This window comes from Pleurodeles waltl, chromosome 9, assembly GCF_031143425.1.
Source record: "Pleurodeles waltl isolate 20211129_DDA chromosome 9, aPleWal1.hap1.20221129, whole genome shotgun sequence".
NCBI lineage: Eukaryota > Metazoa > Chordata > Amphibia > Caudata > Salamandridae > Pleurodeles > Pleurodeles waltl.
Genome location: NC_090448.1, coordinates 1,156,173,600 through 1,156,245,688, shown reverse-complemented (window position 1 = coordinate 1,156,245,688; position 72,089 = coordinate 1,156,173,600).

Sequence of the window (72,089 nt, the reverse complement as noted above, 5' to 3'; positions counted from 1 at the left end):
CAAAGATATCAATTTATCAATTTTAGCAAACATCAATATATTAGACAATCATACTAGCTTTTCTTATTCAACTCTATATACTTTCTTAAGGCACATTTAGGGGGTTATTCTAACTTTGGAGGAGGTGTTTATCCGTCCCAAAAGTGACGGAAAAGTGACGGATTTACCACCAGCCGTATTACGAGTCCATTATATCCTATGGAACTCGTAATACGGCTGGTGGTATATCCGTCACTTTACCGTCACTTTTGGGACGGATTAACACTCCTCCAAAGTTAGAATAACCCCCTTAGTGTTTTTGACAAGTTGGTTACTGTGCAACAATATGAGAGTTACCCCCAAAAATGTAATTGTATAGGGCTTAGAATCCAAATTTTTGTTGCACCGATTATCGGCATACAATGCTTTAACCAGAACAAGACTCCCATGGCCCTGTTCTTGGGGTGAAACATGGCGAAGCCCTTTGTCTAGGTCTTTTATAGTTTTAGAGCCATGTTTGGTTCCCTGTTTTCCTTGATACTGAACATTAATTCTCCACCTATCCCAATAACTTTACACGGTTTTCTTTTGTATCTGAGTGTGGCTCGATCATGACCTCAAGCGCATGAGATGCATTCTTCCAGTGTGCCTTTTTCACTCCTGTAGCAGGTCTTTTTTTCCTTTGTTGCTCTTCTGTTTTCCAAGAATCAGTAGTCTGCTGTCCAGAGAGATCCTTAAAACTTCCTTCCTGGACCCTCAGGCACATTTCCTTGCTTTTGTGCTGGCCGAGAAATGTGGTTATGGGCAAATAATTCACACTCTAGCATAAGTGGCTTAGCTACCCTCAGGCCACACAATTCCTAACTCACACATGTAAGTGGAAGCCAAGTGATCATCCATCAAGAGGGGTTCACTGCTCGGCTTCCAGGAAACAAAGGTGCCCACATGCACAATGCCGGTGTGTACTGCTCAAGTCGATGTTTGAAACTTTCTGTGGGAGGTGGTATAGCCCACACCATTAGGCGACGGAGGAAGCTGTAACGGTACAGTCAAGACAACATTCTGCAGCATAAATTTGAGAAGTATAATACAAAATGTGAGAAACTGATCGCACATTGTCTTGATATGGAAAGTTAGACCTGACCTGCTAAACTGGAAAGTGACTAGGGAGTAAATCTGTGAGGAGAGGTGAGCATCATCATTGAAGTAGATATTTTGCAAAGTATTTCTATGAGAGAGCTAATTGGGGTGAGCAGAGTCCTAGGTGTGACCCTGGACTTAGGGGTGTGGCCAAGAGAAGTATTGTGTAGAATAATGTGGGTGTTTGGGAGAAACCCTCAGAGTCAATGGACCTCAGGGAAAAGTCCACAATAAGTGGCTTAGGTGATGGACATGTCATGCAAGAAAGCTATTGGCTGCTATGAACAAATAAATCCCAAAATGCATGGATAATGGGAGCAGTTAACAGGTGTTAAGGGGAAAAGAAACCAACCCCCAAACTACGCCTTCCCCTATGAGATAAAGAGACCACTCTTGGAGGTAGGGCCTAACGAAGAAAAGATCTGTCTAAAGGAGGAAACATTACCAATAAGTGAGCCGGTGAGGAATAATGGGTCCACGAGTTCTCCGAATAGGCAGAAATAGGCATGGTGCGCTGCTCGCTCTGTAATTTAACGCCGGGAGCACATTCCACACTAAAAAAATCAGTGAAATGGCACAACACGGTGAGCCAGAGGGCGCAGCTACACAAGTTAATTTTGCTGCCACGCGAGTAGATTTTCGACTTGAGCTGCAGCCTACTGACTCATACGGTTGCAACCGCCCGCGTTCCAAAAAAATCTCACCCAATGTCCTCCTAGTGGCTTGAAATTGCACTAGGGGACGTTAAATCTCGTTCGCCAGATCACATTTCTGGAGCCTTGCATGAAAAAAATTCCACCCCATGGTGATTAGTTGAATTTGGCTGGAACTCCGTGTTACAAGAGTAATGCAGAGCTGCCAAATTCCTCCAATTTCACAGGTGGAATGAAATATTCCATTCACCCATAGGTAGCGTGAGGTTTGTCTGCCTGAACTAATGGTGTGGTCTCTAGGTTTGTTAGAAATAGTACAGGATGTTGTTGGAGGTGTCTTTAGAAGAATGAGAGACTGAAGGTTTCAGGATATTAATTCTGGAGAGGAGGGCCATACCCCTAATCCGAGTCTAACCTGAAGATATACAACAAGCTCTTTTTAAGATACTTTCCCTTCAAGTTTCTTCTATTTATGTTGCACTGACAATAGTTATTTGCTACTCTTTTTGATAAGGGTGTATCATGCAGACATGAAAAAAAGAAAGAATTTGCAGAGAAGGTAAGGATCTGGGTCTTGTTTGCATCAGGTCACCATCCGTTCCTAGGCATATCAATCTAAGCAAACACCTGCCTCTTTCCAAATTAGTCTTGTCCTGCTAATTGCAGACATTTTCAAATGTGAAAAGGTTGTCAAGACTACCTGAGTGATAGATCCAAAGTTTTATAAACTGCAGAAATCTCACATTAATATTATAGGACATTGATTCAATGTGATATTTCTATATTTCAAGAGAGCTCACCTCTTACACAATAAAACCAACAAAGTGCTTCCAGTTTCACTGATTTTACTGATAGTAGTGGAGAAGCATTCTACTATGTGTAGCCAGTGCCACCCATCTGCCTACACCAGCCAAGCTGACATGGGCAGTCTAGAGGAAAGTTGGTCTGTCTGATGGGCAGCAATAGTTTTTGGCTATTCAAAGGTGAAATCTCCTCTCTGGACTCTCTGGGAATTATAAAAAAGACTAGATGATGCCTTTTAGGAGTAACTTCTATGTCATTTCAGGGGACTTGTGAATATATCTGCATAATTGTTAAAGCATATGAAAATGTTGGCCTTGAGGCAAATTTTAGTTCTCAGGTTGGCACCGCTTCCAATAAATCATTGCAAGGGATCTAATTCAACATGTGATCCCATGTTTACCTTAGAGAAGCAAAACACCACCTACTCTCCGAATCAATATCTTGATAAACACATTTAAATGAAGAGAAATACATAGCAATATAATAGCTTCTCTTGATTTTGCAAAGCAGGAGACGAGAGCACATGGTTTACCCATAAGCTATTCAAATTTTATGGATCAAAATCAGATACATGGCTTTCTTGTAATAAGGCAATATCAAAAAGAACACTTGTGAAATCTTGGAAAATTGGTCATCCTAATTTGCAAAATCTTTCTGTTTATTCACCTGTGCATAATTCTCAGTTTAGGATAGACTATAGTTTTACATGTAAAAATCTCACTTCTAATTTAATAAATTTGTGTCGTATTAATTTTCAATCATTTTTCCGCATGTTTCAGATTCTTATCTTGTGTTTTCCAAAAAAAAGGGAAATAAAAGATGGATATTAATTTTTCATTTTTAAATGATGGTATTTTTAATTGTTAATTTTTAAAAAATATATTGAATGTTTTGATTTCAATATATCTTCTGACACTTCAATTTACCTCAAATACTTAAAAGGCTGCATCCAGATACTTTTTTCCCCAGGGTTGCAGCTAGAAAGAAGAAAGCATCAAAAAACAAATCTAATGATATTCTGAAATACATTAAGGGCCTGGCTCACAAGGGTAACTTACAATTTTTGAGAAATGAACCGTTTGGAGGGAGTTTACTACTTTTAGTTATTCACAAAGTCTGAGTGTAAGGTACTACAACAAAACAGTAGTAAGTTAAGCATCTTTCATGGACAGCCACTGGTACTGCAACACCCTCCCATAGAAAATAATGTAAGTAGGGATTTAAAATAAAACCTTATAAGAAATAATGTTAAATTAAATCAAATTATTTAGAACAGGTAAAACTATAAGTAAATATAATTTAATTTTAAAAGATATATAGACATAGTACATATTTGTTATTTATAAAACATTTTAGTATCTTATTTTGAATTAATTAATTATTATAATAAAAAATATTATAATAATTACATATTACTCTTTTATGTAGCAATATTGGTTGTTAAAATGTACCTACATTTATTTTAAGTATTTCTGCACATCACTGTTAATAATTATTAATGCATAATAAAAACATATTTTAGATACTTTAAACATTAGAAAAATACTTTTAATTTAATTTATTATATTTCTGTTTAAGATTTATTTCAAAATTAAATGGTACTATGTTCTGTTCTACATTTAAATTGAAATTACATTAGGATTGAATCTAAAATTATTTTAAAAATTTATTTTAGAGTTAAATAAACTTTTTTTTCTCTATACTTTAACCTGCAGAGTCTGGGGAGACGTCCTATGGTAAAGTATAGGGAAAATTATTTTATATTTAATACACTGTTTGTTCCTAAGTTATTTTAATACAAATACACTTTCTAGATATGATGATGATCAGTCATTTTTGACAGGTAATATTGTGGCATTTGTTACCATATTTCTTTATATAAAAACTTCTTAAACATAAAAAAGAAAAAAGAAGTTACACATTGGTCAGTACCTTTTGCTGTTTCTCCTCTTTACCCTAATATACATCAGATTTGAATCTTAAATCATCTGCAGGAAATACTTCAAAAACCATCTCCCTGCACTGATTGCTGCTCCTCATTGCTCCTAATTAACATCCGCAATGATACCTCTGGGTTGCCTTTGCTATCCCTGGAATCGACCTTGCTATGCCTGCTCTCAGTAGTCACAAAATCAGTGCCAAGAACAGAAAACAGACATGGCTCAAAGGGAATTGTTCACTTTTTTGATATTCCCCCCATTGATCTTCTTTAATCATTTAGCGATGGCTCAAGTCTCTGATGTCATCAGGGTCCAAGATGATGTCACTTCCAGCACCCATGATATTTCTGTGACTTGATACACCTCATTCAAAGATAGTAATTCATTGAAGCAAAGGTCAACTTGTATTAACTGCAGAGAGAATTAAAAGGAAGAGCAAAGAGATCATGTCCCGAGTCCTTGCGTTATGTGAATAACTTATGGCCTCATAACGAGTTTGGCAGTCACAACGTGGGACCGCCAAACTCACGGGGAGGACGCCACCGCCTCGACTCACTGTCCCACCCAAATACACAACCAACTTAGATATGAAATGCAAAAATCTGTGTAGATTGTTCCTTTAGAGACTAGAAAATAAATACACTGACAATTGTGACATTGATTGATAAAGCCACTTACGCTGTCATATGCAGCCCCAATTATGAAATACTGTATAGGGTGTTAATTGTGAGCATTTACGGTGAAAAGTGGTCGACTCAAAAGAAAAAATAAATTAAATAAAAATATTTATTAAAAATACAAGAGATGAGTATCTATGTTCACCAATGCTTCGGTCAGTAAGTAGGATAGCTACCTGAAGCTTTGCGATTATGCATGCTTTGTGGAAGATGAGTATTATTTCCACTTGACTCTGTGCCATAGCAAACACCAGTATTCTGCCACTGTTATACTAGAAACTCTAATACTTCATGCATATGCGTTTGTACATAGCATGAACAACAAAATCCAGATTAAAAAGCCTTCCTGTTCCGTCACAGGATAACCATGAGTGAAATGCAACAATCCTACAGAATTTAGAAACGTGCAAGTAAACATTCTTATAGGGCAACGTTTGTTTTAACCACACGACTCGATTTTCAGAATACATCTCTGTATTACCAATGTCTGTTAAATAACTACAAAGGAAGTTACTAATATTTACAAAATAAATCCTGGGTCAGAGTACCAAAGTCCGGGAGAAGCAACATTGCATCTAAAGTGCTTAACAAAGATGCTGGGAGCCATGAGGAAAGTTGTACCCAGATGTCCCAAATGGCTGCCATGTCTCTAGCCACATGAGTGTTCACTGTTGGGGCACTGGTATGTGGTGCATCCCCCCCCCCCCACACACACACACACACAAAGCCTGATTCCACTCAGCACCAACACTGCAAGCACCAAAAGTATTTTCTTCCCTGAGTTGTGCTCGGGGTTAGAGTACTGCCCCTGTGCTCAGGTTTAGAGTACTGCCCCTATGCTTGCTGAATCGTAAGTGGTGCGCCATACATCCCGCCATGTTTCCAGATAAAAAGAAGTGCTGGTGCATCAAATTATATACACAGCAAATAAATTTATACTGCAGAATATGACAAGCAGGAGACACAGGAAAACACCCACCTCTGAAGCAGATTACTCAAATGTGATAGCAACAAGAAAAATACAAATAGTAGGACGTTTGTAAGCATGGTCCGGTTTCTCCCCTGCACACTACATTCCCACACAAATAGGATGGAGGTCCCAACACTGATGAGGAAGAGATACTTCACTGAGGAGGAGACAGACATAATAATCCACGATGTGCTGGAACACTATGGCAAACATTTTAGTATTCCTTCACACAACTATTGGGCAGTTAACAAGCATTAAACTAATATTAGTCATGTGAAGGAGAGATCCACCAACCTATAGTTTGTGCGTGCACTTCCTGGTAGTGACCCTGGCCCAGCTCTCCTAACAGGCTGTTTTAGGTGATCACAATCCTGCCTTGCTGTGTGCTTTATTACCTGCAGTGATGGAGACCACAGTGGCAGGGACAACGGAAATATGCATATACCGAACTATTCATCCTTGTAGTACCTTCCATAATGTCAATGCATCATAGTAATACCGCCTCAGATCTCAGAGGAGGCTGTCACGGATGCTTGTATCACTGCTCCCCTTATCAAAAGCTACACCAAAAGTGTACAAGAACCCTCTCATAACCCAGGAAGAAAAGACTACTCTTCACAACCTTGCAGGTTAGACAACAGTAGGAACAGTATACAAAAAACACGGATACAAACCTTACACACTTTCTGGATTTCTATCCAGATCACAGCCGGCAAATGGGCTTTCTAAATCCTCTGTCACTAACGACTTAGGGCGTCATTATGAGTGCGGTGGTCTTCAGATGGCCACACTCGCGGTGGCGTGGAACTGCCACACTCCTGGCAGTTCCACCACCACATTACACCTTTGGCGGGTGGGACCGCCTAAAGACAGCAGTCACCACCAGGAACGTGGTTCCCGGCGGGCAGGCGGCGGTCTGAGTTGTGCTCAGCCATGGGGTCGCTGACTGAGCACCACCATGCTGATCACAACTCAGCTTTCCACCAGCCTTTCCATGGTGGTCACCCCCCCCATAGACAGGCTGGCGGAAAGCCATTGCCACTAGCCTCCTGCACAGCACCCTCAGAATGGGCACCTCCTGCTTTGCAGACAGTGCGCATTCCTACGGTATTTGTCTTAAGGGAGCCAATGCGAATATCGTAGCACTGTTCCCGCCAGTCAGCCCGGTGGGAACGTCGTATTACAATGTCCCTACTGGTTAGCCCGGTGGGAACATTGCAATAGGAAAGGGGGAGACCACCGGCATGGTGGTGGCATCCTCTCTGCGGCATTGGCAGTCCCATGGTGGGATCGCCAATGTCGAAATGAGCCCCTCTGTCAATATGCCAACCTAAGCCAGAGAACCTGGTGAGCTGTAACCACCCTGAAACCCACTACTTATTACTTGAGTAAGGTTTGTTCTAGGTAACAATCAGCCAGTGAGATTTCACAGATGTAGTCAGTGGAACTCAAACCCTCTTTCATCATGAAAAGACACACTCAGGAACAATAGGAAACCAGTAATATCTTTCAAGATTTATTTAAATCAAAATCTTATCTGAGTGCTCACAATATGAATAGTAAGACAGTGTCAATGATACTTGTCAGGAGGCAAACTAACAGAAAATATTGCAATGGTATGACTGTATTATAAAGCTTCCTACCTTAACCACAACCCGTGCTTTCAGATAACTCCAAAAGAGGCCTATTCTAGTTTCATAGATGGTTCACACACACATGCCCGTTCTGAACAATGCGGCCCATGTTCAACTAAAACACAGCAGCTGCTGTTCGTCTGTGAGTTGGTAAATAAGCAGGGTGAAGGCTGGATGTTCTTCTCTGCAGCCTACAGCAGGCAAGGTGATTGCAAGTAATTTTCTTCAAATTATGAATTAGGATGTAATTTGCAACGTCATCATTTTGTGCAATATTTTAGTGTATCCTTGCGCCATCGTTCAGCCCAAGAAACCGTTTAACAGAAGCACAACCAAAACATCAGCTTGCATTCTGTTGTTCCCCGGCATCTGTGGTATATTTTTACTGCAAACTACGGGTTTACCATGAATGAACTCTACACTGTGGTATGAGCTTTGTTTACTAATGTACGTTAGTAGGGCAGGAGTTCCAGACAGAATGCTATAAAGTCAGCTATGGTATTCCGGCCCTCTCTCACTGATCCCCAGTAGTCCTCTCAGTGCACTCAGGTGCCTGACCATTCTTTAAATGGTCAAATATACCACTTAATTAAATGGTCTATCACAGAAGAAGAGATGCTGCTCTGACCAACTTCCAAAGAAGTGGTTTAAAGTTGCAAAGGGCCAATTCACCAAGTCTTAGGGTGTCCAGTAAATGTAATATCCAAATACGATTCCATTTAGAAGAATCCAGTTAGGGTCCAAACTGGTCATATCATAAATGCATCCATCCATCATGTTTAATTTGTGACATTCTTTCTATAATATTTGTTTTGTTTGTTTTGTTTGCATTGTTTGTCTCTGTCTTGCAAATACCAGCTTATCTCACCCAATATTCATATTGTTTAAATTTAAGCTTTATGGATTTGGAACACCGGATTTATCCCAAATGTGAATCTGCATCTTCTATGTATTTTACACTTTTGGTATAGAATTTAAGATCGTGCAAACAAGCATATTTTTACTCTTGATACTTTTTAGGATTTTCATTTCTAATTTCTTTGCATTACTGCAACTTGTTTATCTAAGAATGATACATCAGTTTTATTTTCCCGCACTTCACATTTATCCCGTCATAGGGTATTACTCTACCACCAAAAATGGATATTTTATTCATCTATTATCATTTAGCCTAATATTACGATTACGAGTTCGGCGGACGGGATGAACCGTCGTAGAACTTTCGATGAGGAGGTTGCCGCCATATTGTTGACCTCCCCGCCAGGCCCATTATGACTTTCCTGCTGGGCTGTAGGGTGGACACTGAGGTATCCGCCCGCCAGCCCAGTGGGAAAATGGCAGCAGCATGGTCGCCAGGCTGCCACCAACAGGGTGCACCAACACCCTCAAAATGTTCACTGTCTGCACAGCACACAGTGAGCGTTGCAAGGGAGCTGTGTAGGGGGGACGCCTGCACTGCACATGCCAAATGCATGGGCAGGGCAGGGCCCCCCGCAGCCCCGTGCACCTATTCTCCACCACTCTTTTCATGGCGGTAAAACCGCCATGAAAGAGGCTGGGGAAGAACCAGGTCGTAATCAGCAGGACAGTGCTGACTTCAGCACCGCCCTGACTGATTCCGACCTCTGCCACCATCAGCCCGTCAGGATCGAAGATCCCGGCGGAGACCGTGGTAGGTTGGAGGAGCTGCCCGCCAACCTCATAATGTGGCAGTCAGACCACTACAACCACGCCGGTCCGAAGACCCCCACATTCGTAATCAGCCCCTTTATCTTTTCAGTCGCATGCTGTTATGTTTGCTAAACCTGCCGCACCAAATATACTTTTGTTTCTTTCCTCCTTTTGATCTTTCTTGTATTTTCTTTTCTTTATTTATTTCTCCTTATGTACTTGGTTGTCAGCATCTGATAACTTCTTCCTGTGTTCACTTTTGCTGTCTGATTCTAAATCTGTGTTATTTCATTATGTACTCAGAAATTTAGAAATGTGTTGCATAAACGTTTTGACACTCATCCTTCCAAGGCTCATTTTTTAGAGCGCCTTAGTTGTGTTCAAAGCATCTTGTAATCAGAAAAATCATACATAAAAAATATATACATACCTTGAGAGGCTAGCGGTCTTCACTCTTCACAAGTTGGGCTGTTCAGCTGTGATTCACATTTTGCTGCCACCCACCTAAGGAGGCGGCACAGAGCTAAACGACATATCATTAGGCCAGTGGCTTGCTTGAACTGTGTGTGACTGCATTTCCCATGATCACCTGTGCACACTCCCCCTAGAAAGAACACTTTAATGGCACTGATGGTAAGCCATTTTTTCAGTTTACCAATCTTTTTTTCTTTCCATGTTTTACGCTTTGTTATTGTTTCAGTCATCCTTGTGTGTTTAAACTGTGTAATTACAACAACTGAAGACCTATAGTACCTTTACTTTGTGCCAATGAGACTTATAATAAAAATTAAAATTAAAAAGGTTTTCTATAACTGTTATGAGTACACATTCCTGTTAGGATGCAAAAGAAATGGTCTAACTAAATTTTATGCCAAGGTTATTTCTTTTTATATTTGCATTTTGTTTTGCAAGTTTATGGCCACCACGTTCAGACAGTGACATGTTCTCTTTATTTTTTTGATATATACCTAAGCTTACAAGACAAAATAGGTAAAAATGTGACACTCACACTAGCTTGCCAAGGCCTGACCTATTGGCCTTGCCAATGCGTGCCTAATAATTCTCCAGAACAAACTAAAGTCTAAAGGCCTCATTACAAGTGTGCGGTCTGAGAACTGCCACACTCTTGTTGACGTTGGGACCGCCGCACTCTTTGCGGTCCGACTACCCAATTATAACCCTGGAGGGTGGACCCGCCAGGGGACCGCCATCCCCATCGGGAACAGGGTTCCAGACGTGGTGACGGCTGTCTGAGTCGTACTCAGCCAGGGTGGCACTGAACTCAGCGCCACCTGGCTGATTACGACTCCCCTCATGGCCAGCCTTTCCCTGGTGGTTTCATGGGCATGGAAAGGCTGGTGGTGAGGGTGTGCTGGGGGCTACAGGTGGGCCCCTTCACTGCCCATGTCCATTGTATGAGCAGTGCAGGGGCCCCCCTCCCCAGCACCGTCAGTATGCGCACTGTCTGCTTTGCAGACAGAGGGCATTCCTAGGGTGCTGGGCGGCCCCCCTCTGTGCTACGAGATAGCAATCAGCTTCCTTAGAGGAGCCGAGTGCTATCTCGTAATACTGCCATGGCAGTGGCGTCCTCCCCGCAGTTTGGCTGTCCCAGGTTGGGACCGCCAAACTCGTAATGAGGTCATTAGTATGGGACATGCTGTCTTCTACTCTTCATATCTTCTGCTTAACCCCTCAACTTTGTCTCGATATAAAGTTATCTGAATTATGTAACTCACTGAATCATAATATCTGTTTATTATACTTCAATATATCTTATAAAGTCGTACAGTGAATGTTGCTAACAAAACACATGTAGCTGCTTCATTCATCTGGTTTTACAGGGGCCCGCTAGACGTCATCAGTCCGAACGAATGTAGGCTGGGAGAAAAAACAAGCACTTCAACCATCAGTGAGTGAAAACAAATATTGTGAGACATACACGTACCCTATTAATGGAGAATTATGTACTATGACGGTAATGTGAAAAAAATAGTAGTATTTTTGTCCACTTAAAGATTTCAAACACCATTCTCAAATGAATGCTTGATAGCTGCATTCTAACAATTTCAGCACAACAAATATGCTTCATAGAATTTAAAACTGTATATTACCAACTATACCAAAAATACAGGGGGATCTGTGCAATTACTCCCTATTATCGGAAAAGGTTTCTCCAAAATGCTTTTATAATATGGCAAAACAATCTACAACAATGTATCATCTGGTATGATTTATAAACAAAATTAGAAAAACCTCAATGAGTCAGGCTATCACAAGAGAGTACACATATTCATATTTGTATTCATGTTAATAGTATAAAGAGATTAAACTGCCTCAACATTTCTCCTAACAAAAATGTGCAAGTGAGCACAATGTAGCCTGTATGGCGGCAACCTCCCCGTCGGAAGTTCAGCAGACGTTGTGAACCGTCAACCGAACTCGTAATGAGTTACCTGCACATTTTTGTTAGGAGAAATGTTAAGAAGGCTTGTTGTTTTTATACTATTAACATTAATACAGATATGAATATGGGTACTCCCTTGTGCCTGATTCATTGAGGTCTTTCTCATTTGTATTTATAAATCATACCAGTTGAGACATTGTTGCAGAAATCTATTTATACCCGGGTATCAACAGGGGTTTTGGACATTCCCTGTTGTAGTATCCTTTACAATGTGGCAAGTCTCTAAAACAAATTAGTGCGACATGTACAAATTAGTAGGGATGAGGGAAGATTCAAAACCTTTTAAGGGGTGGAGAGATGTTGCAAGCACATGCAGCTTGCAAAGTTTACAGAGTTGCACAGCTTTAAACAACATTGTAGGGTAGAACAGGTTTCTGCAAAAAAATATTTTTTCGAGAGAATTTTTGATCATTCCTCCATTTAGCCTACTATTGTCAGAATCTTTGTCTCATCTTACAAATATTTTGAAGTTCACAAAAACTGAAAAGGTTTGAAAAGAACCTAACAAGCCGCAAAGCAAAACCTTTGGAACTTCGGCACTCTCAGCACTTACAAAGGCTTCTATTTTGGGGTATCCCTAGGGTGACACTCAACAGAAATAACAGTAACAAAAGCAAACAATGGAAATTTCTCACAATTGATCAATATTATGTACTTATTAACTTTTACCCAATATTCCCAGTTCTACACAATTATTAATGGAGCCCAACATTTTGCTGTTAGCTTATCTAGAGTTCTTGTTTTACTAATATCACACTAGTATAAGCCTGTATATCATCCAGTGACAAGTGATGAAGCATTTTTTAATTATTCAAATCTACCAGGGTAAGACAAGTCTGCGCAAATCTCTTTATAAAATGTATCAAAGAACAATGCTTCAAATGTGAAGGTCAAAGGCTGAATTAGTGCAGCAAATTCCTCACATTTTGGCCAGTGTTTATTCTCTTTGCTTCCTGCTCCAGTGGGGAACTACCTGTATGAAGTGTTTCTTTTTCTTTGTGTTGTATTTTTTCAAGATCTCCTTTCAAGCCAAGCTTTTATGTTCCAGCTTCTCTCCAGACAATTTTAGGTAAAAATGCACATGTAATTGTAGTTTTTTAGTCATCAGGGGAGAGGCTGTCTATCTTCAGCAGGCTCTTCTGAGACTTAAGGCCGTCCTGTGGCCACTATCTTCAGAGTGAGTTGAAAGTTTGTAAGTACTAAAACCACTTCAACGCCAACCACCTTCCCAGGATGTAAGAAAAGAATGAACATTTTTTGATTGCCATGATTAAACGTCATTAAATCAATGTCAAGTGCTATTTTCTAAACAAAAACAGCCGAGGAGCAGACATGTTAATCCTCGGTGGCAGGGAAGCATAAAAAGTCCATACACAGTAAACACAATACACGCCATGAAACAAATTGCTCATAAACTACCTGTTTAATTTTTCAGGGTTCCTGCTCCACATATTTTCTTATTAGTGGTGTGCGCCTGCTGGAGTAACAGAATAGATGAGGCCTGTCAGAGGTAGAATATAATGGAGCGATTTTATGAATTATTTCTGTGAGGGGAAGCCTATTACAGCTGACAAGAAGAAGATGATATTAGGCCATCATCATTCAGGTGGCACGCAGCCTTCCCCCTTTCATCCATCAGCTGCCGCGCACGAGCCGCGCGGGCTTCTCAGAGCTACCACAAAGACAAATACTGCTCTTTTTCTTCGAGTCCATGAAACATTTAGTGTTTCATTTTGAATCATGGCAGATGACAGTAACAAATGGCCATAATGAATCTTCCTCATTGTTAGCGGCACATCTCGGGAGGATGTGAGTCTAGAATCTGCAGATACTTCGACGTACACGAGCAGACGGCGGCAGACATCTTCGTGTACCACTAAAATGGCTGCCTCGAAATACAGAAGCTGACTTTGACCTTTTCACCTTTTGTGGCCTGTACGCGCATGCAATGCAAAAGAAATGTAGTTTCCACAATGTGTGTTCCCTTAGGTCCAGGAGAAAGAGCTCCCCCTTATAAAGCAGAAGTCAATGCTTCTAGTGTAGAAAAAAAAGGTTGCTACATCGCCAATTGCTAATTTACTGTAGAATCAATCAGTAGCAGGTTTATAATGTTGCGGGTTGGGGGCCACCTCAAGTGGTGTTGCTGAAGCCTACAATGTACTGTAGGTCAGGGTTCATCAATAGTAATAATCCTCCTGAACCTTAAAATCCCTTTGGGGTTTCCAAAATGATCAACAGATATGCAAATCATCTTCAGTAGAATTCATTGGATGCAAATATTCTTATGCATATTAATTTTTTACATCCTAAAAATCACATAAATAGCTAGGTTCTAAAAATAAAATACATATTAAAACGCTTTCAGTCAGCTTTTTAGAATTTATATATGTAGTATTGAATTTTACTTTTTTATTTTTATTATTATTTTATTGCATTTTTCCCAGGCCACATTTACCATTAAGACCAATTTTGACTGGGGAAAATTAAAATCCGAAAATCTATTCCATTTGGAAAATATTATTTTACCTACCTGAGAAGAGGTTTAAGAGTGTTGCTTTTCAGGTGGAAACAATTTTCAGTCTTTAATGAATCCCTATGCATAAAAATTATAAAACAGTGTAATTGAAATTTTAGCATAACGAGGGTCCATTAAACTGGATTCCCAAAGAACTATTGATCGTTAAAGCTTAATACTCAAAAGGCAGCTGAATATTATAAATGATTGTGAAACGCGAATCTCGAAAAGAAGAAACCGCCCTCCAGGACATTAAACATATTCAGTGAAAATAAAACTTACAAAGTGTTATGGATGCATTTAGTAAGACAGCAACACTATAAAAATATAACAAATCACCATAGTATGTGTCTACAAAATGTTATAATTGATTTTCTTTCATCCGTACAAAGCAATATCCAGTTAATAGTTTGGGAACTCATTTTTCATTTATCAGGTGTGTGGACTAGAGCATATACACCATGAGTGGATTCACAATAAAACCACAGACCGGCATGTTAATTAGCACTCACATTTGTATCGCTCCAGCGCAAAGGTTAAATCCCTTGCTGTTACAGTAGGGCAGCCTAACTCCTCACTGATTTACAGACTGTTATCAAGAGTTTCTGGTGACATCCCAACCAGGAGGGCAGAGGCCGAGTGGTTTGTAAATGTCATTTGATCCCCAAGAGGGCAACATTGGACTATATTGCTTCTACTTGCTGTGTATTTTCATGCCATGTTTCTTTTGCTGTTCTGATCGTGAAAATGGGCTTGTTTTGAAATAGAAACATGTTTATAGTCAAGAGCAAGTGAAACATTGGACTATATTGTTTGGTTGTCTGTAGTGCAAACTACAAAAGTGTTTCCGTATGGGACTCAGAAGTTGGTGCTTTGGTAAAAGCACATTCTGCTTAGTTAAACACATTCTGTATGTAGAAGTGAATGATGTCTGACGTGGCTTCCTGCATGGTGCAGCCACCAATGAGCCCAGATTGCTAAACCTTTGGTTACCTTCCTTGAACAGGATGTCAATGAATCCAAGGGTGGCCTGCATGAAGGGCTAGAGGTTTTAAGAAGCTCAAAGACTACATACTCATTTATGTGACACCGAAGGACCCTAGCAGCGCACATCTCTCCTGGTGTTCTGTGCACAAATGCATGCAAGATGGACAATCAACGACCCGGTCCTCCCGGTGCTGATCAATGGTGGTGAACAGTGAGAGGAAATGAAAAGAAAGCAAGGGGACAAGCAATTCTGTCAAATACATATGTGGATGAAAGGCTTGTGGACTTATGAGCTCTCTCCCAGTCCAGTCAGGCAGAGAACCTGCCAAAGAGCCCTGCACCCCAACATCCCCTGTGGTCTTCGGCACAACAAGGACTGGGGGGCGCAAATACAACACTCCCCAGTCCTGGTGAGCGACTGAGAAACCACGTCTGCCAGCGTACTTTTCAAATATACAACCACTGCCTTGTTTGAGATTGGGGTTCATTTTCGTGCCTGTGGGATGGGGAGGTGTCTGCTCACAGCCAGTGGCAGAGCCAGTGTGTCATGGGCCCTAGGGCAAGGAAGGACATGGGCCCCCTGGCAGCTGTTGGACCTCTGAAATACAGCAAGAGTCAGGGTTCAGGGCACGATTTGGGATATGCTGTATTACAAAATGTACTTATATTTGGAAATATGTTTAATGCAAGAAGGGGGATGAGAGTTAAAGTGAGGATATTCCCCACTCATACTCCAGAAAAAGAAGAATTTAAATTCAAGGAGGATTACCTGCAGACTCTATGACGAAAGGGTTAGCAAGGGGGCAAAGAGGTCTGTCTGTACAATTTGGCAACTATGGCAATGTCAAGAAATTTGAAGTTAAAGTATCTAAAATTTCAACACAAACAGAAACACATCAAACACCAGCTAGTCGGGATGCTTAGATATAAGCTAGGGTAAAGGTTTTACTAAATGTTGCCATGCCAGTTTTTTAATTGCATACTTTAGCCACTGTTACACCCAGTCACCATGTTAACCACACCGTAAACATATATTGTTAAAGTATAGTTATTGATATGAGTGCCTAAAAAAACATTGACATTGGTCAGTTATGTCAGGTGAGCTCCATAAAATATAACAACAATGAATTTAGTATTTTTTTAAGGTCTGAATATATTATGATCTGTTCTTTGGTTGTAACGTATTGTTATAGATTGTGTAAGATCATAACCATTGCCTTTGTCTGTATAAAGTGTGGTATGACCGCAAAGCCTGGCATCTGGTCAGGCCCTGCAGCCAACCTCCCCAGAGTGGCCAGCACCCCCAGTTTACATAATTCTACTTGGTGCAAATCCATCCAGTAGCATTTGAGAAGTTATCACAATAAAAAGAAGGCAGTGAGCTATGAAGGGTTAAAAGTTAATTACAATGCAGACTCTATGACGAAAGGGTTAGCAAAGGGGCAAAGAGGTCTGTCTGTACAATTTGGCAACTATGGCAATGTCAAGAAATTTGAAGTTAAAGTATCTAAAATTCCAACACAAACAGAAACACATCAAACACCAGCTAGTCGGGATGCTTAAACAAACACCACAACTGTTCTTGGACAGATCCTACTAGAAGTAGCATAGGTAAATGTTTGCATGGCATTGCATGGAGTGCAAAAACAAATGTGTGGTGCAGAGAACAAAATCCGAGGTTTGTGAAAAATGAATTTGGAAGAGCACTACAAAAATATTCCGCCAATAAAAAAGTGTATTGGTATGATTTTCATACCACAGTTGCTCCAAAATTCAGTTAAAAGACAGAAAAAGAAAAAACAGAAAAAAAGAAACATCCCAGTGCAAAAAAATGTGCTTTTATCAAAGTTTAATAAAAGAACATATCTCTGTCAATTAACACGCGCCGCAGGACTGTCGGGAGACAGGCCATGTGGCCGCCCCACTCTGTTGATGGGCACATCGAGTTTGTCACAGGCCCTCCAGTCACTCCACAGTGCCCACTTCAAAAGTCTGTGGATAGCGGGTGGGTGGTTACCCATGCTTTGATGGGTGCAAGCCTTGACCAAATGTCAGGCCCTCTGGCCAACCCATGCTTTGCGTGGCCCAATGCTATCCACAGTGTAGTTCGGCAACCCCTTTACATTTCGTCACAGGGACTGGCCATGGGCCAGGCCCTGCTATCAACCCCAGTTGTGCATTGTCAAAGGCCCTTTAAACACCTCTGAAAATAAGGTAAATAAATCACCCTCAGCATGCAAGATGTAGCCTGCACACCAAATGCGATGGTTAAGAACTGACTATATTTACACAAACAAGTAAGAGCACTTAACACTCCATCATTAAATAACAATCATTCCAAAAGAGAGAAATCATAATGCATGCAATGTCAGATAATTGATAATGGCATTCCTAATATCCAGTAGCATGTGAACTGTAAGATCATTTGTGTAATTTGCAATGTGATCTGTCACACTGAGGCTGAGTTCATAAGCACTTCATTTGGTGCGTGAGTTATGGTTTTCATGGTTGGTGAAAAGGAATGGGTTATCGAGCTAAGCATACCTGTCTAATTTCAGGGGATTTGGGGGTTTTATTTTAGAAATATAACTGTATATATTGTGTTTTCATTGAAAGAATGTCACTTTTTTTAAACAAAGATTTATGTCTGTTATCAGATCGAACCTGTTATCACACCAAACGTTCACTTTGCATTTTTACACAAAACGCAGTTGTATAAAATATATATTTCACAAGAACTCCTGAAACAGAAAAAAATATTTCAGGTGTCCCTGTGAAATAGAGGTTTAATCATCGTAATAGCAGCCCTGGGCACAGCTCCACCACTACCCGCTGCTACCCTTTTATTCATGCAGGAATAAATAATGAACAGTCTAACCGCAAATGGCGCCCAATGATAGGTGCACATTTCAGAGAACAACTTCAAGAATGTCCCTCTGCTGACAAAATGTGTTTTTTTAACCAAGTAAAGGTTTTATTTTCTAAATTTCTACAATCTTAACTCTAAAATTAAATATTTACTCTCTTTTTTTGCTACAGACAACCAAGCAGTACAGTCCAGTACTTCTCTCATATTTTCAATAAACATATCCAGCTTAATAAAAACTTAATTAAGCGAACTGTCCCAAACTAAACATGCTATCTAAAATATAGACAATAACTAAAAAATAAAGAACAGGCCATCTCAGGGTTCTTTACACACACTTTTTGTAATAACTGTGCTATCCAACAGACTTTCCTTATTAGTGTAGTGCAAAAGTCACATTTCTCATTATTACAACAGTGGAGTGTAAATGACTTGAGAAAACCATGCCTCTTGCTTCAAAGATTCCACTTCAGAATGATTTACAGTAAAGTAAGAACCGTTCATAGACTCTCACCTCTGCTTTTATCACTCTATCTCACTGCACGAAGGAAGCACCTCGTGGCCTGGATGTGGCTGTTTGCCTTTGTTTATAATCACTGCACAAGGAAAAATGTCCTGGTATGAAAAATAGATGCACATTTGCTGAGTGTAATATTTATTACCATTGTTGACGGTGGGAAGCAGCATCACTTGCTCAAGGACTTGCGTTTCGCCTCTAGTGAGTCCCAGCCCTTCTCCACAATGGTACTAAAAAGCACATTGTGCGCTCCCTATCTATCTATCTATCTATCTATCTATCTATCTATCTATCTATCTATCTATCTATCTATCTATCTAATCTATCTATCTATCCATCTATCTATCCATCTATCTATCTGTCTGGATGTCTATCTATCTATCTGTGTATCTATCTATCTATCTATCTATCTATCTATCTATCTATCTATCTATCTATCTATCTATCTGTCTGGATATCTGTCTATCTATCTATCTGTGTATCTATCTATCTGTATGTTTGTATATCTATCTATCTATCTATCTATCTATCTATCTATCTATCTATCTGTGTATCTATCTATCTATCTACCTATCTATCTGTGTATCTATCTGTGTATCTGTCTATCTATCTATCTATCTATCTATCTATCTATCTATCTATCTATCTATCTGTCTATATGTGTGTATATCTATCTATCTATCTATCTATCTGTGTATCTATCTATGTACCTATTTATCTATCTATCTGTGTATCTATCTATCTGTATATCTATCTATCTATCTATCTATCCATATGTCTGTATATCTATCTATCTACCTATCTATCTATATGTGTATCTATATATCTGTATATCTATCTATCTACATGTCTGTCTATCTATCTATCTATCTATCTATCTATATGTGTATCTATCTATCTGTATATCTATCTATATGTCTGTATATCTATCTGTGTATCTATCTTTCTGTCTATGTATCTATATATCTGTATATCTATCTATCTATCTATCTATCTATCTATCTATCTATCTATCTATCTATCTATATGTCTGTATATCTATCTATCTGTCTATCTATCTATCTATCTATCTATCTATCTCTCTATCTATCTATCTGTGTATCTATCTATCTGTATATCTATCTATCTGTCTATCTATATGTCTGTATATCTATCTATCTATCTGTCTATCTATCTATCTATCTATATGTGTATCTATCTATCTGTATATCTATATGTCTGTATATCTATCTATCTGTGTATCTATCTATCTGTATGTATATATATATATCTATATGTCTGTATATCTATCTATCTATCTATCTATCTATCTATCTATCTATCTATCTATCTGTGTATCTATCTATATATCTATCTGTATGTCTGCTATCTATTTATCTGTATGTCTGTATATCTATCTATCTATCTATCTATCTATCTGTATATCTATCTATCTGTGTATCTATCTATATGTCTATCTGTATGTCTGCTATCTATCTATCTGTATGTCTGTATATCTATGTGTCTATCTATCTGTGTGTTTGTGTGTGTGTGTTGTTCGTGACATCTTATACCACAGTCAATGGTCAATTTATCATATATATATATATATATATATATATATATATATATATTTAACATTTACGTTTCTAAATGGAAAGACAAGGAGGTACAGATATACGACTATATATAAACGAACGGCCACACAGTCGGTATTGTGACAGGAGTAGGTTGAAGTCACCCCTTTATTTCGCACAGCGCTACTGCCCCTCGACTCGTGCCCCCGGGGCACTACTGGGTATCAATGCTTCTGGCTGCATACAGGGACTTAGCGATGAAATTACGCGCAGCGCGCCCCCCGCGCAGGAAGGCGGCGCTGCAGCCTGTCACAGGAGGCGAGGCGGGTCGCGTCAGTAACACGCGCCAGCGCTGTGTGTCTAATTGCTTTAGGCACAGCCAGTTACATTGTTTTGACACATGACATGCAATTAGTTCCTGGTCACACGGCGAAAGAGAGATTTACACCTTTTTTCCCCCTTCCACACGCGGAGTGTGTAATTAGCATATTTTCTCGCCTGGAAAAACAATGCCCTCCCAGATCAAAAACAGATTCGTAGAGGAAAATTCCAGTTGTTGACATGAAACCATGTTGAATATTTGCAAAATGAATAACAGGGGAAATGCTGCGACTTTACCGCCCTTGTGCCACGCACTGAGATCCTGTCCTCTTGCCAGACGTGGCAGTGTCCCATAGAGTCCCTACAGAGTGGGCAAGGTGTTGGCAGTGGGAGAGCGGGGTGCCCCTGTGCCCACTGTATGCAGGAGTTCGTTTTGAAAATGCGAACTACGGCAGACGTCTGCATGATTCTGTAAGGCATGGGTTTCCTTCGCTTAGCAGTAGAAGGCAGCAAACAGTTACAACCTTTGCAAAAAAAAAAAAAAAAAAAAAATTGGGTTGCTCGTTAAAGAGGGAGGGGGGGCGAAGCCCTACACAATCAGCAACCACAATCCTTGTCAAGGTGATGTCACAAGCAGTGGCGGCTGGCTCGTATTTATAATGGTGGGAAGAAGGTGGGGGGTACAATAATAATACAATTAAAAAAAAAGCACTTACCTTAGGACGATCTCTTCTCTCGTCGTGACTGGTGGCTCCAAAGCGCGATGGGACCCTGGAAACTGCACTTACCAGCGTGAAAGCAGCAACAGGATTGGCGGGAGCGGCCTCTCCCAGTACTCACAAGAGCGCTGGAGGCCTGTGCTTTCTTTAACCCAGCTGTCACAAGACAGCTGTGCTATAGAAGTTTAAAGGGCGCATGCCAGGCTGGCCATCACAAGACGGCCAGCCAAAGGAACATGTGCACTTTAAACAAGTGCACAGCTCTCTGCTACCACTCGGCACCAATTGCCCTGCCCCGTCCTGACACTCAGTTCAGGACAGGGGGCTGAAAAATAAAATGGTAACAAACAAAGTTTATAACCATTTTATTTTTCCATTCTGGGGGCTTTTTTAGCGTGGTGATGCTCCTCCACTCTCGTGGAGGGGCCGCCCCTGGTCACAAGCAAACCCTAAATCAACCTGTGCTCAATCCTCAGGTAGCTTGACACAGAACAGAGGCTTAACTCACAGGCAATGTGTAAAGTATTAGAGCAACACTTCAAACAGTGAGACAGTGTAAACAACCTACAAATGGATCCCACGAAGACCAAAACGAGATCGGTGTAGAGGATGCGTCACACACTCGAGGTGATGCGTCGGTTTGAAAGAGCAGCGAGGATGCGATGTGGGAACTTGCGTAGTTGTTGAGGCTGCCGTCGACAAGAGATTTGCGATGCGAGGGCCTGCGTTGATGAAGCTTTTACAGCGGTGGTGCCGATGAGGGCCGCAATGTCAATGCGGAGTCTGTGCTGAGAGAAACCTCGCAGCAGAGGTGATGCGTGGGTTCTGACCAGAGTTATGCTGTTTGGCACAGAAGGGTTGGTTCTGCTGGATCCACAGATGGGCTGCCAGAGCAGCTTCAAGCACACTTCCAAGGGTCCAGGACTAGGGCATATCCACTTGGCAGGGTAAGACTCACACATGGCACAGTCCAGGTGCTGGGTTCAAGGTTGTTTGAGCCTTCCGTCCCTGAGGCTCTAGTCAGAGGGACACCCAGCTAGCTAATAAAGTCAATTTGGGGTCCTGGGTTCAACAAATGCAGGACCGGTCCTTCTCGCCCTGGCAAGAGGGCGGCAGGCAGCAGGTCAGCCCAGCAAGGCAGTAGTCCAGCAGGATGGCAGCCCAACAGAGTGGACGTCCTTTCAGCAACACAGCAGTCCTTCTTTCTGGCAGAGTATCCACAGGTCCAGAAGTATACTGAAGAGTTGGTGACTGAGGTCAAATATTTGTACCCTGTTCTGCCTTCCAAGCGGGAGAAGTTTCTAGAGGTTTCTCTTTAAACTCCACGTGCATCCTGCACTCCCTGTGCTGGCTCCCAACTACAGGGGGTATGCACCTCTTTGTATGCAGGGAGGACACAGGCTATTCAAGTAAAAGTAGGGCTGTACCCAGCTCTGCCCTCAAAACTTGCCAGTGATGGCCCCTCCAGGAACACCTAAGGTCACTATTGTGTGTGGCTGTCTGGGAGGAACACAAAACCCAACTGTCAGCTGCACCCAGTCACGTGATCCAGGTGATAGACTCCATGCATGAAATGGTTAAGAAATGAAAATGGCAACTTTTTAAAAGTGGCATTTTCAAAATTATAATTTATAATCTATGTTGTAAAGGATTTTTCATCCCATTTCCAAAGACGCCAAACATGAACTGATGATCTGCTCCCATTTGGTAATGACAGTCTCCTAAATGTATTAAAGTAAAGCTATCCTAGGGAAGAGGTAGACCTTGCAATATTGAAAAACAAATGTAAGAGTTTTTCATTACCAGGACATGTAAGACTCAAAAGTACATGTCCAACTTTTTAAATACATTGCAATTTTGCCTTTGTATTAAAAAAGAAAGGTTAGGTATATCTTGCCACATCAGAATGGTAGTTTAAAACTGTGCACACAGGCTGCAATGGCAGACCTGGGACATGTTCAGAGGGCTACTTAAATGGGTGGCACCATAAGTGCTGCAAGCCAACAAGTAGCATTTAATTTTCAGACCCTAGGTACATGTAGTACAACTTTGCAGGGATTAATACATGAATTAAATATGCTAATTGGGGATAAGCCAATGTTACTATGTTGTGAGGTGTAGGCACATACACTTTAGCAGTGGGTAGCAGAGGTAAAGTGCACAGAGTCCAGCAAACATGGGATCAGCAAAAAATGGAGGACGTAGGCAAAACGTTTGAGGGAAGGCCACCCTATGGCAGACAGGTCTAACAACTTTGATTTGAACTAATATTGTGATACATTGGCAAGAATGTGTTAGGTTGGAATGGGTGACCACACAATTTGCACATCATGAATTCAGATTCATAAGAGCTGATTGGTTATCAGAGAAGGATGGCTCAAAGTTGCCGAGGACTCATGTTGACTCATACATACCTTTAAAAGCACACGCCAAGAACTTGAATGGGAGTGGGTGGGCCTCATAACAAAGTCACTTCCTCAACTCTACCTCAAAACTAAGAGCAGTAGAAAAGACCCACAGCCAAGAACAGCACAACTCCTAGAACGCTGTACCGCATGTTTCCTTTCTCCCTTAAAAGCAAAAAAGGTCAAACTGCATCTCTTTGATGAGGGGCAAGGTGTACTGGGTCACTTACATTTGAGACTGAATGGAACCCAAGTCAGATGAGACCACCTGAGCATTTACCTTGAATAGATTCTCAGTCTCCCTTGTTGAGGAAACACCCATCTTCCAGAGGGCGGCTGGAGAACTGTAGTGAGATATCCCTAGATGAGCCCCTGAGAACTGAGCTCTTGGAGGAGGAATGTGATCCACGTTATAAAGGGATCTGAGGACCGATTACAGATGTCCTATTTCCACTTAAACAGCTGGAGATCTGAACTACCATGCAACATAATCATGGTACTAACTTGAGACCACTTTTTCTTCTGGATTGGCACTGCAGCAATAGCTGAGAGATGGTGTGATAATGGGACCTCAAGGTGCTTCCCCACCCATCCTGAGTCACAGCCTAGAAACAACCAAAGACCTGGGAACTGTGATCATTGGGTAAAGTGAGTTTCTGGGCTGCCAGGGTCACTTTTAGGTAGTAATGTATTGTGTTTTGGCATGGATAGCACACTGAGCTACCAGTACTAAAGCCAAATGTGTGCACTGTATTGTTTGTATTAGAATCTATAAAGCACTTACTACCACAGACGAGTGGTTCTAGTGCATTTATGGCAAACAGCACCCTCATCAGGGGGTCGTGGTTATTCGTTAATGTAGTGATTTTTTGGTTGGTGGGCTTATTATTGTGTTATCAAATGAAACTGTGTGGGGGAAGATATAGGGGTTTATACAAGGAATGTAGAATGTGATGATGAGAATATGACATCAGGGTGGAATGTAAAGAGAGGCTGGGGAACAACAAGAAGGCCAGCTGGAGATGTGAATCTATAATTAAAGACATTTCACGAAGACTGTGCAGACCTCATCTTTACAATGGTGACGAGGATTAGGGGCATTTTTTTTTTTTTTTACCAAAGGATACCTTTTGGGCTGGCTTCAGCCTCTGCAGTATTTCAAAGAATAATGAAGAACATTTTTGGAGACAAAGATCAGATATAGTGCTTCCAAGATGATGGGAAAGAGTGGAAGTCAGCATGATCAGTTGTTCGAAGAGGTGATGAGGCGACTGGAGAAACATGGATTGACTATAAAAAAGGAGAAATGCCAGATCAGAAGGAAGAAAGTGATGTATTCAGGACACGTCATAACTGATAACAGAATTCAACCAAAGAAAGGTATAACATCAGCAATAGACAAAGCACCAAGGTCATCTAGCAAGGAGGAACTAAAGTTATTTCTTGGACTTGCGGAATATTGCTCAAAATTTGTACAAGGTTTTGTGTAAGTGGTAGAACCTTTCAGGAAACTGATGAAGGGCACAGCATTTGAGTGGGGAGAGGAGTGTGATCAGGCATTTCAGAAAGTAAAAGAAAGCATTGCACAAGCACCCATTCTGGGACACTTTGGTGTTGCAGGAAAGACATATATTATGACAGATGCTAGTACTGTAGGAATAGGTGCAGTACTAACACAGATCAAGGATGGCACAGAATATGTGGTCCATTTTGCATCTAGAAGACTAGGAAGAGCAGGAACCACATACGCTGTAATAGAAAGAGAAACCTTAGCTTGTTGCTGGGGAATTAATCACTTTACATTCCATGTGTGGGGTGCACCTTTTAAGATTGAACCAACCACAAACCCTTACCCTATATTTTCAAAGGGGAAGAGGGTTCAAAGGGATTGTAACACCTCGATATCAAGGTGGTTGTTATCTGGACTGGATTATAATTGTGATGTGGATTTTGTGAGGGGCAACAAAAATGTCTGATTAATTATCAAGATTGCCAGTGAATGAGGAGGAAGTTGTTGAAGAGGTGTTTGACAGGGAGGGATGTGGAACGGAGGGGTAGATGGCACTAAATGTGGAGGAACAGAATGCTGCTTAAAGAATGATTTGGTGAGGAAAGAGGTGGAAGTGAGAGTTAAACAAGGGTGGAGTGACAAAAGTCCTTTGAGTAAAAAATTGAATTAATATGTCAAGGTCAGGGATGAATTAAGCATAATGGATGGAAGGTTAATGAGGAGGAATCAACTTGTCCCACCTAGTGGTTTCCTCACACACATTATCAACACGAGTGATATCTGGGACATGGAGTAACAAAAATAAACTTGAGACAGTCATTCTGGTGGCCCAGCATGGACCGTGACATGGAGGAGAGTGTGAGGGATAATTTCCTTAGGCCTGCAACAAGTTTGGGATCAAGAGGCACATACATTCTGGTACTGGTGGATTATAACACTGATTGGTTTGTTGTTAAAATCTTGAAGCAAGTGAACACTCACAGGGTCACTCAGTTTCCAGATGATGTTTCCATGGGAGAAGGAGCACCAAAAAACATTGTGTCTGACAATGGGTGCAATTTGTTTCTAGGAAAATTACCACTTACCTTTCCAGGATGGGAATATCCAGGATGGGAATATCTTTAGATCACAGGCAAATTAATTAGTAGAAAGAGTGAACCAATTAATAATTGAACGCTTCCAGTTGTCTTTGGCTACTCGTCTTCCCTGTAGAAGAGTTAAGGAGGATGATTTGGGTACATAGGACAGCTTCACGTTATGTGACAGGTGGGTCACCGTTTGTATCCTTGAAGGGAAGGGATTCTAGAAGGAAGGAATGCCCTGTGTGGTTGAGTGAAAAAGTGAATGTTAGGGTAGATCGTGAAGAAGTGACGAATAGAGTCAGGGAATCACAAGAGAAAAATGAACAGTATTAAAATAAAAGGAGAGGTGTGAAGAGGTGCTGTGTACAAAATGGAGATTGGGTAGTTGTAAGAAAGGAGGGCTTTGTCTTTAAGGAAAACAGCAAGTACTCCACTCCGTGCAGAGTAAAAGAAGTGTGGTAATTCTGGAGTATGGAACCACGCGAAGTATGGGAGATGTGTATAAAGTTAACAGGTAAAGGAAGCATGCAAGTTATGAGTAATAATATATTGTGATAGCATTGTATATTAATATTAGCTGTCAAGAAGTAGATATGATATATGTGTTGCATATTATTATTATGTTTATTATTTTATTATTATATGTGACGATTGTATTGTATTTGTATTGCAAGGCATTTTTCCAGTTACTGTTGTGATTTTGCAACTTATATTATGCTGTATGTATACTGTCCAAATATTAAGGTTCATGGTGGTATAAGGGAGGAGATGTGTGGACATTAAATAAAGGATTATACAAGGATTGTAGTATGTGATTATGAGAATGTGACATCAGGGTTTATCTCCTTTTTGCAAGCACTGGAGTGGCTCCAGGACAGGGAATATAGAATGTCAAAAGTAATCTTGCACTTGAGTTCTGACTTCTCTGGCATCAAATTATGACCACAGCGGTGATCCCTCCCATAAACAGCCAATGTACCACCCCTACTACCAGTGCGGTACGACCACTGAACACGGCAGTAGCAATCTCCAGGCAGGCGGAAGACAAGTATCCGCCCACCATATTATGACACAGCAGACCGCCAGGATTTCCGGGGCATTAGCAACACCACCAAAAGCCTGGCAGAAGTACATCATATAAAAGGAGACACTCACATCCAGGGACACAGAGGAGTCCCGGGCCATCATAGAACCAGAACTGGAAGTCTTCCAGATGCTGTACCACGCCATGACAGTCCAGGAGCACCAACGCCGATAAAGATGACGACGGTGAGTACAGCCCCCTAGCATACAAGGGAGGGAGGGATGGGAGAGTGACACACACGCACGCACAACACACACCAAACAAACATGCCACACACCCAGAACAATCTGCAGAGTAAAACAACAGCAACAGAATCCAGGAGCAAAGAAAGGCAGGACACATACCTTTGGTGCAACCACTGTAATTAGGTGGGAACAGCGACCTCAATTGTAGAAAGAGAGAACATGAAATATTAATATGTACAGAAAGGGCCACAAGCCAGTCCAAAGTGTCTAAAGTCCACAGGGCAATCTCCAAGGCCCAACATGACTCCTGACAACCCAGTCACTCCACTGGGCAGGGGCATCATGGAGATGGTAGGCAGGCACCTAAGGGGACGGGGTGGGGAGTGGGGGTTTCTTCACAGGGGGTCCTTTGGCCTTGGTTTTTGGAGGGGGCTGGTCCTTGCCCTTCTGTTTAGGTGGCGGATGTGTGGGCTTTGGGTGGGGGGAGCCATGCCACATTTGTGCCCCTTAGTGGTAGCAGAAGTATCAGGGAGAGGAACAGGGCTTGATTTTGTGCTGGAGGTACAGGGCTGGGGGGTGGGACTTTTCGCTTACGGGCAGGACTGGGGGGTGGGAGGATAAGAGGTGAAGGAGGGAAAAGAAAAGCTTCTTTGGACCAGTGCTGTGGGCTGTGGGAGGAGCTGTGGGAGTGGAGGTAGAGGGAGAGGTTGTAGGAGGAGGAGGTGTGCTGGACATGGGTGCAGGTGTATGGACAGTGTGCGTGTGTGAGGTGGATGGCTGTTGGGGGGTCTGAGTGCGAGCGTTTTGTGTCTTTGGAGGTGTGGGCAGACTGGGTGGGGGAGGACAAACAGGAAGTGAGGATGGATGTTGTGGTGGTGTCTGCAAGTGAGGTGGGTGTGTTGCATGAGGTGGTGATGGTGGTGGTGACTGCACATGTGGTGTGTCGGGTGCATGTCTGCGTTTCTGCTGTTGTGGTAACTGTGGGCAAGGCTGTGCAGGTGGCAGGATCTGGGACTGTTGATGCTGTGCATGCAGGTGTGAGTGCTGATGTGACTGTGAGGGAGGAGGAGGGGGAGACAGTGGAGGCAGTGGCTGATGTGTGTGCCTCTGTGTGTTGGCTGTGTGTGTGCTTGTGGACTGAAGTGTGCTGCCTGTGTTTGTGCGAGTCTTGTCTGTTGTTTTGGGTGCGCGCTTGTCAAAATGTGTGCGTGGGATGGGATTTGGGAGAGGAGACTGGGACTGTGAAGAGGTAGTTGGAGGGGGGATGGATGAAACTGGGACACTGGCTGCCATCAGAGAGGAGGCCAGAGCCTGAAACGATCTCTGTAGGGCCGCCAATCCACCATGAATGCCCTCCAGGAATGCACTCCATTGCTGCATCTGGGATGCCAGCCCCTGGATGGCATTCACAATGGTTGACTGCCCTACAGAGATGGATCTCAGGAGGTCAATAGCCTCCTCAATGAGAGCAGAAGGGCTGACTGGGGCAGGACCTGAGGTGCCTGGGGCGAAGGAGACACCCACCCTCCTGGGTGAGCAGGCATGGGCAACTTGGTGGAGGGCTACGGGGAGGGCGGTGCGGAAGATGAAGTAGCTGGGCTGGTCCCAGAGGGGTCTGCCACCACCAGGGAGCTCCCATCGGAGGAGGATTCAGAGTCAGTTGTATCAGCTCCTGTCCCCCCTGTGGTGCTCCCATTGCCCTCCGTCCCACTTATCCCCTCGGTGTCGGTGGACTCTGCCTCCTGGGTCCCATGGGCTGCAGCTCCCTCACTCGCCGGTGCCCCTGCTACTTCGCCAGATGATGCTAATGCACACATGGACAGGATGACAAAAGGAGAGGGGGGGAGAAAGAAAGGGAGCACAGGGTCAATAACAGCACCAACATTACAGATGGCATACACACCGCTATCACTCACAGGGACTAAGAATGGGCAGTATGGACCACACTGGCATACCATTGGCTAGGTACTACAGCAGGTAGGAGCAAAACACTGCTATCAGCACACCTACTAGGACCAACTAAGCCCTGTCTGCCAAGGAAAGCCAGTTACCTAGCAATTAAAAATATGTATACCACCCTACATACCTAAGCTAGACCACGCAGCAATGTCTAAACTGGCATATTGGGGCATCCACTGACTAGAACCCTGCACCCGAATCCCATGCCAGGCAACAAATGATGAATGTCACACACACTGTCCTCACTCCCTTGTGGCTGCTGTGCTGCCCTCAAGCACCCATCCAGCTCTGGGTAGGGCACCGGCATTATGCAGGACATAAGGGGGGTTAGGCTCTGACGGGCGTCCCTCCCTCATTGGGAGGCCATACCCAGCTGAGCCTCTGCGTTCTTCCAGGCCCAGCGTCTCAGGTCCTCCCACCATTTCCTGCAGTGGGTGGCCCGCATGTCCTTGGCAATGGCACGCCACAACCCCTTCTTCTGATGGGCACTGACCTGCAGAGGAAACACAGACAGAGGGACACCATGAACCAGACAATCCAGCCTGTCAAACAAATGGCCAACATACAGCATTTGATTCTCGTTAGGCACACACATGACCCGTACCTCTTCATTCACATTGCCTGCAGCCATACCTCCCCAAATGACACACTGCCAGCACATACATTCATCTACATGCAACCATGTTGCATGCAACATACCCATGATGTACTTACCTGTTGGTCTGGAGGGCCATACAACTGCCCAAATAGGGGTAGGACCCCATCCACGAGCCTCTCCAACCCCTCCGACGTGAAGACTGGGGTGCTTTCCCCTGTAACACTGGCCATGGCAGGTACCAGACACAGGTCACAGCAGCACACGCAGTGGAGATATAGTCCAGTGGAAAGTCAGGAATCAAGTGAAGTAGTAGGAAGGAAATGGCGGTCACATCGACGGCAGTGAACATGTCACCACCGGCGTGGATGATCATTGGTTCCTGTATTCCATAGAGCCCCATGTCATTCAATGAGAAATTGCACGGCGGTGCAGACCGCCTTCCGCCATGATGCCTAACGCCGGTGGAGTGAGTCCACTTCCATCTGTCCCTGCATACAGGATGGGCGGTTGCCATTTTCTACTGCTGGTACTCATGTATTGAATTTAAAAGTGCGTCATTGGTGTCGAATGTACACAACTAGACAATTCTAGTGTCCATCATACATATATACTCTGTGTACTCTGATGTTGAGTGTCCATAGGTCCTGTTGTCACTCCCCTTTTACTTTTGGGACCCTTAGGTACCAACCACTGTGGAGAAATAGGAGGAGGAGGCAATCACCAGTGTACAAACCCCTTGTGGACTTGGCTACACTGGAGGACAGGTACATCATACTCACCTATCGTCTGGGCAGGGCCACAATCACAGAGCTGTGCGCACAATTGGAGCCTGATTTGCTACCTGCTATCTGATGCACCACAGTGATACCCCCTCTTGAGCAGGTACTATCAGTGCTCCATTTCCTGGCAACAGGTTCTTTCCAGGTGACAGTAGGCTTGGCTGCAGGAATGTCACAGCCAATGTTCTCTATTGTGCTTGCAAGAGTTCTGGCTGCCTTGCCCAAACACATGTGCAGCTACATCGCATTCCCCCAGGTTGATGATTTGCCCACTGTGAAGGCTGGATTCTACGTAATAGGACACATGCCACATGTGATTGGGGCGATTGACGGGAACCGTATTACCTTGTCCCTCCCCCCGGGTCAATGAACAGGTGTACAGGAATAGGAACAGTTTCCCCTCACTCAATATCCAGATGGTGTGCCTTGCTGACCAGTATATCGCCCACGTCACTGCCAAGTATCCTGGGTCGGTGCATGATGGCTTTGTCCTGAGAAATAGCAGCATCCCACAGCTGATGGCACGATTACAGAGGTACTGAGTGTGGCTTATAGGTGAGCCTGAGTCCCCACCCAATGTATGTGAGTGTATGTCTACAGGAGTCATACCCCATGCCATTGTGCATAGCTAATGTGTGTCCCTCACTTCTTCCAGGTGACTCCGGCTACACACACCTGTCCTGGCTCCTGACCCCCGTTAGGAATCCGAGAACAGGGGCTGAGAATAGGTACAACAATGCTCATGGGCATACCAGGAGGATTGTTAAATGGACCTTCGGTCTCCTGACAGGTGGATCCCTATGCTGCTCCCCTGAGAAGGTCTGCAAGATTGTTGTGGTGTGCTGCATGCTGCACAATATGACCCTCAACGGCATGTGCTCTATCTGCAGGAGGAGGGGGGTGACAATGGAGCTGTGGCAGCAGTGGACACTGAGGACAGTGAGGAGGAGGAAGAGGAAGAGGAGGGGGATGTACTTCCAATAATACTGAGGTAAGACTGTTGAAGTATATATTTCTCCACTATAGTGTTGTGCTGTGTGGCTGGTGTCTAATGCCAGTCACTACCTTTGCATCCCACCTGACTGTCGCCTATGCCTTCCCTCACTGCAGATGTTGGTGTGGTTACAGCAGTGTAATGCTGTGATGTGTACAGACTGCTGAGACACATATGTAGGATGGATGAGCACATTACACGACATTTGCACAGGATCATGCATTTCAATACAGTTCAATACATTGTACATTTCATTCAGATAAAGCACTATTACTCAAGTTATGCCCAAGGGTGTTTAGTTATAAACTTGGTATCAATGCAAAGTGCAATAGGGTGGTGTGATGGTTGGGTAAAGTCCAGTGTAGTGGGTCAGTCTGTTTGTAGCACAGGTCCAGTGTCCAAGGGGCCATAGGAAGAGTAGCCATGGCAGTTCAAAGTGGACAAGGTGACACAGTGTACACATTCTGGAGGGGCTAATATCCTGGTGGTGGTCTTGGCAACTGTCTCTGGTGTCTGTCTGGGTCTCAGGGAACCTTTACGGGGTGGTTCACCTTGTGCAGTGGGAGGGGTGTTGGTGGCCTGCTGGTCTTTTAGCAGGGCCTCCTCGCCACTAGCTGCAGTAGATGTGGAGGGCTGGTCAGTACTCAGTGGCTAGTGGTAGGGGCCCGCTGGTGTGCTGTGTACTCCTTTATGATTTTGGCCATGTCACCAAGCACTCCTGCAATGGAGGCCATGTTGGTATTCAAGGCCTGCAATTGTTGCATGCCCTCCTGGTGGTGTTCTCCCTGCAGCCGCTGGTTCACCTGCATGATGTTGAGCCCCTGACCCATCCTGTCCTGGGATTGTTGGTATGCCCCAAGACCATTTGTGAGTGCATTCTGGGCAGTCGGTTCCCTGGGCCTGTCCTTCCCCTGGCGCTCAGCTGTCCTCTGACTGTCCCTGACTCGCTGTGCCTGTGTCCCCTGAACGGTGTGCCCACTCCCACAGACACCAGGACCCTCATTGTCTTGCCTGTGTGGTGTGGACTTGGGTCCCTGTACAGGTGGGGACACTACTGATTGACGTGTCCTGGGGACAGAGGTCTGGGGGCTTTGGCTGGCTGCTGTGGTGTTAGATTCAGGGGGGAGCTCTGTAGTGGACTGGCTGTGGGACGGGGTAGCCGACTGACCAGGGGTCCCAAAGGGGCCAGGGAGTTCATCCAGATCCAGAGCTCCAGAGTTGCTGTCATCACTGGGGGCATCTTCTGGTGGGGGACTGGGTAGCCGTGGCACCTCCTCACCGCTGACATTGGCTGGGGCACCTGTGGGGATGTAAGTGATGTGTTAGGGTACTTGTCTGTGACATATTCAGCATTTCTGCCTTTCCCAATGATATTGGTGTTGTCGTCTTACCTTTGGTAGTGTGTGGTGATGGATTGTAGGACTGGTAGTTCTACATGCTGTGCATGCATTGGTGGTGGGTGTGCATGCAGAGCTGGAAGGGATGTGCTTGCAGTGGGTATGGCATGTAGGGGTTGACATTTAGGTGTGGTAATTGGGGTGGAGCACTGTGTTAGATGGAGTGCCGTGAAGGGGGTCAGGGTGAGGGGGTGATATGGCATGCAGGTATGGGGGGGTGATAGGTTGTCAATGGTGACTTACCAGTGTCCAGTCCTCCGGCAACTCCAATGAGTCCCTCAGGATGCAGTATTGCTAAGACTTGCTCCTCCCATGCTGGTGCCTTGCTGCAATGGAACTCACCTTCCCCCGTGGGTCGTTACACCTCTTCCTTATGTCGTCCCTTGTACATGGATGTTGTCCCACGGCATTCACCCTGTCCATGATTCTCCGCCATCGCTCCATCTCCATGGCAATGGAGATCTGCTGTACCTGTGCACCAAACAGCTGTTGCTCTACCCTGACTATTTTCTCCACCATGACCCGCAACTGTTCATCAGTGAAACATAGGTGCCTTTGTGGGGACATGGGTGGTGTGTGTATTGTGCAGAGGGTGATGTGTGATGTGGTGGGGTGTGTGGTACATGAGGGATGAATGGATAGTTGTGGTATGTGTGTGCAGTTGTCTCTGGGATTGGCATTGCAAGTTGTGGCGGTCTTCTCGTGTTTGCAAAGGTTTGTGGATGTTGTGGGGGTGTGAGGTGTGTGTAATTGTCTCAGTTTTTTTTTTTTGTTCTGGCCAATCTTGTCTTGTTTTATATTTTGGTGGCCATTCCCGCCTTGGCGGTGTGCACCACCAATGGTTTACCGCTGTTGAATATCCGCTGTAGTGATTCGTGGGTCATTATTTGGAGGGTGTTGTTTTGGTGGCGTAACGGTATGGGTGGTAGTTCTGACAGTTTATCGCGTTCAGTTGGTCTGGCAGATTTTTGGTTGTGGCTGTTTCCTGTCGGTCTTGTGCGTATGTGTCATAACCTGGTGGACGGATGTTCGCCTCCACGGTGGTATGTTGGTGGCAGTCCCCGCAGCGGTATTCGGTATTTACCGCCAATGTCATAATGAGGGCCTATATCTCTTAAATCTTGAAAAATGAATGAGGAATTCAAAGGTTATAAGGCAGGGATGAATAATGCCTTTGGGATAAATGGCAAAAGATGTTAAGTAGTGGTCAAGAACAAAAACAAGAAAAGTTGTCACTGACCTCTTGGAACGCAGGCGTGCATGCATGTTTGTACTGGTATAAGAAAAGCATGAACCTAGGTGAAGAGCACCAGGGAGATTAGCTCTGGGATATGACCCAGAGATGGTGGGACTAAGTATCGCCAGTCCAGGACTCCATATATGTCAGAGTCACTGAGGTGGCTCGGCCAAGTCAAACATAGAGTTGGATGAAATTTCATAATACTGTCTTCACATAACGCATGCAATTGTCATGAGAATTTTAACTTTATCCTTGTGCTACTCATGGGGAGTAGTTTGCATGAATATTGTACTATGGTACCCCCTTCCATTTGAAAGGAGAGATAGCAGGTACTTTCTAAAGTCATGTGGTGAATGCTGCTTGTGCAGCGCGTGGGCCGTGGATCACATTTAGTTTCACAGTTCCCATTAGACATTTTCTCAACCTGTCTCCTTCAAGAGAAAATCATGCAAAAGAAAATACATTACATATGATATGCATAGCTCAATAATCAGGGTTTATGCACTATCATTATTATGTAACAAACATCACACACACCCGTAGTCCAAGGTACTATACTGCAACATGCATTGATTTCCATAGTAAAAATCAATGTATTGAAGAGAAGGTGAAGACTGGATCTAATCTGGACTACAGGAGCTGCAATACTCTGACCAGGGGTTTTCAGGGAGCCACCAACATCTGGTACACAGAACTCTCAGTAGGTTACAGGGGCTACTGATGGTTGATCTTGGTTGGTTGTGGGCTGGACCATCCTTCGGTTCGTTCATGTTATGCAGTTTCTTGTTTCCCAATTTAAATTTGTAGTTCGAGGTAATGGTCTGTATATGGAAAGGGGATTCATAAATTGAACCTTGCTTTGGTGCTTTGTTCAGCAGCTCCTAGACTGAAGAAAAACCTCTGAGGATTGCACAGCTGATCAAGAGCGAAGCAGCACCTGTTTAAGAAATATTGGGGGTCATTACGACCCTGGCGGAAGGTGGAGAAGCGGCGGTAAGACCGCCAACAGGCTGGCGGTCTTTTTTTGGGAATTATGACCATGGCGGTTACCGCCATGGTCATCCGCCGCTTCTCCGATCCGCCCGCCAGGGCGCAGACGACCGCTGGGTTGGAGACCAGGGTCTCCAGCCCGGCGGTCGTCACTATACTGCCGGCGGTATTTTGACCCGGCTGACCGCCATGGATTTCATGCGGTTTGGAACCGCCATGAAATCCATGGCAGTAAGCACTATCAGTGCCAGGGAATTCATTCCCTGGCACAGATAGGGGTCTCCACCACCCCCCACCCCCTCCCCGACTCCCTACCCTACCCCCCCACCACCCCTGCCACCCCCCCAAAGGTGGCAGGACCCCCCTCCCCACCCCGACCCCCAACATAACATCACTCATACACACACGACACGCACGCAGGCACCACCAACACACATACACGCACACACACCGACATACATGCCAACATCCACACACACAGTGAGACACGCACACCTACATTCAAACATACACGCACACAACCATATAGACATACCTACAGTCATACATGCACTCATTCCCTGCCTCACAACACCACCGCAAGCATACACGCACTCACACCCCCCCACTACATACACACACGCACACCCCCATGCACCCACACAACAGCCCCTCACCCCCCCTCCGCTAACGGACTTTCGACTTACCTTACCGGGAGGGGACGGGATCCATGGGGGCTGCTCCGCCGACACCACACCGTCAACAGAACACCGCCACGCCGAATCACAGGACGTGATTCGCTGGGCGGTGTTCTGTTGACTGGGCGGTGGAGGTGGAGCAACCTCCACTTCCCCGCCGCCCGCCAGTATGGCTGTTGGCGGCTCTCCGTCCGAAAAAGGACGGAGAGCTGCCAACGGTCATAATACACAGAGCGGCAAACCGCCACCACTGGCGGTCTTCCGCACGGCGGTCCCTCGGCGGTCTTGGAAAAAGACCGCCGAGGTCAAAATGACCCCCATTGTCTGGATCATCATAATCTTCTGTAACTCACAACCATGGCTCTTCTATTCCACAAATAGCCCTGCAGTTTTTGAAGTAGGTTTCTACATGACTGGATCCAGTGAAATCAATCTTCTGTAAAAGGGTTGTGTGGTCTCCCCACAACCGCCACAGGTCCACAAATCAATCTCAATAGCTTTATCAGTTACATGGCACTTCTCAAACTCTGTGTCAACATGAGACATGCTCTTCAACATGCAAAGCAAGCTTTACAAGTAAACCAAGACTTCAGTAATATTGAAGTCTTGTTCTGAAGACTGCATTACCCAAGTTCTTGGTAGCCAAGAAGAAACCTAGAGGTTGATTCAAGTCAATTAATGTCAAGAAATGCAATTTCCACCACCAACGTCATCCTAAGGGCTAACTATAGACAATGCCCTTGTATCTAGAGACAATTGTGTTTGTAGTGAACACTCCATAAAATTAATGCATACATATATAAATAAAAAAAAAAAAATATATATATATATATACAAATAGCAGGATTTGGTCTTCAGCTACAACAGAAAATTATTGATGTTTCTCTCTCTTTCCTTTTTCATTTAGCAGCTACGTAATTTCTACAGATTCACTAATTTGGTGCAGTCAAGACCATAGTGGATGAAAATCGCAGCACAAAAGGTAGATTTGCAAGAGAAAAAAAGCCTTCAAATGAGAGAATTTTTATGAGAACATTTACCTGAAAGAAACTTTTTATTCTGCCCATTTTAACTACAGGTGGGGTTGTGAGATTATGACAAATTTCGCAAACCTTTGGTGCAGAATTATAACGTCACACACTTAAGTAACAGGTTCAATTTAAATAAAATAAAAAAATAAACATTACCTGAAGTACTTTTGTTCTGGTTTCTTATTGTGTTTTGAACGATTAGAGCATGAGGGAGCACCATCTTTGTTTACCAGTGTGTTGTGTTGCCACCATTTATAGCACTGTGTGCGATTCAGGCAGACAGTGGAGTAACGCAAAATGATGGCGTCCCCGCATCGAATATGATGAGGGTCCCTAGAGACTCCCATATGTCACAGATATTCATTGACCTTGGGCTGAATGGTGCCCATTGGAGGGTTTGTGTGTCACACGCCTGCAGGTAGTACACTGTGGGGGTGATTCTGACATTGACGGGCGGCAGAGGCCGCCCGCCAATGTTCCCCCGTCAAAATACCGCTCCGCGGTCACAAGACCGCTGAGGGTATTTTGAGATTTGCCCTGGGCTGGCGGGCGGCCGCCAAAAGGCCGCCCGCCAGCCCAGGGCAAATCTACCTTCCCACGAGGACGCCGGCTCCGAATGGAGCCGGCGTAGTGGGAAGGTGCGACGGGTGCTGTTGCACCCGTCGCGTATTTCAGTGTCTGCAAAGCAGACACTGAAATACCTTGCGGGGCCCTCTTACGGGGGCCCCTGCAGTCCATATGCCATTGGCATGGGCACTGCCGGGGCCCCCAGGGGCCCCGCGGCACCCCCTACCGCCATCCTGTTCCTGGCGGAAGACCCGCCAGGAACAGGATGGCGGTAGGGGGTGTAAGAATCCCCATGGCGGCGGAGCGCGCTCCGCCGCCATGGAGGATTCCCCCGAGCAGCGGAAAGTCGGCGGGGGACCGCCGACTTTCCGCTTCTGACCGCGGCTGAACCGCCGCGGTCAGAATGCTCGTGGGAGCACCGCCAGCCTGTTGGCGGTGCTCCCGTGGTCGGTGGCCCTGGTGGCCACCGGCCGCCAGGGTCAGAATGACCCCCTGTATGTTTCAGGGTTGGAGAACATGTGGAATCATATCACGTTCTTTAAATTCAGGTCCTGAAGGCAGTGGGCACACCGACAGCACACAAATGGCGTGGCAAAGGCTAGACCATGTGCACCCTTCTGCACCAAGACTGAGCGGCCACTGGGACGTGCTGACCTAGAACAACGGATGAGACCAGAGATGTGCATTGTGTAAGATGTAGCATTTATTAACCTTGGAGCTGTGCAATGCGGTGGTACCAACCTACAGCAATGGATGACTCCAGATGGACATTGTATAAGATGTACCATTAAATAGCCCTGGAGTGGTGCAGTGATTCCTTTGCACTACTCAGTGAGGATATGGGAAGCTGGTACACTTTGATCTACTGGACGTGGAAAGAAAGCTTTGCTGCTACAACTGCTGTAAGAACAGCCGTGGACATTGTCACAATAAATACACCCACAATATCACAACGAGGAGACCAGTGGATGCCATTAATAGTGGTTTATTGTGTGCTTCACTTATGTGCAGTCAGCATCAGTGGGAAGTGTTTGAACTGGTGGAAGGATTTAGGCGAGTAATATTAGCCTTAACAGAGCTCCCTTTGTAGCCTTGCTAATGTCATCCTTGTGAGTTATAAAGTACTAATCTAAAATCATTACCTGGAAAACAGAGTTGGGGTGGCTGTGATCTTTCACGTTTTTATTACTGGCTTAAATGACACAATGTTATACAATTTTTGTGCAGACCTTATAGTCTGTAGGTGCAAAATGTCCCTGGTGTCCACTTGCGTGTTCGCAATGTCGCAATGGTATATTGTTACACCCCCACTTTATCTCAGCAGAAGTTTTTAGTACAAGTGCTGATATTATCAGCCAAGTCTCCATATGCCGCTACAAACACGCTGTTTTGTCGGGTGAGTTTAATTTGCAAATGAACGACCCATCCAACTTCAACCTCATGTGGTTGGTCACAGGCTGGGGTTCATGCAAATATTAACAGAAGTATACAGTAAACTGATAAAATACTCTGCTTTTGATATAATTCCTCCCAGTTGAAGAGGCGGGAACAGGAGACGCTTTGAAACCACCTACCAAGAGTCTTAAACAAGGATGAAGAGTAATAGTACATTTTGGTTCATTTTTGATAAATTGATTTTCCTCCCTTGATCTGCATTATTTTGCTCTGCACATTGTTTACAAGAGCTTTTTTCCTCACATTTTCATGATTTTAAAGTGTTTCACCACTATTTTTTTGGCACGCAGATCTTTATGGAACTGTCTGATAAACATATACAGTGGCCTGCTAAAACTAAAAATTATTTTTACTATTTCTTTTTAGGTAATAGTAACTGCCGAACTGTGCTCTATTCTCTCTAAAATGTTTTTTTTTTCATTTTCTTGCATTTCACATTTAACTGATGATCAATTGAAATCCTGATATATTTTTAAAAATGTATTTTGCATTTTATGATAAATTACAAAAAAGGTTTAATGAAAAAGTTACTCGAAAATAAGTGCCAGCATACTGCTGAACTATTAACCCACATGGATGGCATACTTTTTAGGTTGTCACATCATGCTATAAATATAGAGTTTATACTGACATCATTTCATTATACTGTTGTGGCTATGATATTCTGAAATATGATAGATCCGCCTAGCAATACTAAATTATGTTCAATGTTCTGGGGGTGAACACAGGCTCCCACCTCAAAATATGTTTACTAGCAGCAATAAGTGTTTGTCCAGTCAAATACTTGCTTTTATGAATAAAATAGTATTTATTTACAAGCACAAAGTAAACTATGACGTACCCTAATAATACACGCAGTCTACTGGAGTCAGTACTCTAGTTTTTGATAGGCAGGTCACCGACCCCACTTCCCTCTCTGTATTCCCTATTCATGGTAGGAGACATTCAGGTTAGGCCCAACTGGTAGTCTGAGTCTCAGGAGTACCACTGCAACTCTTTCAAAGTCAACAGTGTTTGGGCACCTAAAGCGCTATGAGGCAGAACAAGATCTCTTCGGACCTAGGGCCCTGCAATCAGTCTTACTCGCTCCTGCAGTGGTTTCTCTACTGGAATCCCCTTGAGAATTCCAAACTTGGACTTCACAGAGGGCTGCAGCAGCTGCTGATGGTGAGCAGCACTCTCGGCTTTGTAGGGTCAGCTGTTAGATGTCCACGGTGCATCCTCCAGAGACACAGTAAGTTCCTCAGAAATTTCTTGCAGGTAGGGAGATGCCAGCTCAGGTTCCGGCCCTTTATTCTGGGCTCGACTAAGCACGGGTCATCACAGCATCCTTTCCTCTCTACATTGGAGAAAACCAGGCAGCGATTCTTGATCTTCACAGCTGTCCTCTTTTGTATATCGATTCAAAGACTTTACTCTGCACACCGACAATGGCATGGCAGTATTGCATTCTTCATGATGGCATCCTATGGCATATACAGGATTGCTGACTCTACTCCATACATGCATGATGGGCCGATTAGCATGGCAATAATGCAATCTTCATGGCAGCCCCCTACGGCATATGAGGTTGCCAATTTTACTCTGCACATGGACAACAGCCTGACGGATGCAGCAACAACCCGCTTTATGGCATCCTATCTGGCATACTGGGATGCTGACCCGAGTCTGAACATGGGGGGTGGCTCAATCAGTGCAGCAGCAACTTCCTCACACCTTCTTACAGCAACCCACTCACCAGGAAACCCCACTGGACCTTGCTCCCTTCAATGCTCTCCTGTTCCTCACAGGACACACTGGTCTTGCGAAACAGGCAGGCACCGGTGCTCCAGGCTCCCAGAAAGGCGATTTTGGATTTCCCTGGATAATGTCCCCTAAGGTGTGGTGTGATGTGGGCTCAGCGTGGGAGTCTGAGGACTAGTTTGGCTGCTGAGTTTTGGAAGATCTGAAGTCTTCTTCTGAGCTGGTTGGTAATCCCTGCATACAGGATGTTTCCATAGGCTAGTCTGCTGGTGATGATGGCTTGAGTGATGGTTTTCCTTGTGTTGTGTTGCAGCCACTTGAAGATTTCCTTCATCATTCTTAGTGTGGTGAAGCACACCAAGGCCACTGTATGGTCTTGGGTGGTCAAGTTCAGTTTGTTGTATATGAAGAATCTGAGGCTTCTCACCTGCGAGCAGGGTGTGGGGTAGCAACAAGGTCTATTAGCCATCCGGTGGAGTCTCTTGGCAAGACATTATTCCTGAAGACTACCACCTCTGTATTGTCTGAGTTCAATATGAGGCAAATGGATTTTATACATGTTGCTACTTCTGTCATGCATGTGGTGCACTTGTTTCATGTGTTGGGTGTTTTGCCCAAGAAGGAGAGTATCAGTTTTGTTTCGCTGGCATAAGTGAGGATGTTTAAGTTGTGAGCTTGTGTCACTTTGGCCTCATGTAAATGTTGAAAAGCATTGGGTTGAGCGAGGAGCCCTGAGAGACACCGCAAAGAAGACCTCATGCTTCAGAGGTGTAGAGGGCGTGTTGACGGTTTGGGTTCTTCTGGTGAGGAAGAAGCAGATCCATTCGAGGGTGAGTCTCTGGATGCCTGGTTCGTGGAGTTGTTGGGTTAGGGTGGGGTGGGAGATGAGGTTAAAGGCTGCTGATAGGTCTAGAAAGATGAGGGATGCAGTTTTTCACTGTTAAGGATCATCTGGAGGTCATGGATTGCATCTAAAAGGGCAGTTTCCATCCTGTGGTTAGGTCTGAATTCTGATTGTGTGGTGTCAAGAAACTTTTGTTTTGGTGAGGTGGCCAAAGAGGTGCTACTTGATGGCTTTTTTCAGGACTTTGGCTGGGTAAGGAAGGACCAATAGCCATCTGTAATTGGCAAGTTTGATCGGGTCAGCCAAGGGTTTCTTTAGGAGGGCACTGACAGCTGCGTGTTTCAATGGTTCTGGGTAGGTGGCTGTATTGATGCAGGTGTTGAGGATGGGGGTAAGGGCATGGCTGATACAGATCGCTCCTTTGTCAAAGACATGGTGGGAGCAGGGGTCTGCCAGGGTCCTGGAGTAAATGGTCTCCATGATTGTTGTGGCTTCCTCAGTGTTACTGAACTCCTGGTAAAGGCAGTAGCCTTTCACCATCATGAGGGTAGTGCTTTGAGGGCCCTCCTGGTCTAACAGGACAGCAATCTGTGAAACAGGCCTATGTCATGGCACACACACATGACCCATGGTTGCCCATGAAAACAAAAGTCAGCACCAAGGATACAGATATCTTTGCAGCTGGGGCACTCAGAGTAGGGATTCATGCAAGTGACCTTTCCGATCCAAAAGCCACAACTCCACTGGTTAATTACCAAAAGAAGTGTTGCATTTCTATTGCTTTTTTCATTTTTTTGTTACCTCAGTATTAAAAGGTGATATTAGAATGCATGCTTGCAAGCCATAGTTATACTGTAATCCATAACTTATAGTTCAAACATGTTTTAGGATAGTGGCTTTATTTTAGGTCTCTGGTGTATATCTTTGAAAGCCTCTCTTAGGGCCTGATTTACAAGGCCCTAGCGCCTCCTTGGCCCACACTAGCGTCATTTTTGTTTGTACGCCAATGTGGGTCAAGGAGGCAATCTTCGCCACACCATATTTACAAAGTGGCACAATGCATGCATTGCGCCACTTTGCGACCCCTTTCTCCACCTTTCACATATGTGTATTTTGCTCACAGTAAATGCCTGATGCAAAAAACTAAGTGCTGGCCATCAAACATAAGTGGTGGTGCCCCACATCGGAAACCACTGGCTCACATTAAGCACTGTGCTCCATTATCCTTTGTCCTCCAAGAGAGCAGAACTGTTGGTAACTGTCTTTACCATCACTGCAGCATGTGATGCATGTCATTGGAGCAGCGCATGCAGGTCTTGCTGTACGTTAAGCGCGCGCCATCACATTGGCGACAAGGATGGGCCCTCTTTCCCCACCACCTCTGACACAGCCAGATGCCTGACTCTCCGCACCTGTCGCGCACCCCAGCTGACTGCCTCCTGGCATCACGCCGATACTACCCGTACGCAACACACGTTGATTCTCCTCCAGCTGCAGCCTAGGGAACACAAGGCTGACCTTATACGCCGGTAGTGTGCAGCTCCTGCTTACAGTTGCTCCTGCCTTCGTCTTCGAAGTCCTGTAACGGCACGTGCGAGGTGCCGGACAAGAGCACTGCTCATTGGCCACACCCAAAAGGACTCCCATGGCGTACCGAGCCATGCGCTCGTGCTAAGCACCAGAGACACTATCCCTGCTTGACACCACCACCATCCATATTCCACTGCGAGACAGGGGTGACCAGATCGGAGTGCCTCCTTCATCCACTACACTGCAGTTTGCAGCACCGGCCCTGGAAGAGCCTGGGTGAGCGTGACTCAATCTTATCAGCTGGTGACTTCATTTTCAGGTACTGTGCCATTCACCCATTCACATACTACCAGCTCAGCGGAGCCCCACTCAATGCTACATAGCTACATAGAGGCGACGGGCCACGATACGTCCATCGTTCCATTGCATTGAAGACTATTTAACATGCGCCATGGCCGACGACCACGTGCCAGCCCCCACCCCACCACACCCTCTGCAACAGGACACCATGGTTGGCGCTCTCCCGCCATTCAGCAAACTAGAAGACCCTGCAACAGCGTCCCCTCATTGGAGAATTTGGGTTGGAAGACTGTAGAACTACTTTGCGGCCACCCAGGAGCGTGACAGAGCAGTCAGGCAGTCGCTCCTTCTGCACTTCGGGAGAAATGAGATATATAAAATGTTCAGACGCCTCCCAAAAACCGGAGCTGTCAACGACTAAAATACTGCAGTCTGAGCGCTGAACATGCATTTTGACCCCCAACTGAATCCAGACTTTGAACGTTTCAAACTTTGCCAGAAACGCCAGAGAAAAGGAGAGTCCATGGACCAATTCTACGCCCGGCTCAAAGAGCTTGCAATGGACTGAGGGTGATCAACCGAAAGAGATCTGGGCCCAAATTATCCAAGGGTGCAGGAACAAGACACTAAGGGGCCTGATCCTGGGGCAACCCAACATCAGCCTGGATGACATACTAATCATGGCATGATCGCACGACCTCTCAGCAGCCTGAGCAGCCAAAAGGGACTTAGCCCCAACACGAGCCCCCTAGAGAACCCCAATAATAAAAGTGGAATGTGCAGATGCAGTACTAGAGCACCAGCCAAGGAGAAGGTTCAAAGCAGCCAGCCCGACCAAACAAAGGGGCAGATGCGACTACTGTGGGAGAAACGAACACCACCCAAAGGAGTGTCCAGCCCAAAGAAAGCCATGCTCCTTCTGTGGGAAATTAAATCATTTTGCATCAGTTTGCAGGAGCAGTGCATGAGAGGAAGGAGTGCCACCCTGAGAACCATTAAACAACTGTCGCTAGAAGATCCAAAACCACATTCTGCACGCTATCGGACCACACAGGATGCTGCAGACGATTCATCTCCTGAAAGGGAAGAGGTGGTCCTGATATCAGTCACAAATGACTTGAAGAGGCACCGGAGGCCCCATCTGACGTGCATAATTGAGGTAGTTGGATCCCTAGTGAAAGCCCTAATAGACACAGGAGCATGTGTGAACGTAATGGGCCTGCAACAAGACATGCGCCTTCAGCCCCGCCGAGTATTAAAACCGTCAACCACCAGAATTTTCACCTTCAGGAGCAACACACTACTACCGCTGCTGCTCAAGGGGTGTATGATTGGGAACGTCAGATCGAACAACAGAGAAATATGCACCATATTCCACGTAGTCAGCAAAGAAGCAGACAACCTCCTTGGCAGCCACTCAACAGAGGAACTGAGCTTGGTATCCTTTGCCAGAAGCATACGATCATTCCAAGTGGGTGAGCAGCTAGGACAATTCCCTGAGCTGTTCACTGGCCTAGGATGCCTAAAAGCGCCACCAATCCAGCTACACATCAACAAGGCTGTTACACCTGTTGCCCTTCAGCATAGACGGATCCCATTCCATCTCCGCCTGCTAGTAGAACAGGAGCTGACCAAGCTCAAAACCCAAGGAGTGATCAAAAGATTGTCTGGACCCACCCCGTGGGTATCACCCATGGTAATAGCAGAGAAACCCAAACAACCCAGAAAGATTTGGCTGTGTATCAACATGCGCCTCCCAAACAGAGCCATCAAAAGGGAGAGGCACATTACGCCCACCATCGATGACATCATCACCGGCCTGAAAGGCTCCAAGTTGTTCTCAAAGCTCAACCTTGATGCAGGATACCACCAACTAAACCTGGTACAGGAGAGTAGGTACTCATTCTTGTACTTGTCCATCCAAAATAACAAACACAAATTCAGCAATCAGTGATGAGGCATCAATCAATAACTAGACCTGTTGGCTTTTGCTTCTAGTCCCTGATGGGTGTGACAGTGCAGTTGGTGGTGTGAGACCGATACTTTGTGATGGGGTTGAGATTCCTGTTGTTATGGCAACACCAATTGGGTGCGAGTGGGGTGATAGTGCATCTGGTAGTGTATGGCTCCAGCCCATGAGGGATGTGTGAGCATTGTTAGGGGTGCTCTTTCTCTAGTTGTGAGCTTTGACAGTCTGTTTTTCCATGTTTGCTAATTGTCTTCTGTTGCATTTAGCACTATTTCTTACCTCAAAATAAATCCTTGCGTCCCTTTTGGATGCAAGGGGACATTGTCGTACTACGAAATAGCTCTAAATGCAGAATTACTCTTCTTGTGGAAATTCAGCTTAATCTTGCAGAATTCTCAGGTAGTTCCTCCGGATCTGTGTAAGCATGCTTCTCAGAGTTAAAGTAAAGATCCTTCATTTTGTATTTGATATAGAGTTCACAAGGTAAAACCTCTTCCTAATCTATTGGTCAGTGTTCAAATGTAATAACCCCCCTCTACTGCCTTTGTCGGAGAGTTCCCATGTAAACCCCCTTTCAATTTTATTTTTCAGAGCTTTCACCGTGTAAATTTACTTCCTACTGTACTTGTTACGGGGTTACACAATGCTTCTCCAACAAATAACAGATGAGCTACTGGTAACTCTCCAGCTACCTCTAACTAGCTCCCCCAGCTGCGGTCCAGTCTATTAAATTTGAAGCTTTGGCTTGTTTGAAATAAAAAATGAATAACAAAACTGAAAAGTGTGTATCTCAAATGAAAATGTATTTATTTTCAGACCTCGTATGCTGATGTTTGGAGAGAGATAGTTGAATTTGCAAAATATATTTGAAATTGATATGTAAGTGATAAACCATGTGGCACTTATTTTTACCAATATCATTATATTGATGCTTGAAGAATTGCAACTATGGCTGCTACGTATTACCCATGTGAAGGCATTACAAAATTACGTAGCTTTTTTTACGTTGCTTCTGGCAGCCCTGCCCTATGCACTGAAGTGATTGCTGCTGGCAGCCCGGTACTTAGGTGACCATTGCTGGTAATCTTGCATACAGTGGCTACTAATGCAATCTTTTTGGGATGTGGCAATAATTACATTAATAAAATTAGGTCTAAGGGGTTTTCATTGAACATAAGTAGCTCTTATTACAGAAAAGGCTGGAGACAACACAGGGTTACATAATACAAAACCCAGCACATAGTGGCCAACATGGGCTCTTCATTAACAATGTCTCTCTTATTTGAGAATAGTGGAACTACTACATAGGTGGACTAACACAACTTCTGCCCAATCAAATGTCTTATAAGAAGATGATCAACCAAGGGTCATAGTCTAAGGACTGAGGGCCACTATACTATTGAACCCAAAATGAGTGGCAACTGATCCTTACTGTAGCGAGGCAGGCAAGTTCAAGCACTACTCGGGGAGGGGATGTGGCTTAGACACTCGAACCTCAGCAAAGTGCTCAATAAAACATAATAAAAGGAGGGAATGCCTAGTCCCTCTCTATACTGCTTTCTAACAGGTGCTGTTCTATGAATGCTTGAACTCTGGTAGGCACGTAAAGCTCATTCTAGGAAGCCCTAAAGAACCCAACAGTGTGTATGAAAAAGAAAAAAGCATGGTTGGGACTAACAAAGTAAAAGTCACCAAGAACCTCCAAAAATCAACTAAGTCTAAGGCCAGAAGTAGGAAAATTTGCAGAATGGGATGATAGGATGGAAATTTGTGGGTCTCTGAAATGTAGCCCTCATTTCACCCCATGCACTAGAGGCCAAGGTGGTCTTTCAAAAACACTTTGGACTTTACTTATAGTTGACTGGATGCAGACATCTGCCACAAACTGGTGGACACACAGTCCACTGTATTTAAAGAGCTCTGATGTCAGTGGCACTCTATAGATGGTGGGTGGAATATCCACCACGTGTGGGCAGATGTCTACCAGAGTTGGTAGACTGTTCACTGGTGGAGTGGGGGGTGCATAATAACTTACACATAAGCATAATGTTCCTCTTCAAGCTATATTGCATAACTCTGCAGAAGAAGCGCTCTATTTCACCCGCCTTCTTGTCAGAGATCTTGTCATTATGCGATGTATTTTTAGACAGCATTTTTAAACCAAAGCATTTTTTAAGTGAGTGGTAGTGCAATGATTTTTGAGCTCCAGTCAAAAGATGCATTCACCTGCTGAGCTCTTGCAAAAGGTAATTTTCCATGTGTTTTGCGCCTTGAGGAGTGCTGCAGTGAGAGGGGTGTGACAGACAGGTGATGCCCAGTGTGGGACACAGACTGGCCAATCATGCTGCTCTTAACCCTTGCCCAGAATCATGGCAGAGAGAGGTGTTCTTTTATTGAACCCTTATGCATTCAGCCTGTTAACCCCCTCTGCATTGCTCAGCACAGTGTGCACCCCTGACACGAGTTCCCATTGCAGAATTTAGCTGTAGATTTTTTATTTTTAATCTCAACACAACCTTCAATCATGTGTGCACTGAGGGCTCTGAGGCCTCTAGGGACACAAAATCATCCTCACTTTTCCAAGTTGGGAACAGCTGGCAGAGGTGGCAGAAATGGATTATAATAGGAGGAGGCACCCTTTTGTGACCTGTTGCCCTAGAGCAGTGGTATTCAAACTTTCTAGACCTATTTAAACATTGCAGGTCAGCACTGTTACCTTTAAAAAAAATACAATAACATGCTTCTGCTTAAAACAGAGGCCTGTTATCTGTGTAATGTTGCTTTTGGCCCGAGTCTGGCGCACCCCTAGGATCTCTTGAGGCCCCCCAAGGGGGGCCCGCCCCCCAGTTTGAAGACCTCTGCCCTAGAGGGAGGTCTAGCGGTTTCTTCCTTTCAGCAAGTTCTGCACTGTGACCTGCCGACTGACCAGACATCTGCAATCCGCCTCCCTCTTCATCGCAGACACCCCCCGGATCGGTCGATCCAACAGCAGAAGTCGCTCCTTCTCTCACCTGGCAGCCAAAGACCGGCACGACCTTCTCCGGCACCTTAGGAACGCCGCATCGCTCCGGGAATCCAGAAAAAGACTCAAGATCTGGCTGCTCGAAAGAACACAGCACCGTGAAGCAGCTACCAACTCCAGTGCCTTGAGACCATCACAGTGGATTTGTTGTGCTTTATAAATCCTGATTGATTGATTGATTGTCAATATGGGACCCTGATGGTATAGGTATATTTGTTCTGAATGTGTGACGCAGACAGGGCTGGGGGTATTATGTGTTGCTAAATGCGTGCAATCCATTTTGGAACTCCTGGGCGTATTTCACTGACAAGATGGAGGTTGAGGGTGAGCCTGCCAGGCAGGGATGGACATACCTAGGTCCTTTGATTCCATACTCATCAGAATGGAGCTGGAGGGCAGAAGCGCCTTTAAAGTGCCCCCCATGTGATACAGACAATTTGGTGTGGTAGGCACGTAGGTAAGAGTACCACTTGTACAGCTGTTTTACGGCCTGTAGCAGGGACCCCCCAGCTCCAACCCCTTTCCGGCTAAATCTATAGATCAAGCAAATATGGCAGAGCAGCTTGTGTGAAAGTGGTCCACTCCCCTGGAACCAGACCAACCCCAAAAGAGAACACAATAATAATTTTAGAGGAGGCACTCAATGCCCCATCTATTACAGACACTCCAGGCACGCTATTCCCAATTGGGTCACATTCTTAAGCTTCAACCCTTGTCAATATAAGTCCTGCAACTCCAGTCAATACAGTTTCACCAACTATAACACTATTCAATTGAAAGTCCTTCAGGAGAGGGGCTTCATGAAACATTTAGACACAGATTCACAAAGCATGCACCGCCAATCCACAGTTCAGATAAAGTTTCTTTACTGTACATCCAAACATTATTTAAAAATGACAATACCAGCCAAGCCATCCCCAAAAGAGAACAAGGCTACGAGATGCACATCTACGCCTGCCTAATTAGGATCAATACCGAAGAGTGAAATCAAGTCAGGGTGTCAGGACGTTTCATGGAGCAGTGCAGAGGCTCCAATCTAGTGAAGGCCTAGAAGGGTTTTTAATGTACAAAGTTGGGGGTCTTGATGGACCACTACCCTTTAACAGGGTCATGAACTGTAACCTGGATTTCCTGCATGCTCATGGGAGAAACAGTCTTCTCACAGCTGATGAAGGGAACAAGCAGAGAATGAGCTGCCTAGACAAGGAGGCCCGTGAGGACTTTGCAGAAAAGAATAGACATTGGCACCCTGCAGCCCAGGGAGGGATATGCTCTACAAAGCCTAGCGGTGCTCTCCTCGTACCCCTGGCCGCCCGAGGTGTTTCCCCCAGCAGCAAAGTTTACTAATATCATTTCCCCTGTCTGGTCCCCAGCGAGTGGCAGATGTGAAGAAGCCCCTGTGTCCACCTGGCACGAAGATAATCACACCCTCACACAGTCGTTTCATATCACCCATTTGCAAAATCACCCTGTGAGCATGGATGGGCTGTATGGGTCTTCCTCAGGCCTACACGCCCCCCACGAAAGATACAAAGGTGAGAAACCCTCTACAGGAGCTGATGTAGTGAAGCTTCCCGCAAGGTGTCGCGGTGCATGCACATGCGTATTCGACTGCAGGAAGTCATTGCTGGCAGCCACTGGGGATGGGGCTGGGGCAGCCACTGCCCATCGCTCATTTCCATGCATGCACATTAGCTGAAGCAGCACATGGCTGTCCTCGGAAAATCAGACCAGACCAGGGAAAGCATCAAGCAATTCTCCAAGTGTACGGTCCATATTAAAGGCATTGGTGCAGCTAAGTCCTTACGGGGACAACAGTAAATTAAAAGCCACATGCAGTTCTTCTTATTATCTCCGAACAGGTTTACATCGCAGCATTGCTGTTGTCCCTTTGGCAGAAATGGGACAAGGACCTGAAGCAGGGCCCAATAGGACGAGGACATGGTTCAAAGTTTAAAACAAAGTGTTCTTCTGAGAAAGATCAAACAAGCATTTGCAATGCAAACAGTCTCGCGTTTGCTTGAGTTCGAGCAATTAGCATTGTAAACTCCTAACCGGACTTTTCTTGCCACATAAATTGAAAATGAAAATAAGACAGTTTCGCGTAACTAACTGGACTTTTCTTGCCATATAAACTGAAAAGTAAAAGTTTCACATAAGCGAGCTGACGGCCTCCATCAGTGCAAAGCAGACACACAAACGGAAATAACAGTTCACTCGCAGTGAAACCTATCGCCAAAAGTGCAATTATCTACTTAACTGACAAAAGTGCAATTAACTATGTAACAGGGTCGATGTCATGCAAAGCGCTCGACTTCTGCCACGCGAGACCGCGCAGCAAAAAAAGAGAAAAAGTAGTCCACAAACCGGACAGAAAACAGCGAGCCTCGTATGTTTTCAGTACTTGCTCGCTGCGCTCGAGGAGGGCTAAACACCGGAAAATGCACGGTGTATGCATGCCTTTCACTAATAAAAGCAAGCAGATTTTAAAAGGCAAGCCCACGAACCGAGGAAAGACACTGACATGACATGGGCGTGGTTTGAAGCCCAAAGAGAGATAACAAGACGGAACGGAGCGCTTTGCGCTCGTAACAACACAGGCCCAGCATGTGGCATCTTCCCGTGGTACTAAATATATTAGCTGCCATAAATAAATAAGGCTTGCTCTACAGCCTGCAAAAAGGTTTCAGCGTGAGCACAGGGCCCTCTACGGATAATGTGGCCTGCTTCCCTTCTGACAGGTACGTTTTTAGCCCTGATAAAGTAAAAGTTAAGCTGATCCCACAAACCAGTGGGGCATCTTGTTGTATGTTGGAATGATTTCACAAAAATGTAACTTTGCCTCCAGGAACCTAGGAGCCGCCTACGGCTGGTTCTGGCTGGGTTCCTGCACCAGAGACCCCGATATTTTACGAAACTGCATCATAAATGCAATGGAAACTGTGGGCCTCATTTAGAGTTTTGTAGAATGAGAGCAAGACCGAGGGTGACCAGAATTGTAAAGCCAAAAACCGGGACGTTTGACAAAAATAGAAGGTCTATATATTTTACTTCAACTGAGCGCACATGACAGCGCTCATCAGCATAGAATCACAGGAGGCACTAAGAACATAAATAAAGTGGAATTCTTAGAGCCAGTATTATGCTTGTTAATAAATTTACTTTCTTATGACAGCTGCTACCTATCCCTGCTTTGGAAAACTTAACAAGGCATTCTCAACCATTTTCGACCCTCTTTAAAAACCGGGACACGAGCTAAATTACCCGAAATCTGCCGTGATAGCTGGTGAAAACCGGGACTGTCCAGGCGAATCCTTGGCTCCTGGTCACTCTAGCAAGACCCTAAATTGGAAGTTTTCCTGCAGCTCTAAATGTGTAGCCCCACTGCTCTATTTAGGGCCAGGGCATCCTCTATTGGCTCCAAACCTCTATCTTGGCAGCCAATCTGCCAAGGGTGTGCCAGGACAGAGGGGTGTTGTCCCACCCATGGACAGAGACAACCATCACTAACTTTCCCTGCCCACGTCCCCCACGTGAGTCTTGGTGGGCGCGGGCAGTAAAGAATGGAGAATAGCCAGATGTTCATGGAAAAAACTCATGCACATCAGGACCATTTATTATTTTGTTGAGATAAAAAAGAAACTCCCACTTTGGGAACAGAAATGGTTGCCATTGTTTAAACATGGCACAACTCAGCAAATATAAAGTGCGCTGCACACAGATCCCCGCCTGGCACAGGAGGATGTCTACATAGGGCAGAGGGTCCCTGCAAGGGTGACGGAAGAAAGGAACTCCACCCCCTGGTGGACCAGCGGACTGCCTGCGAGGGTACAAAGGTCCCTTGTTATTCCCCATTATCCATATACTGAGTGCACCTTGTACCATCCTACACTTGCATAAATTTGTTTTACCATCCATATTTCATGCATTGTATTTAGTGGTCGTTTAAGTACAAACACTGACTGGCAATGGGTGAGTAACTGTTTTATGCTATTGTGTGCTCTATTGAGTTCAGAGTCCCTACTTCATTCCACCTCCTAGAGAAAGATTGCACTGCTCTGCTTCTGTACCCTGAGAGAGTCAAGCGTTGAAAAGCTGTACTTGGAGCTCAGTTCTAGATCCAACAGAAGGGCAAGCCATGGGACATTAGAGGTCAAATGCTCCATTTGTCACAGTTTCAGTTAAGTAACCCTGGGCTGTCCTGTGATTCCACAACCCGTTCCCGCTGAGCCTATTACAGAGTAGATGGTGGTCTGGCCTGTTCACAATAGACTAATAAGAAGCATTTGCAATGTAATGGGTCTTGCATTTGCTAGTTAGAGCTATTTGCATTGTAAGTTACTAATTGGACTTTTCTTGCCACTTAAATTGAAAATGAAAAGTAAAACAGTTGACATAAGCGAGCCGATTCAAATAGCCACGCCCGCAATGAGCGTGAAGGAGAGACACAAAAGGAAAAAGAAGTTCGCTCACAGTCAAACGTATCAGCAAAAGTGCAACTATCCATGTAACAGAGTCAGTCTGCAAGGTTGAGGGCAAATTCAAAGCACAAATTGAATTTGAGAAAAGGACTACAACGTCTGTAATTTATGTAGCCAAGTATGGATCTAATTTGATGGGATGGGATGATCAAAGTGAATTTGACTTAATTTTGCATCCTAATCATCTTGATCAGGTTATCCAAATCTCAATTTTTCAACGTAAAATACGAAGGGTGAATGAGTGTGTCCAAATGAAATTTTTGGAAGGCATCATAGAGAATCCATCTCCAGAAAATAAGGAATAGTTGAAATCTTACTTGGGTCTGATAAAATACTATTTTAAATGTGTTCCTCATTTCACCCAGAAGACAGCTCCTCTGAGAAATGTTCTGAAAAAAATTAAGTGCTTACGTTCGGAGTGAGAACTGCCAGTGAGCTGCAGAGGAAATTAAATCAGGAATTGTAGATGCTCTCCTATTAAAACCATTCAACCCTTGTGATTCTGATATTATTGTCACTGATGCCAGCAATAGTGTCCTAGGGCAGCATGGTAGCAGAAAAAGGAATGACAGAGGAAGAATGTAATTGTGTTTGCTTCTAGAGCATTATGGGGGTCTGAGTTGACTTATTCCACCAATGGGAAAGAAGCAGGGGCATTGTGGTGGGCAGATAAACAGTTTAGACTGTTTGTGTGGGGTATCCTAATTGTTTTACCCATGAATAAAACACACTTGTAGATTTGTTCAGCACAAACGGTGGAGGAAGAGCTACAATCAGAGTAGGTAAGTGGCAGCATAATGTGTAAGAGTTTAATTACCATGTGGAATACAAGCCAATGGTGGTGATGATCTCACTGATGAAGAGATTGTGGTATATGTGGCGAGATAGATTCTGGCGCTGCCAGATCGAGCCATTTCGGAACAAGAATGGAAAGATGACGTTGAGCGGGTCACCATTCTATCTCAAGTCACAGTTTGGGAGGAAAGTGAATGGCCAAATGTGAAGAGTGTGAGCTCAGTATTTGTCCCTTATGTGTGTGTTGCTTTTGAGTTGATATGTGTGAAAAGACTGCTATGTTGGACTGAAGGAAGATGGTTCTTAAATTGGCCCACAAAGGGCACTTGGGAAGTCGAGCCATGAAACACAGAGTCAGTAAGGACTTTTGGTGGCTCGGGGTTGAAAAAAGCGATGAATCCTTCCTATGTGACTGTGAGTGTTCTATTATAAGTGACAAGGCCCAAATTACTAAACCATCCCTGGCAGTTCTGCTGGAGACTGACATGGCACAGTGGCATTAGATATTTCTGGTCATATGAAAATCTAACGAGAAGTTTCTAAATATGCGTTGGTGTTGTGGGATTACATGTTGCCATAGATGGCATTTGTGCAAAATACTGAAAGTCATACCCTAGAAAAATTCGTACAGATAGTGTTCAGTAGAGACGGTTATCCCAACAAGATTATGGCTGATAATGGCACGCAATTTGTTTCTGAAGAGATCGTGAGATTTGTCAGCGAGTATGGCATTAATTAAATGTGCACCTCATTATACCATCCTAGGAATGATTGTCTGGTTGAATGATTCAACTGCCAACTGAAGCACCAGCTTTAATTAGCATTAATCAATAAACTGAATAGGAAGAATTCTGTTGACAAAATGCTATGGGTAATGCGAATGACACCAAATAGGACTACCTTTTGTTTTATTGAAGGGCATATCCTAAACTGAATAGGGATTGGATGGGTCACCAAATTGTTGATGCCCCTTGGTTGGGCAAAGTTGTAGATGTCAGAGTAAAGGTTCAAGCTGGCAAACAAAACAAAAAAGTTGTAAGAGGAAGATGTGCTTGAGAGAACTATCCTGGGTGCAAATAAAGAAACCTGGCCATGTTGTTAAGGCATGTTGAAATACTCTCTTGCAGTATGTGTGGTCCAAGCATTGTTTCATGCTGTGCCCATGAGTGGTGGACATGTATGGAACCGGACAGGGTGGTTGCACTCCCCAATGATGGAGTGGAACTGGTGCAGAACTGCATGGAATGGCATGATGATGGGGAGAAGGTGGGGACTTCATGTCCCACTTGTTCGTTATTTTCTAAGCTTTTACCAGATTGCTTTAAAGATCATATCACTGACTGAATTTCCTATACTTAGTAATTCATCCTTTATGTATTAAGTTTTTAATTCTTATTTTATCATTGTTTTTTTAACTGAGTGGTTTGTAGCTGATAATAGTTTTTCTTTGCATAGATTTTGTTAATGTTAAAGGGGTGGAATACGGTGTGCATGGAGTTCTGGCGTGTTCCATCCAGGCGGCGTTGTAAGATTGACAGTTATGGTGAGGTGCCAGTGGTTGCTATATCGTTGTACTTTCAGGCTCAATAAAAAAGTACTTACTTCACCTTGCCTCTGACTCCTCATTTTGGCGTGAAAGAGCAACACTGACCATGGGAAGATAGAAGTAGGGGTGGGTGAAATATGCCGTTCTGCTGGTGGAATTAGCTGAATTTTGGTGACTCCATATTACTCTAGTAAAGTGGAGTTCTGACAAAATTCCTCCCCGCGCAGTGGAATTTTTTTCTCATGGGAGGTTCCAGAACGATAAGCTGACGAGAGAAAGTGAGATTTAGTGCCCTTTACAATGATTTCCAGTCACTAGGGGGACATCTGGCAAGATTTTTTAATGAGCGCGGTCACGACCATTCACGGTCTTTGGGCTGGCGCTCACATCAAAAATCTACTCGACACTGCAGCAAAATCAACTTGAGTAGCTGCGCCTCTGGCACCCCGCTTGGTGCCATTCGAGCTATTTTTTCAGCGCAGAATGCCTTCCCGGCGTAAATCACAGCACACGGTGCCTATTTCCACCCGTTAGTGGAACTCTGCTGAATATTGCAAGTTCCACTTACCCACAGACAGAAGTACATGACGAGAGGGACCAGCCTGGCAGGGGGAGAGAAGAGATGAGGGAGACAGCCAGTGCTTAACTTGAGCCAGTGGTTGCCGATGGGGGGCCACGGCGCTTATTTTTGGTGACTTACACATATTTTTCCGCATCGGAAAGTGGAGAGTGAAAAAGACAGAAAACCAATCAGAAAATGAGAAAGTAGGTATATGCAAGAGTAAGATAGAGTAAAATAGGAGTCTGGGATTATCCGGTATTGGAGCAAAGAGGCGTGACATGGATTTAAGACTACCAGTCTTGGTATTTGGCTCACCATTTTTTCATAGCATCGGCCACATGCTTTTAAGCAGAGTTTCAGGTACTGGCACCTATTCTTTTTCAAATTAAGCACTGGAAATACATACAATCTCATAGAATGCATAAGAAAAAACAAGCATTTGCAATGCAATGGTTCTTGCGTTTACTCGCATTAGAGCTATTAGAGTTGTAAACTCCAAACCAGACTGTTCTTGCCACATATACTAATAATGAAAAGTAAAACAGTTTCACATATGTGAGCCGAAGGTCGCCATGAGCGGGAAGGAGACAGAAAAGGAACCAGAAGTTTGCTCGCAGTGAAACTTATCGGCAAAAGTACAATTATCCATGTAACCAGCAAAAGTGCAATTATCCATGTAACCAGCAAAAGTGCAATTATCCATGTAACAGGGTCGATGTCATACAAAGCGATTGACTTTTGCCCAGCGAGATTGTGCTGCACAGGAAATGAAAAGATAAAGTAGTCCAGAAACCAGCTGAAAACACAGAGCCTCGTATGTTTTCAGTAGTTGCCAGCTGCGCTCGAGGAGAGCTAAACACCGGAAAAATCATGACATATGCATGTCTTTCACAAATGGAATCAATCGATTTTTTTATAGGCAAGCCCACGGACTAATGAAAGAGACGGGCATGACATGGGCGTGGTTAGAAGCCCACAGAGAAATAACAACATGGTCCAGAGCGCTTGAGCACGCTCGCCACTAATGAAAAAGTAGTTTCATAAAAGTGAGCTGTGGAAGGAGACGAGTAAAGACGACATGCTTCAAGGGCAAGACTAATACAGGATGGACAAGACAAGCCATAAAAAAAAACAAGTAACTGAAAGTGACAGTAAGCAAAGGGCAGGCGTTCATCCCACTGTAAGTTCTAGGTAAGCTGACAATAGGTATTTTGTGCTGTCTGTAGGATCGACCTATGAAGGAGAGATAACCCCCTAGAAGACCACTCATTGGATGGCAGCAGCGGAAAGATCAGTTTCATCGCAGGCTGTACCTTCAAAGCGTGGGGTGGCTGTGGGGTTTTTCTGTTGGGCAGTGACTGTTGCTATAAAAGAACAAATCCCTTTGTGAACCGAGACTGTGAAACAGGCAGAAGTGAATGCCTGCAGCAGAGAATAGCCTTCGACGCTGGAGCTTGTGTGCACTGAAAGGTAAACAGCAGAAGATGAATTAGCTCGACACAAAAAGAACATTTCAGGGCATCAAAAACAAGAGATGTGTCTTAATGCCCAGTATTCTCTCTCCTGGAGACAGGGGTGATGGAAGGGGACAGCAGACACACTGGCCACGTCTCTTTCTGGGCATCATTCGCCAAACTGTTCTTTAACAAGCATAACAGGTGATGCTTCATTTCTTTAGAAGTGGGCGTTCCCGCGCTCGTCTTTATCTTACATCACATCCTGTTGTGTCAACGTGCCTTGCTAGCAGGTCACATGGGATCTGGTGGCCTAATCAGCTGCGGAACCAGGAACAATTATTATAATTCTGGCTCACCTGCTGAAACACACCAGGACCCTGGCCCTGTGCAAGACACAGTCTAGGCAGACCCTGGCCTGTGCAAGACACAGTCTAGGCAGACCCTGGCCCTGTGCAAGACACAGTCTAGCCAGACACTGGCCCTGTGCAAGACACAGTCTAGCCAGACCCTGGCCCTGTGCAAGACACCGTCTAGTCAGACACTGGCCCTGTGCAAGACACAGTCTAGGCAGACCCTGGCCTTGTGCAAGACACAGTCTAGCCAGACCCTGGGCCTGTGCAAGACACAGTCTAGCTCGACCCTGGGCCTGTGCAAGACACAGTCTAGCCAGACCCTGGGCCTGTGCAAGACACAGTCTAGCCAGACCCTGGGCCTGTGCAAGACACAGTCTAGCCAGACCCTGGTCCTGTGCAAGACACAGTCTAGGCAGACCCTGGTCCTGTGCAAGACACATCCTAGCCAGACCCTGGCCCTGTGCAAGACACAGCCTAGCCAGACCCTGGCCCTGTGCAAGACACAGTCTAGGCAGACCCTGGTCCTGTGCAAGACACAGTCTAGGCAGACCCTGGCCCTGTGCAAGACACAGCCTAGCTAGACCCTGTGCAAGACACAGTCTAGGCAGACCCTGACCCTGTGCAAGACACAGCCTAGCTAGACCCTGGCCCTGTGCAAGACATAGTCTAAGCAGACCCTGGCCCTGTGCAAGACACAGCCTAGCCAGACCCTGGGCCTGTGCAAGACACAGCCTAGCCAGACCCTGGGCCTGTGCAAGACACAGTCTAGACAGACCTTGGGCCTGTGCAAGACACAGTCTAGCCAGACCCTGGGCCTGTGCAAGTCACAGTCTAGCCCGACCCTGGACCTGTGCAAGACACAGTCTAGCCAGACCCTGGCCCTGTGCAAGACAAAGTCTAGTCATTCCCTGGGCCTGTGAAAGACACAGTCTAGTCAGACCCTGGCCCTGTGCAAGTCACAGTCTAGCCAGACCCTGGGCCTTTGCAAGACACAGTCCAGCCAGACCCTGGGCCTGTGCAAGACATAGCCTAGCCCGACCCTGGGCCTGTGCAAGACACAGTCTAGGCAGACCCTGGCCCTGTGCAAGACACAGTCTAGTCAGACCCTGGCCCTGTGCAAGACACAGTCTAGTCAGTCTGTGCAAGACACAGTCCAGCCATACCCTGGCCCTGTGCAAGACACAGTCTAGCCAGACCCTGGGCCTTTGCAAGACACAGTCTAGCCAGACCCTGGCCCTGTGCAAGACACAGTCTAGCCCGACCCTGGCCCTGTGCAAGACACAGTCTAGCCCGACCCTGGGCCTGTGCAAGACACAGTCTAGCCAGACCCTGGCCCTGTGCAAGACAAAGTCTAGTCATTCCCTGGGCCTGTGCAAGACACAGTCTAGTCAGACCCTGGCCCTGTGCAAGTCACAGTCTAGCCAGACCCTGGGCCTTTGCAAGACACAGTCCAGCCAGACCCTGGGCCTGTGCAAGACATAGCCTAGCCCGACCCTGGGCCTGTGCAAGACACAGTCTAGGCAGACCCTGGCCCTGTGCAAGACACGGTCTAGTCAGACCCTGGCCCTGTGCAAGACACAGTCTAGTCAGTCTGTGCAAGACACAGTCCAGCCATACCCTGGCCCTGTGCAAGACACAGTCTAGCCAGACCCTGGGCCTTTGCAAGACACAGTCTAGCCAGACCCTGGCCCTGTGCAAGACACAGTCTAGCCAGACCCTGGGCCTGTGCAAGACACAGTCTAGCCAGACAGTGGGTCTTTGCAAGACAAAGTCTAGTCAGACCCTGGCCCTGTGCAAGACAAAGTCTAGTCATTCCCTGGGCCTGTGCAAGACACAGTCTAGTCAGACCCTGGCCCTGTGCAAGTCACAGTCTAGCCAGACCCTGGGCCTTTGCAAGACACAGTCCAGCCAGACCCTGGGCCTGTGCAAGACATAGCCTAGCCCGACCCTGGGCCTGTGCAAGACACAGTCTAGGCAGACCCTGGCCCTGTGCAAGACACAGTCTAGTCAGACCCTGGCCCTGTGCAAGACACAGTCTAGTCAGTCTGTGCAAGACACAGTCCAGCCATACCCTGGCCCTGTGCAAGACACAGTCTAGCCAGACCCTGGGCCTTTGCAAGACACAGTCTAGCCAGACCCTGGCCCTGTGCAAGACACAGTCTAGCCAGACCCTGGCCCTGTGCAAGACACAGTCTAGCCAGACAGTGGGTCTTTGCAAGACAAAGTCTAGTCATTCCCTGGGCCTGTGCAAGACACAAATGTTAATAGGCACCATGAGAAGGTGTAATGTTTACAATACAAAAACCTCAGACATGACACACAAATGACGCCATCCATGAGCTCACTGGTGACAGCTCTAATCACAATTCACACCCTATGACATCACTGAAGTAGCTCTGGTCCTGCTTGCCACCACCCTTTGGGTGCAGACCCTGGGCTTTGGTTAGGTCGCGTAGCTCCACCTCAACAGCGGCTGGGCACGGGCATCACAAGTGGCAAGCGATCTTTTGCCACAGGACCTCCCCCTCGGCCAGACTCTGCAATCAGAGCCCATGTCCATAAAGCCAGGCTGCTGGCTATGCCCAGCAGACTCTGGGCACAAGGGTTGGGATGCCAATGGGCCTTGCACTCAGCAGCCCTTCATTTGCCTACTGGGCACGAGCATTCGCTGCCTCATGAGATCTGTAAAACTGACATGATTAAACTATGTGCAGCCACCGAGTACTAAAACACAGGGTCAGTAAAGACCACACTAGGACTGTAGTTTTTTTTTAAATCACCACAAGTAGTGTGGGACACATGTAAAGATTCCTGTATGGGTGCCTACCTAGGCTTGATTGGCAAGACAGAGATTAATGTCTAATCCTTTAATGTTATTGTTTTATTGTTGTGGTTAATTTGAAGGTATTATTTTTTTTATTATTATATACTTTTATGTAGGCATTTTGTTGTTTTTCGTTTGATCAGCTCAAAAAATGTGCAGTCAAAAAAATTATATGGAAAACGTCAGTAGCTTCTTCTGATAATGGGTATTCCAAAATAAACCAGCCTATAAATGCTTCATGTGAAGGTAAAGAGACCTGGTGAAAACCTCTCTTGGGTAATAAAGATGACAGTGAAACAGGGCATGAGAAGAAGTGTGAGTAGGGGTGCAGGACTGTGTGATTCCAAAGAGAAAGTCTGGAAAAGCAATGGCCAAAATGCACCAACTTTGGGTGAAGCCTGTGAATAGAATGGAACTAAACTTTGAAACCTCTCTGTATTGATGCAGCCATCCCTCGAAGTTTTCTACCAGGCCTCTAGGCACTGTTCAACCTCCAGGTTCACTGAGGGCCCAAGAATGAGTTGAGTGAATTCGAAATTGGCTCACTTGAGTGCGCGAGTGTAACCACATCTGGAGTTCCTGGGTGCAAGGACAAGCAGAATATCAGGTTGATAAAACCACTTTGGGAAAGGGCTCAAATGTGGGGACAACTTCTTTGACATTGTCCCTCCCTAAGCCTGTGATACTCTCTCAACTAGGCAACCTTCTCCCCTTCCGATCCCTACACGTCCCACAACACCCTCTGTGCCCTCCACCGCCTCCCACCCTCACCCATTTACACCAGCACGCGATCACTAAAGTTGCACAAAACCTAGGTAGGTGCACGTCAGGCACAGAGAAAGATCCCCCCTACTACATGCCTCTGTGCAGTGTGTGGGGGTGGGTTAGATACACTGCTCTTCCTTCTTGCTGCGTCCCAGTGCGAGCAGGCTTGCCGCACAAGGACATACTGTTTAATGCCTTTCATTGAAATGGAGCGATGGATGAGAATTTACCAAAATTCAAAGAGCACCAGATATAGGGATGGGTGGAATTAGTGGAGTTTCCTCAGTGGGATTCTGCTGAGGTACATGGAAATCTTGCAAGATTTTGCGGAGTTTTGCAAATGGGCGGAAATCGTCACATTGCGCTGCTCCTGCTGAGTTTGTCCCGGGAGCTGGCTCCGTGTTGAAAAATCAGCACAAAAAGCACCATGAGGCGCTCCAGAGGGCGCTGCTGCTAGAGGTGATTTTGCTGTAACTCAAGTAGATTTTCTACTCGAGCTGCACTTTTCTCATTGCGAATGGTCACCGCTGTGAGAAAATCTCACTGAGTGCCCTCCTCGCCCCTGAAAATCTCGCTAGGGGACGCCAATTCTTGAACGCGCTCACCAGCTTACCATTGGTGATCCACATGTGAGGAAAACTCTGCCACATGGCGGTTGCCGGAATTTGGCAGGAACTCCATGTAACAAGCATAATGTGGAGTGGCCAAGATTCCGCCAACTACGCCTGCGGAGCGGAATTTATCTTGCACTCCCACACTGGAAGTGACATCACGCATGTTTGACTCAGTCACTTTGCTTACCATTTATTTTACCTTTAGCCCCCCAAAACCACCTCTTTGTTTCTGAGTGATTAGGGAGGGGCCAGGGAAGACTACAGAAGATAAATCTAGCTATTAGACAGTTTATGCCAGGGTCGCCATGATCTCCTCTACGAGAGGTGGCAAAGGAGAGGTACTACCTTTGTCACAGAGTGGAAATCTGTAGCCACGTCCCCAAACTGTTGCTTTCCGCAGCCACGAATGCCTACCGCCTGGAGGTTATTCCTCTAAGCGGTGGACATTCCTCGCTACCAGATTGATCACTGGATACATAGTGTATTGTGCAGTTTGTAGTACATGCACTTTTGCACGCTACACAGTGCGGTAACGCCACTAGGTGGGAATAGTGCTGTATCAAAAATGAACAGTTGCCGCACTGAGTGCACGTGCGCCCTGGAATGATCGCGGGGCAAGCAGGCGCAGGCAGGCTGCATGCTTCAGGGAAGCTGGGGTTACATATGGCAAAGGCCCTGGGTGCAATACAGCCTGTCTGCAATGCCATCACACATGTCCAGTGAGGCCTTGGAGTTGAATGTGTGCACAGATGCTCTGGCAAGGTTGCTGTTCTCTGCACCGTCTTTCACCGGCTCTTCTAAGCACACTCAAAGACACTTCACTCAGAGTATATTTTGGCATAATGGACCCCTGTTAAATATCTGGCTTTAGGCTGTCCTTGAGCCCGATCCATAGAAAATGTCATACATGTATACCAGGGGCAGATCTTCCACCCCCCTCCCCCGACCCTACTCCCACCCCCCAGCAGTGGCAGCTGCAAAACCTTTGAAAGAAAACGATAATAAACTGTGTTTATTATCATTTTCTTGAAAAGGGGCGGGCATTGGGGGTGACAAGCACTCCCCTCAGAGCACATGTGTGTTTGACCGGCCGTCTCTGGCCGGCCAAACACACATGTACAGTAGGCTCTCTCCAGCCCAGCAACACAGTTACCGGGCTGGAGAGAGCCTGCACAGGCTCCCAGTCTACCTGGGAGCGCCCTGGCTGGGTGCTCCCAGCCAATCCTGACGCTGCTCTGAGCAGCGTCTGGATTGGTCACAGGACAGGCTGGGAGCCTGTGCCTGCAGCTACGAGGGACAAGGGAGCAGTGCGGCGGAGGATGTAAGTATTTTTGGTTTTATAATTTTTTTATTTAATTGTTATTTAACCCTCCCCCCTGCACGCCACCCCTCCTCTTCTGGTTGTAGCGAGGCGCGACTAATGTATACATAGAGACGCATTTCCGATCCATAGAAAATGTCATAAATGTATACATAGAGACGCAGTTCCAATCCATAGAAAATGTGATATATGTATACATAAAGAATCATTTCATGTCAATAGAAAATTTCATCCATGTATACATAGAGACGTATTTCCGGTCCATAGAAAATGTCATACATGTATACATAGAGACGTATTTCTACACAAAGGTGTACCTGCACAACTTCTACAACTTCATTAACATTTCCAGTATTAGAAGTAGCTTTTCAACAATTCTACTGTATACACCATGCCATATTTGTTGTTTCCCAAATACATACTTATACAGGGGCGTAGCTTCGGGGGCTGGGGAATGTTTGGGGTGTTACACCCCCTGATAATTGTATTTTCTGACAAATATTTGGGTACATGTGCTTTCAGTCAGGTATTTTGAGATGTGAGTCGTATTTCACCAATCGTTTTTACATATACACAGGCAAAAATGCACACACACTCTCTCCCTCTCTGTTTTGAAAGTCCTCAAAAATATTGATCATTTAAAAAAATATAGCGCTTTCTTTCTTAGTGCTCCTACCAACCCGCATTCCTCTCCGTTTCCACTGCCCCTTAGGCCCCTTTTATGAACTTTGCTTTTGGTATAATGTATTTACACATTATATGCAACCTGGTTGTCGGCAAATGGGAAGCTCACCCCCTCCCCCAACCTTATTGGCCAAGCTACGCCCCTGTACTTATTTGTGAGATATAACTCCATATTAGGGAAATGCAGCCCAATTGTGCAAATGAACATATTTTTCTCTTTTTTTGATCACTGAGAAAAGATTTTCTTCATGTAGAAACTACCTCTCCTGCACCCCCACAAGGTTTCGGTGTGTTCCTTTGCCCCTCCCACTCTGCAAAGGGAGTTGGCTCTACTTTTTGCTAAAGTAAATATTTGACTATGGCCAGGCTGGGAAGGGTTGGAGGGTGTTTGTGAATACCAATGATGCAATCTTTGTGGGCATTCAGAAACTTGCAAGGAAACCTACACTTTCACCTGCCCAGGCCACTCTCCACAACCAGTGTAGGGTTTAGCATAACAAAACTCAACACAGTTGTGTTGGAAAACTGCAGGATAGCAAAATCATTTATGTTGACAGGTGTCCTTTTGTGGGCAGCTGGGATGAGAAAATGAAGCTAATTTCAGTCATAAGCAGAGTGTTATGGCCCTACATGTTTTTGTGAATTGGGCAGTTTGCAAAAAATGCTGAGAAAACTGCATGTTTTTATCCTCTGCAGCGCTGTGACTTTTGGTAAAAAAATAAACTTTACAATCTTTGTAAAATCCATGAAGATTGTGAAGCTTAAAAAAAAACAAAGAGCGGTTGCAAACTTAGGACCTGATTTAGAGTTTGGGGGGTGGGTTACTCCATCATAAACGTGTCAGATGTCCCACCCGACGTATTACAATTTCCATACTATATAATTAAGGCTCACTGTTTTCTGTTTTTACTGATTTGTATAGATAAATAGACAGAAAGCCATTGATTTTCTGGTCTGTATTTATTTTTAAATGTGGAAAAAACAGGAAATCATGATCTTTTCTGAGCAATTCTAAATACTGTCAGTCATGACTGTCAGGCCAATAGCTCTGCGGATTGACAGGTAAACAGTTTAAAAAAATAAAGACATTTTATTAATGATGCTTAAAGAGCAATATATAAGCATAAGATTGATACTAAAAATTCCATATTTCCTGAAAAGTTTACTGATCATCTTCTACAGGTCTTATATCATTGTAAACTGGCAGGCATTCAAATAAGAATGTACATTTTTCGGTTAAATAAATATGGAAATATACTAGTTTCAGTTACATTTTTTCACAAAAAATAAAATGAATACAGATAAATACTGATAAATCTAGCAAAAAATAAATATGGATAAGTACAGACAGAAATGTAAAACAAAATACCATAAAACCTGGAGCCCTAGATATAATGGAATCATAAGCCCATCGGCCAAACACTAAATCAGGCCCTTAATCTAAAAGTAGGTCTGTGGCTGAAAAACTCTTTAAAAAAATCAACTTTTTGCTGGATACGTCTCAAAAGAAAATCGTTTTGGCAAGATGGAAAACGTCTCCAAGTAGCAAAGATGTGTGTATTTGGTAAACTTTGTGCAAATTAGGCCGAACTTTGAGGACCAGCTTTGGAACATCACACACACTAATATATGAATATGTTGTGTATATTGAGGCACAGGTGTGTTTGTGATCAGTAGCACTCTATAGAAATTGTAATAGATATTTTTCCACTGTGTTTTTGACACTTATCCATGCGACACAATAAAGTTGTGCCATTTCTGAAACCTTTTTCTGGGTGATACAACTTGGAATGTCTTTACATGGAAAGATGCAGTTTTCAACCTGTGTACAAACTGTTTGTGACTGTGCAAATGCTACCCTAACCCAGCCCAAAATGTACAGTTACCAACTGTACTTTTACGAAAATTGTAAATCCGAGGTCGAGCAACCTGGTCCTGCCTATGTCGTGGCACATTTTAAGGTTGCAGTAATAGTGGTGGGTGAAGCTTCAATCATGCCTGCATAGTAGTGGTAAATTTAAGGAAGCATGAAGATTCCCAACCTTCCACTCTCAGCTGCCACTCCCAGATTCTATTCCCAGCGTCCACTCCAACCTTCCACTCAGTTGCCACGCCCAGATTCTATTCCCGGCGTCCACTCCAACCTTCCACTCTCAGCTGCCACGCCCAGATTCTATTCCCGGCGTCCACTCCAACCTTCCACTCTCAGCTGCCACTCCCAGATTCTATTCCCAGCGTCCCCTTCAACCTTCCACTCAGCTGCCACGCCCAGATTCTATTCCCAGCTTCCACTCCAACTTTCCACTCCCAGCTGCCACTCCCAGATTCTATTCCCAGCGTCCACTCCAACCTTCCACTCAGTTGCCACGCCCAGATTCTATTCCCGGCGTCCACTCCAACCTTCCACTCTCAGCTGCCACTCCCAGATTCTATTCCCAGCGTCCCCTTCAACCTTCCACTCAGCTGCCACGCCCAGATTCTATTCCCAGCTTCCACTCCAACTTTCCACTCCCAGCTGCCACTCCCAGATTCTATTCCCAGCGTCCACCCCAACTTTCCACTCTCAGCTGCCACTCTCAGATTCTATTCCCAGCGTCCACCCCAACTTTCCACTCTCAGCTGCCACTCTCAGATTCTATTCCCAGCGTCCCCTTCAACCTTCCACTCAGCTGCCACGCCCAGATTCTATTCCCAGCTTCCACTCCAACTTTCCACTCCCAGCTGCCACTCCCAGATTCTATTCCCAGCGTCCACTCCAACCTTCCACTCAGTTGCCACGCCCAGATTCTATTCCCGGCGTCCACTCCAACCTTCCACTCTCAGCTGCCACTCCCAGATTCTATTCCCAGCGTCCCCTTCAACCTTCCACTCAGCTGCCACGCCCAGATTCTATTCCCAGCTTCCACTCCAACTTTCCACTCCCAGCTGCCACTCCCAGATTCTATTCCCAGCGTCCACTCCAACCTTCCACTCAGTTGCCACGCCCAGATTCTATTCCCGGCGCCAACTCCAACCTTCCACTCTCAGCTGCCACTCCCAGATTCTATTCCCAGCGTCCCCTTCAACCTTCCACTCAGCTGCCACGCCCAGATTCTATTCCCAGCTTCCACTCCAACTTTCCACTCCCAGCTGCCACTCCCAGATTCTATTCCCAGCGTCCACTCCAACCTTCCACTCAGCTGCCACTCTCAGATTCTATTCCCAGCGTCCACTCCAACCTTCCACTCAGCTGCCACTCCCAGATTCTATTCCCAGTGTCCACTCCAACCTTCCACTCAGCTGCCACGCCCAGATTCCATTCCCAGCGTCCACTCCAACCTTCCACTCCCAGCTGCCACTCCCAGATTCTATTCCCAGCGTCCACCCCAACTTTCCACTCTCAGCTGCCACTCTCAGATTCTATTCCCAGCGTCCACCCCAACTTTCCACTCTCAGCTGCCACTCTCAGATTCTATTCCCAGCGTCCACTCCAACCTTCCACTCAGCTGCCACGCCCAGATTCTATTCCCAGCTTCCCCTCCAACTTTCCACTCCCAGCTGCCACTCCCAGATTCTATTCCCAGCGTCCACCCCAACTTTCCACTCTCAGCTGCCACTCTCAGATTCTATTCCCAGCGTCCACTCCAACCTTCCACTCTCAGCTGCCACTCTCAGATTCTATTCCCAGCGTCCACCCCAACTTTCCACTCTCAGCTGCCACTCTCAGATTCTATTCCCAGCGTCCACTCCAACCTTCCACTCAGCTGCCACTCCCAGATTCCATTCCCAGTTTCCCCTCCAACCTTCCACTCCCAGCTGCGACTCCCAGTTTCCGTACTCAGCTGCCACTCCTGGCATTAACTCCCAGATTTCACTCTTTGCTACCACTTCCAGCCTCAGCTGCAACTACCAGTTGCCACTCCCAGTGTCCGATCTCAGCTGGCATTCATAGCATCTGCTCTCATCTGCCACTCCCAGCCTCTACTGTCTGCTTTCAGTATTTGCTGCCACTTCCAGCATCCACTCTCAGCTATAGGTCCCAGCTTCCACTCGAAACTTCCACTCCTAGCTTCCGCTCCTAGGTTCCACTCTCAGCAGGCACTCCAAGCCTCGACTCTCAGCTGCCACCCCCAGCTTCCACTCTCAGCTGAATCTCCCAACTTCCACTCAGCTGCTACGACCAGCTTCTGATCTCAGCTGCCCCTCCCAGTTTCAATCCCCAGCTTCCACTCTTTTCTACCAGTCCCAGCATTCACTATTAGCTGCAACTATCAGCTTCCACACCCAGCTGCCAACCCCAGCTGAAGCTCCCAACTTCCACTCCCTGCTTCCACTGTCAGCTGCCACTCCCAGTTTCCGATCTCAGCTTACACTCCCAGCATCCGCTCATCTGCCACTCCCAGCTTCTACTCTCTGCTTTCAGTCTTTGCTGCCGCTCCCAGCGTCCACTCTCAGCTGTCCCTACCATCGTCTACTCCCATCGGCCTCTCCAAGCTCCCACTCCAAACTACCACTCTCAGCTTCTGCTCTGAGCTGCCACTCCTAGATTCCACACTAACCAGCTGCAAATCCCAACTTCCACTTTCAGCTGCAACTCTCAACTTCCAATCCCAGCTGCCACATCCAGCTTCTCCTCACTGCTTCCACTCTAAGCTTTCACTCCTAGCTGTCACTCCAAGCTTCTGCTGTCAGCTGCCACTCCCAGCTTATACTCTCAGCAGCTGCCAATCCCAGTTTCCACTCTCAGCTGTCATTCCCAACTTCCACTCTCAGCTGCTACTCCCAGCTTCCATTCTTAGCCCCCACTCCCAGCTTATACTCCCAGCTCCCACTCCCAACTGCCACATCCAGGTTCTGCTCTCATCTGCCACTCCCTGCTTTCACTCTCAGCTACACTCCCACCTTCCTCTCTCAGCTGCCACTCCAACCTTCCACTCCTGGCTGACACTCCCAGCTTCCGCTCTCAGCAGTCACTCCCAGCTTCTCCTTCCAGCTTCCACTCTCAGCTTCCAGTCTAAGCTGTCACGCTCAGCTTCCACTCCCAGCTGCCCTCCCACCTGAAACTCCCAACTTCCACTCCTAGCTGCCACTCCCTGATTCTGCTTTCAGCTGCCACTCTTACCAACTGCCACTCACAGCTTCCACTCCTGTTACTGTTGTAGTGCACAGACCTTTTTCCATACCCATTTTTTAAAAGTTCCCGGCTTCCACTACTCGCTGTCACTCCCTGCTGCCGCTCTCAGCTGCAATTCACTGGTACCACTCTCCACTACCACTCCCAGCCTCTACTTCCAGCTTCCTCTCCAACCTTCCACTCTCAGCTGCCACTCCCAGCTTACACTCTTTGCTACCACTTCTGGCTTCCACTTTTATCTGCAGCTGCCACTTCCAGCTTCTGACCTCAGCTGCCACTCCTAGCTTCTGATCTCAGCTGCCACTCCCAGCTTCTGATCTCAGGTGCCACTCGCTGCTTCCACTCTTAGCTGCCACTCACAGCTTCCCCTCTAAGCTGCCAATCCCAGCTTCCACTCTCAGCTACCACTCCCAGTTTCTCTTCCCTGCCTCCACTCTCAGCTGTCATTCCCAGCTTCCATTATCAGCTACACATTCAGCTCTCATTCTCAGCTGCCACTCCCAGTGTTCACGTTCAGCTTCCACTCTCAGGCTACGACTCTCATTCGAAATGCCCAGCTTCCACTCTCAGCTGCTACTCCCAGTTTCTACTCCCTGTTTCCACCCTAAGCTGTCAATACCAGCTGCTACTCCTAGCTGCCACTCTCAGCTGCCACTCCCACGTTCCACTCTCACCTGCCACTCTTAGAAAATGCCACTCACAGCTTCCACTCTCAGCTGTCACTCCTGTTTCTTTTGTATTGCATAGACCATTTCCCATACTTAATTTTTAAAAACTTCTCAGTTTCCACTCTTGGCTGCCACTCTCTGCTGATGATCTCAGCTGACACTCCCAGCTTCTACTCTGTGCTTCCAATCTCATCTACCACATTCCCAGTGTCCACTCTCGGCAGCCACTCCAGGCTTCCATCTCAGATGGCACTCCCAGCTTCTGCTCTCAGCTGCCACTCCCAGCTTCAACTATCAGCAGCCACTCCAGGCTTCCATCTCAGATGGCACTCCCAGCTTCTGCTCTCAGCTACCACTCCCAGCTTCAACTATCAGCTGCCACTCCCAGCTTCAACTATCAGCAGCCACTCCAAGCTTCCACTCAGTTGGCACTCCCAGCTTCCACTCTCAGCTGCCACTCCCAGCTTCAACTATCAGCTGCCACTCCCAGCTTCAACTATCAGCAGCCACTCCAAGCTTCCACTCAGTTGGCACTCCCAGCTTCCACTCTCAGCTGCCACTCCCAGCTTCAACTATCAGCAGCCACTCCAAGCTTCCATCTCAGTTGGCACTCCCAGCTTCCGCTCTCAGCTGCCACTCCCAGCTTCAACTATCAGCAGCCACTCCAAGCTTCCATCTCAGTTGGCACTCCCAGCTTCAAATATCAGCAGCTGCCACTGCCAGCTTCATCCATCAGCAGCTGCCACTGACAGGTTCAACTATCAGCAGCTGCCAATCCCAGCTTCCACTCTCAGCTGCCATTCCCGGCTTCCACTCTCAGCTGCCATTCCCAGCTTTCACTCTCAGTTGCTACTCCCAGCTGCAACTTCCAACTTCCACACTTAGGTGCCACTCCCAGCTTCCACTCTAAGCTGCCACTCCCAGCTTCTGCTCCCAGCTTCTGCTCCCAGCTTCCACTCTAAGCTGCCACTCCCAGCTTCTGCTCCCAGCTTCTGCTCCCAGCTTCCACTCTAAGCTGCCACTCCCAGCTTCTGCTCCCAGCTTCCACTCTCAGCTTCTGGATCTGATGGCTTATCCACTACTAGGCGGTCAGGTCATATTGATGGTGTCCATGCTCTGTTAAAGATGGAGCAAGTAGCACTGTTTTTAACTCTCTCTGGATCTGCCATGAGCAGCATGGCGGACCATAGAGGGGAAACAATCAGCTGCACCACTCACAAGGAGGAAAATCAATGCAAGCCAGATCGTTAATCGTTTACTTGTTTTTTTTAAATGCTGCTTTGGGAGTTTGTTTTTCAGAAAGAAAACAACATGGCGCCAGATTGCTGTTTCCTTCAGCGTAGAGTGGGACCGCCTCGCCAGTGGCTGCACTGTAGGTGTGGAGACCCCTGCCAGGCAGGCGAGAATCTTTAACTGGGTGGGGATCCCACCGCCAGGGGGGTGGATGCTATAGACTTGGATGACCTTCGAACAAACCCACACCACTCCTAAATATCTCCGGATTCTGAAGTTCCCATTTGTCGCACATAATAGATGACACTTGCATGTATTCTCTCCTTACTACAACCAGTGCAGGGTGATTAGGATCCAACACCATTCCCAAATTGCTTTGATCAAACCACCCAAGGAGATATGCATCATCCTTGGCCACATAAACTGTTGCTGGAGATACATTGTTTTTTAATTTTAGATGGGCTTTAATTCCCCTACCACTTCAATGGACTTCCCATCATACCCAACAGGTTGGATTATTGACCGTGTTAAGGTGAATCCTTGATTCTGAAATAATTCATTCCATTTAGCTTCACTCAACAGCGTAAATGTTGATCTAGAGTCTGCCATAACCTTAACTTGGATACCATTAATCTCTACCAGACAAAAGGGTCTTCTCAAATTTGGAGCGTTTAACTCATAAATCAACGAATTGTGTTCACCAACAACAAATAGCCCATCCTCGTCGCCACTGAAAGGAAGCGCAATCGGTAGGACTTGCTTGTACACTTTATTTAAGTTCATGAAGATAAAACAGCTTCTTCTCCCGTTCCTCCCACATCCACCTGGCAGACCACTTCAACCATCACCCTAAACAGAATCCCCACTCTCGCTCCGCATTCTCATCCCATGACGCCCAG